At 36.2% G+C, this 72,089-nt stretch overlaps 1 long non-coding RNA gene across 2 annotated transcripts; it reads right to left on the minus strand.

The window, feature by feature from the left end:
* Positions 1–14,409: 14,409 nt before the first annotated feature.
* LOC131825950 (uncharacterized) lies at positions 14,410–35,229 on the minus strand. Of its 2 annotated transcripts, XR_009351376.1 has the most exons (5): positions 35,030–35,229; positions 29,407–29,489; positions 29,167–29,249; positions 19,837–20,138; positions 14,410–14,681 (listed from the first exon to the last, which is right to left on the minus strand). It is a non-coding gene; the product is annotated as an uncharacterized LOC131825950 (long non-coding RNA). The 2 variants fall into 2 exon arrangements; XR_009351377.1 differs by lacking the exon at positions 19,837–20,138.
* Positions 35,230–72,089: the final 36,860 nt, after the last annotated feature.

Genomic DNA, 72,089 nt, shown 5'->3' on the forward strand with positions numbered 1-72,089 from the left:
GCATCAGAGTCCTTGCTCAGGGGAGTCTGCTTCTCACTCTGTGCTCTCCCTCTCTCTCTCTCAAATAAATAAATAAAATTGTAAACAAACAAACAAACAAAAAAACCAGAGGCTTCTTTCCATGAACCCAGTTTCTTGAGGTTGAGAACGTCCTGCAATGTGCAGTGTGAACAAGGCTGAACAGGGACGTTGGTGAACTGTGTGGGACAGGTCAGTCCCTGAGCAGGAACAGCCCCTGGACACCTGCCCGTTGGGGGCACTGCACCATGGAGAGTGAGGCATGAGCTGGGGCAGGTGGCACCAGGAGGTCACGGAAAAGTGATGACAGGGTGACAGAGGTCAAATACGTGGAAAGAGAAGCTCAAGAGAGAGAAGGGGTCGACATGTATTGCACTGTCCAGCTGTGCTGCTTCAGGAAAGTGAAACTATAAAAGCAAAGGGAAGAGCGAGACAAGAAAGTGTAGAACAAGGGAAGACAGCTTATCTGGATTCCCCTCCCAAACTGCAGGACCCTGGCCACAGCCCATCTGCATTTTGAGTAAAGACAGTGGATTCTGAATTCTCTGGGGGCACGTGCACAGGTTCAAGAGAAAAGCAGAGGGAAAGACTGTTTTTCAAGTAGCAGGAATGACATGTTGGCTGTAGTCATCGATGGCTAGACAGGATTTACAAACTCTCTTGGTGAAGCAGGCTAGATTCATATTTGCCTGATAGGCTTATGATTATACTTAAATATCGTATAATGTAAATTCAACTTAGTATAAAGTAAGTTGTATTTAGTATAATCGTCACTTTTAAACAAATCCCATTTATTTTAAAATTCAAATAAATTACTTTATTAAAAATGTGTGTCTAACACGCCTTGTTTCCTTATTGATACCCTGGATGCGGTTGTTACCAAATTTGCTTAGTGTGACTGAATGTTATGTTAGGGTTTGCATGCATCAAGCAGCATGAACGATTGGCATTTCTTAAACTTCTCAGGAGATGTATTTTGAGGTAGAGCTGCTCAATAATACTAAAAGCTCTGTGGAAAAAATATATATTATATATATACTACCTGGTACATTGAGTTCATGGTATAAATTGCCTAGGGAAGACCCTTGTTTGAATTATTTGTAGGTTTCCTTTTAATGATTCATCATATCACTTGCATATTGCAAAAACACCCTTGTAAAATATATTACATTTACTTTAAAGTCTGTTTTCAAGAGAACATTTTCTGTGACATCACACATGTCTTATTTATGGGAAACATTTTTCTAGTACCTGAAAAAAAGTTGGGAGCAACTGTTTCAATTTTCTCTTGTAGACAATGAAATCTTATCGTTTATTATGTTTCTCCCTTTGCTTGGCTTCTAGAGAACTTTAAGAGGCAAAACCGTGGTTCAGCTACATCGAACTCACCAAATCTTACTGAATGTCTTTCATGTACTAATCTCAACCTCTGGTTTCATTTTTTTCTATCCTCATCTTCTCTTTCTTCTAGTTTCCTCTAATTAAAAAAAGAATTGTTGGCACCTCTAATTCTTCTTTGAAAGTAAGATAGGCAAAAGGAGGAATGGACAGACATCTAGATACGTTTATTAAAGTCTAGGTGGGGCCCTGCATCCTACCTGCAGATATCCCAGTGTAGGGGAAGAGGTGGCTTAGCAGCTCAAAACGGGTCAGATCCACAAGCATTTTGGTTCTTTTCACCAATGATGAAATTTTTGTTATTATTAGCTTATTTTCTTGCTTCAATTTTTGGAGCAAATTTTGTTGCTTTGTGGTCACTAGGACATTGTGCTTCTTTCTAAAGTAAAATTTAGGTGTGTTTTTATTAGAGGACCCCTTGGTTTCATAAGCATTCGTTTGTGGAGGAGTTAAGAAAAAAATAATGCTTCTCTGCCTCCCTCCTCACAATATAATTAAAATGCTACCAATGTGAAGTAAGCTCTCTCTGATCAAACTTCAGCATTTAAATTTCCTAAGGAGATGTGAATTTGACTCATGTCTTCAGTGAAGAAAAGGCAAATATTCCTGGGCTATAGGACAGAATTTATTGCAATAAAATCTACTGGGTGGTTTTCTGTAACAAATTAAATTAATAATATTGAGTTTAGGTACACATAGTTCAGCAAAAAGAAAGTTTTACTTGACAGTAATAGATTTAATGGTAGAATTACTCTAAGAACCAAACAAAATTAGTTTGCTAACATACTTTTTGTTTCAAGAAAGAAAAACAGAATCTCCATGTGTTCACTTCTCCCCTACAGAGTGCTTTCAGGATACTAAGAAAATATGTACATATGTGTTTCCTATTCTGGGCTAACCCTGAAACTCTATCCTCTTATTTCTAACTACACAGCTTTCTCATTATCAAAATGTCCTGATATTCAAGTCCATATACTTTCTTCTTGACAAGAGACACTGCCTCTCCAATTCCTTGAGGCTTCCTTGGTTGTCCACCATGGAAGACAGGCAAGATGAAACTGCAAACGCAATCACGTTTGGGACAATATTCCCAATGGCTTCATCAACAGATGTGTATTGTAACTCTCAGTCAAGTTTCTTCTCCGTGTATTTTACTGCCTTCTGGAATAGAGGGACTTCTCTGATCTGACCATTAACAAGCAGGTAGTGGGGAGCTTAATGAGTAAGTTTTTGTTGAAAGGTCTGAGGAAGCAACTTGACACTTGCACCCTGGTAAGTGTAGGCAGCTCCGTTTTTAATATGGAGTTATAACCACTGACAGAAAAATATCAGAGAAATAAGAATTGACCAAGGGATTCAGTAAGTCTGGCATGAATTTAAGTTTCATATTTGAAAATATGAAATATGAAAATATTTTTGTGGAGTTATGAAAAAAAATCCTTCTCTGCCCCCTCCTCACAATATATAATTATAATTATATTATATATCATATATTATACATTATATATAATAATTAATTATAATATAATTTAATATAATAGTAATAATAATAACCAAATAAAATGAAGTTCAAAAGTACTGGAAAATCTGTGTCTACATCCATGAAAAGAGAAGTAATCCTGTGGAAAGGAAGAAGAGGAACTCTGAACTATGCCACCTTTAACAAGTGGTCATGTACAACTATGAAGAAATCAAAGACAAAACTATTCAAAACTTGGACACAGCTATTTTTTGCAAGTATAAAGACATTGGGAATCCATCTTCCCAAAAGCTATGTCCTGCAATAGATATGCAGCAGATGTGTCCAGCTCTGCCCTGAGTTTATCCTCCCCTATACAGAGGCAGAGACTGAATAGGACAAATCTAAAACCAGGACAGATGTTAGAACCCTTCTTGATCTGATGGAAAATGAGGTAAGAGAAAACAAGAACAGAGAAGTTATCAGGGGAGGAGTATATAGTAGGAAGTTTGGGACAGTACCAGATTTATTTATCTGTTTGCCCTGAGGCCAATCCATCTTCATTAATTCAACAAATATTTATTGAAAGAATACTGTATGTCAGGCACTGTGGTAGGTACTGCTATACAACAGCGAAAAAAACAAGTCTCTCCTCTGATGCAGCTTACGTTCCAGAAGGGGAGACAGACAAGACACAAATGTTATGAAAAAAAAAAAAAAAAGAAAAAGAGAAAGCAGAGAGTTAGATAGAAAATGAGACAGTTAAAGTGGGTATAGCAAAAAATTCTCTAATAAAGTAACTTCTGAGCAGAAATTTGACTCAAAAGAGGGACTAAGCCTTGGGGTTATGTGGGGACAAGAATGTTCTAAGCAGAGAGCTCATTATTGCCAGGACACTATCAGTCTTTCAATAATAACTGAACACAGAGGTTTTGTTGTTTGGGTGTTGTTGTTGTTGTTGTTGTTATTTAAATTTTTGCTTGTTTTTTTTTCCTGTGGGATCAGACATGGCCACACAGTTGATAAGAAAACAAGCAAAACAAAATCCCTGGAAGCCTTGCATATCTACATACCGGTATAGATTGCCAGTCAAAAATACAGTTCATTTTAAAAATGAAATTTCTTGGAGGACAGTTTTATCCAAGACACCATTTCATCTCTCTAATCAACCTTTTAAGGCCTGGCATTTCCAAGTGTATGAAGTGATAATATAATTTACAAAGAAGGAAACAATTGGAAAGGAGAAGAACTCTAGCATTTTGCAATATTTCGGACCGAACATTCCCATTTTCAAAATCTGAATAAAATTCAAATTCTGGATAACAACATTACATAATATCAAAAGTAACTTTCAGCTAATATCTTCATGAGCATTATAAACTCTTTTAGTTGATCCTGGGGAATAGAACCAAGGCACCATTTTATCTCAGCGACAATGAACCTGCAGAAGCCTAAGTCACACTGTGTTACATGGAATCATCTTAAATGCAATCAAGTCAATCCAGAATTTATTTCTGCAACTCATCTGCAGCTCTTATTGAAACCTAACTAGTTTAACGGGATTATCTGCAGGGGGCAATGCATATATTATGGTTTGCACAGTGCATGCCTGGGGATAGGAAGAGGAAACCAAGCAACAGATGTCCCTGTGTCACAACTTATTGACTTTGTATTTCTGTTTCCAGAAGACTGGTGGCCATGTCTCTTTCAGTCCTGAGTTACAGGGGCTTCCACATTTCAACAAATCAGATATTCATCTGTCAGACTGAGTTAAACCAGATTTCCATGATGTGGAAAAAAATGCTCAAGAGAATTGTAGATAAAGCCATCAAAATTATGTTCCACCTGTGGCCATAGCCAAGCAAAACCTGCCAATTTTATCCCATGGCAGATCTAGTGACAGCTCTCATCACTTGGCTTTGCCTGCTTAGTTCTGCCTTCCTAAATTTCACTCCAAGCTAGGTTTGCTTCAAGACCCTATAGGCTCAAACATCAGGTGAATCCAAATGATGAGAAATTCACTGAAAAGAATCTGAGCCTATTTCACATGCATAATTCACATTTGTAATGGTTTCATTCAAGTGGCTTATTGAATTCTTCTTTTAAATATTTTAGGGTTTTTGTGTGTGTATGCCTTGACAAAATGGATTTATCTAACACTACATAAATAACTATCAAAATTTGCCTCAAATTGACAAAACTAATTCCCAAAAGATATAATGTTAAGTATGAGAGAGAATATAAAATTTAAAGCCTGTGAATTTTGGTCTTTAATTTTATCTTTCTAGAGTAAATTTAGAGGTTTACTGTTTTTCCTTCTGTCCCTGATACTATATTAATAACAACAGAAAGGTTAAGAAATTTCAGTGTAGTTGTTCTGTAACATATTAGGAGTTATAAGGAGTCCAAATGCTAAGGTTGGAAGAGAAAATTAATTCAAATGCAGAGCTCATTTTCTTAATGCAACTTAATGTTATTTTATGTATATATATTATATATATACACACACATATACTCATACACCATATATATACATATACAGGCACATACATGTATGTGTATACCTATGTGTATATCTATAAAGGTAATATGTAAATATAAACATATACATGTACATGTGTATATGTACATATAGGTATATACATATGTGTGTTACATGCCAAACCAAATTGACCTCACAGACACATGATGTATACATGTTTTGTGTGTGTGTGTGTGTGAGTGTGTGTGAGGTCAGCTTGTTTTGTCATGTGAATTTGAGATAGACATGTTATTAATATTTAATTCCAATTCTATCTTGAACACTAAGCTTGTTATTTACATATCCTAACTGTCCATGGCTTTATTATTTTATAAGCCAGAACTAAAGAAATGAAATGCTATTGCAGGGGACTTGGTAATTTTACATAGGCTGATAAATTTGGGTGGGATATTTTACCAGCTATTTTATTATGTATGAAGTGCCTGTTGATTATTCTGCTACTATGAGGCTGACTCTTAAAACTCCAAAGTTGAAAGAAAATCCAAATGTCATCATTTGTTATCTTCAGGTAAGCTTCATCTCTCTAATATTGACAGATGCCATCTTAAACTTTGCTAGAACAAGGAAGAAAATAAATAAACACACTCACAGACAGAGATCTTACTGAACTTAAATGAATTTCAGGCAAGAGGCCAACTTGGGAATTGGACTAGAATTGACAATATGTCCCCGATAATGTTAAGAACTAACATTTATTGAGCTCTTACTATGTGCCAGACACTTTTAAATGCCGCATCATGTTAATTCATTTAATCCAAATATAAATGCCTATCTCCATTTTATTAATGAAGAAACTAGGGACTAGAGAGGTTATGTAACCTAATGAAGTTTGTCCTCCCAGCAAACAGAATGGCCTAGATTAAGAATTTAGGGAGTCTGACTTCTAAGTACTATTCCTACTTCCAGACTAGGTCATCATCTACTACCAGACTTTATTTTTTTTTTTTTTTTTTTAAAGATTTTATTTATTTATTTGACAGAGAGAGATCACAGGTAGGCAGAGAGGCAGGCAGAGAGAGAGGAGGAAACAGGCTCCCTGCTGAGCAGAGAGCCCGATGCGGGACTCGATCCCAGGACTCTGAGACCATGACCTGAGCCGAAGGCAGCGGCTTAACCCACTGAGCCACCCAGGCGCCCTACTACCAGACTTTAAACCCAAGTTTTTTGGTTTTTTTTTTTTCCTGTACTTCTATGATGGTACATTTTTAGTCAAGCAGTTTGGCATCTTACTCTCCACTGGGTCCAAAGATTCTGTGCAGTATCACTGAAGGCAGATATTTTTTGGTCAGTTCTTATTTTAACGCTTAAATTTTCAAGACCTAGACCACTGACTTGTACATAATAGATGCACACTATATTTGTTTGATAACCAGCTACTCTTTATAGTCATGTTTTCTATGAATGAGCTATAAGTGTCTGGGTTTTAATCCTGACCTTGCAGCTTACTAGACAAACAGCCTTGAACAAGTCTCTTGATCTCTGTAAGCCTCAGTTTTCTTATACATAAAATGAAAGCAAATATGATTCTTCTCTAATTTTTTCCAAGATTTTATTTATTTATTTGAGAGAGAGTGGTTGGGGGGGCACAGAGGGAGAGAGAAAGTCCTCAGCGAGGACGCTGAAAAGGGAACACAAAGTGGGACTTGACCCCAGGACCCTGGGATCATGACTTGAGCCGAAGGCAGAGACTTAACAGACTGAGCCACTCAGGCGCCCCTCTTCTCTAAGATTTAAATGAGATAATAAGGATTTAACATTCTAAGAATTAAATGAAATAATACTTCCAACCACTTAGCACAAGGAAAATAGTTTGATAAATTCCTAACACATACCGTATGATCTGACAATCTCATTTTTATGTATTTACCCAAGAGAAATGAAAACATAAGTCAACACAAAAACCTTACTTAAATAAGTGCTTTATTCATAATAGTTTAAAACCGGGAATAGCTCAAAAGTGAATCAACAGGCAAATAGAATAGAAAAATTATGGCATAATAGAATAGCTCTCATCCGTGAAAGGAATAAGCTATGGATAAAAGGACCGATGTGGATAACACTCAAAACCATGATGCTAAAGCAAAGAATTCATATGGAAAAGCTTGCACATGCTGCAATTCCACGCATGTGAAATTCTAGGAAAAATAAAAATGAGTAGGCACAGCAATCAGACTGGTTGCCGGGGTCTAGGGCTAGGGTTTGGGAGAGAGAGTTAATTAGAGAGTTAATTAGAGAGTTAATGAGAGAGTTAATTACAAAGGGCACAAAGGAATTTTTCGGTGTGATAGAAATAGTCTATACCTTAATTTTAGTGGTGGTAACATGGTTATATATATATTTGTCAAAACTTAGAGCTTGATACCCAAAGATTGACTAGTATGCTATATAAATTAAACCTGAAGTTAAAAAAGACTGTTTAGCAAAGTTCTTAATATATAATAAGTACATGAAGTGTATATTCTTAGTTTTCATTATATTTGGCCTTTTTTTAAAAAAATATATATAAAGCCTGGTCTAAACTAGAGTATAAAACTGATTTTTTTTTAAGAACGAGTAGCTATGAAATAAATGGTAATGCTTTTAAAGGCATTTTGTACACTTTCCACAACCACAAAGACCCAGGAGTCTTTACTGTATTGAATGGTCTCATTGCCTGACTTTTATCTTCAGATGATGAAGGTGTTTGTTTTCTCAGGCCACACTCCACATTGGTATTCTTCAGAAAATCCTGCTTAATATTTTATTGAAATATGTCTCTTTGCATTCTCTACTTCCGGTTAATGAGATTTTTATTGGTTAATTCTCCCCATCTTTCAGACCTCCTATATCAATCAGGGACTGGGAAATTGCTCAGAGTGTGCATACTCTGGGGTGAAGAGCATGACAGACCCATCATCACTATTAGGTTTGAAGCAAAAGGAAGAAATGTTAGAGATCAGGGAAGGAACTTAGGGAAGATAGCAAAAGGAGAGAGCAGCCTGATTGGAGAGAGTCTTTGGAAGAATTTCATAGCCAAACTACAATGACCCAGCAAGAAGGGAACTAGGGAGTACACACCTGGTCTCACACTCTTTTCTTCTTGCTGGTGACTTCTTTGCCAGAGGAAAGAGAACCTCTTAGTGCAATCTATATGGATAAACATCCCAGGATACAGGGTACATATGAGGGGAGAGTGGAACTGGAAGGGTAATGAGAAGATGCCAGTACATCACTCTTCAAATACTGAGAAACAGAAAGTCCCTCTTTTCCAAGGATTTTGTCTTTGGCAGATTAATTTCTCCCACTCTTATACTGCACGATTTTGAGAGCTTTCATTCTTCTCAATATTTTTCTCTTTCATCAGATCCCTTTGCCAGTATAAAAATGCAAATCTCTTACCTTGTTGGCCTAGTTGAGGTTTTTTTTTTTTTTTTTTTTTTCCCCACTTTGGTCAAAGGGCCTAAACCAAAGTCCACGTTGATCTAGAATATTCTATGAGGCTGGCTGTGGAAGAAACAAGTAGGTTGGCCCTTGAAAAAAAGGCACAGATCTTAGAAGGGGGTGAGTAAGATAAGAGAAGTAAAAATCTATGATACTGAGAGAAATTGGGGCTTCTGGAGAAGTAGGGGAACAGTTTGTCATAGTGGAAAATTTGGGGACTTGGAGTAAACTATCTGGGCTTTGTTCTACCTCAACAAAGATGTACTGTGTGACTTTGTAACAGTTATTTTAACCTATGGGTCCTCAGCTCCCTCAAATAAAAGGAAAATTACCTGTTCTAAAGTTCTAAATAGGGACAGTACAGTGTAAAGATTGAGCATGCGTGTACAAAAGATAGTCTGCTTGGATTTAAATCCTGACTCTTCAACTTAACTAGTTCTGCGACCTTGTGCAAGTTACTTAACTTCTCTGAATCTCAATGATTATCATAACGTATCTATCTGCGATATACAAAGTACTTAATAAAGGTGAGTCAGTACTATTCCAGGCCTGGAGGCAAATTACAGTCATTCTAATCCCTCCATCCATCACCAGCAACATAACTTAGATCCCAAATGCTCATCTCGTATTTGGTAAATTAACCCTTAAAGTTTGGCTCTGAACTGTCATCTGCTATAGAGTATTTCTTACAAATAAGATAAAAATCTTCAAATATTCATGTGCTTAACAATGGGAATTTCTGATAAAATGATGGCCTTTAATATGAGAAAAATTATTTCCACCTCTCAGGGTTTGAATGCAGTGTGAGCATTCTATAAGATCTATATTAGCAGTGAAGTATTTCACTTTCATAATGGCATAAAATATTCACAAATGACTTACCATGTGCCTCATCTGTATTTATGATAGAGAAATGTACTTACTACAGAACATGTTTTTCTAACTGAGATGTTAAAGAGCTGAAAAACATGGACAAAGTCAAGAATATATATTTATAACCTTTATTTTAGGATTTTGTTTCCTCTCTGAAATATGGGTCCATTAAAAATAACTGTGTTTTAAAATTTTCTATGACTCATCATATAACCTTTGAAATGCACCTTAGTATTACTTATATAATTGACTATTAACTTGGTTAATTATTAGATTATTAAAATCTTTAAGTTATTATGTAAATTAATTTTAAGTGACTTGAAAAATTGCTGAACTATTTCCTCTGTGTTCTAAACTGAATTATGAATTAAACTATTTTATTGAATTGGTTACATTTGGTTTATTTAGTTAATTAATCAATTAATTAAATCATGATGGAAACAATTCCAACACACTTATCAGGAAGCATGAATAAAATATTTCTAAGTTTCTTCTTCTTTTTTTTTTTTTTAAAGATTTTATTTATTTATTTGACAGAGAGAGATCACAAGTAGGCAGAGAGGCAGATAGACAGAGAAATGGGGGGAGGCAGGCTCCCTGCTGAGGAGAGAGCCCGATGTGGGGCTCGATCCCAGGACCCTGGGATCATGACCTGAGCTGAAGGCAGAGGCTTAACTGCTGAGCCACCCAGGTGCTCCCTAAGCTTCTTCTTTAATAAAGAAAAATGACTCTTTATTGAAAATCTTGTCCTTACATTCCCCTCAAGATATTTAGGGACCAAGAAGATCTTCTTTACACATAACCTTCAACAGGATTGTGAGTAACATGCAAAAATTCATACAATATGTATTATAATTTATGGAATTATTATTTATTGGTGTAACTTGAATTCTTGGCAGTATTTGTTGTTGTTCATGATTTTTTTTTAAAGTTTGACAATGTTAAATTTAACAATAGGAAGCAACAAGACAAAGTAATGCCATAATTGTCACCTACTAATTTATAGAACAATTTTTTTTCTTAGTAAAATCTAATTTCAAAAAAATAGTACATATTTGTCCTGAAAAACAGTCTATGGCAACGGTATCTAATGAGCATATCTGGCCATAAATATGTGTGAATTAACAAGTTTGTTTTTTTTGTTTTTCTCTTAACACTCTAGGCACTGGGGTTTATTTTTTGGAAGTCATGATGTTAGTTTAAGGGACTTTTAATGTGGTATTTATAAATATCAATATTGTTTTATTTGTATTGGAAGTTCAGCTAACTTTGCATGTGTTTTCTAAAATATACATTCAAAAATGTATTGGTAAGTTTCTTTAAATGACTACAGATGATCCACACCTGTTTTGCATTTTCTAAAACAAATCCAAAAATAAAACAATAAAACAGTCTTTAGAAAATATTTTGTTTTCTGGGTGCAGAAAAAAAAAAGATGCAATTTCAAAGGGAATAATAAGTTAGATAATATGTAAGTTAGAAAATCACTTTATCTTTAAAGTAAACTTTATTAAAGCTTTTATGGTATTAGGTTACCATTTCATTTACCGTAGCATAACAACTTTGTTAATTATGAGAAAGTAAATTTTTAAGCCAATTTATGAAGTGAGAATAAAAATTCCATTTGTTCATTCATTTATTCATTCAATATGCATTTTTTAAATTTTTAATTTTAATTTTTTTTTTTTTTGGAGCACCCACTAAATGGCAGACACTGTGTTAGGCACTGAGGTAAGGAGATGAATGTCATCCTTGAAGTGTCCTTGTTTAGTGGGGGAGACAGACAAAAATAATGATAGAATGGTGAAGAGAATGGTAGGGTCATTAGGAATGGGCATTTTTGTGAAGCAAAGGAGTTGAGAACTAAGCAGAATCTTGGAGTATAATCAGGTATAGGTAGTCAAAGAAATGAAACCTAGTGTACTTAAAGGGCTGAGAATAGTTTTCTTTTCTGTTCTCTTTTTTTTTCTCCAAAGTACCTTGTAATGCTCATTAACCTGAATAGTGAATTCTAGCACCTGCTGAATGGTTAATTTAGAATTTAGAATCTCATTTTCTAAATTCTGCCTCTTAAAGTTTAATAGCTTTTAACCCAGTCAGCCAAGATGACCAAGTGGGATGAAAATGTTTTTATTTGGTTACAGTATATTATCAGCAATTACTATAAAACACTGTTCTTGTGAATCTTACATATCATGTTGACTTTTCAGCATATCTGGGTTCAAAATCTCTGGCCTTCTTTAGTGCAAATGTTATAGGAAATAATGTGAAAAGCAGTTAATGTAAAAGTAAGACTTTATAAATATTAAAACATATGCATGATTAACATAAAATCAGCCTGCCAATACATCAAATGTCTCCTTATCTCATTAAAAATTTAGATATTTGTTCTTTTGGGGAAAAGCTTTCCTCCAAAATATAATGACAACACATTTAAAAATTTGATTCATATTGTTTTTTGATAGTTAAAAACAAAATGATCTTAATAAAATATTTTTATTAATAATATCACTTAAGAATTAGAAGTTCAAATATACAGTATTTTTGTTTAGTTGATTCAGCACCTTCAGCATTATAGGAAAATAATAATGTGCTAAAACACACAAGGCACACTATATTCACTCAAAAAACTCACCCTACTAAGAAATAATAAAAGCAGTCCCTGATGTCTAGGAACGAGTCTGACACTCACAGCAAGCCCTCAGTGTTCTTAGAAGCTGACCTGGCCTCAAGCTAGGCCATGTTGTTCTCCTTTTGACATAAACAGATCTCACAGTACACCAACATGAGACAAGCTCACTCTGAAACCATGATAAAATGAGACAAAAACAAGACCATTTCATAATTTTGACTAAATGCCAACAAAAACGAGGTCATTGTGCAAACCACAAAATACCAAGCATCTCTCTCTCTCCTGACTAACTTGAGTGACTGTTATTTCTTTGCCAATTACAGCTTTATCATCGCTCTAATCTGTCCTTCTTATAGATAGGATTTTTTGATTTACCCAATCATAGATTTGCTCCTGCTTTCTGGCAGCATCAAATCTAGAACAAATCCCCACTTCCTTAAGCCCTCCTCTAAGTTACCCAACCAAGGCTCAAATACTAAGGCTATTTCTAAAACTTTCTTATAGAGACTCCCTATGTTTCCCTGTTATGTGTTCTTCCACACTGCAATGTGTAACATACCTAATTTGTTCAAGTATAGGTGTATTCCTGGTGGTCTTAGCCTCGAGGAAATTGACACTTCTTAAAACCCTGCCCTAGATTCCACTGCAGGATAACATGACCTCATTACTAGTTACTGAGATAGTGTGTCTAAGTACAGGATTTTGCAGCAACTCTTTTATTTAAGAGTGTGAACTCTGGATTCTTATTCCCTAGGGTCAAGTTGGAGCTTTGCCACTCAACAGCTATGTGATTCCTAGCAAATTCTTAATCTCTGAAGCCTCTCTCCGTTGGTATGTTTACACAGTTGGGATAATAACAGTATTTCTCTTGTAGGCTTGTTTAGGATTGACAATTTCTAGAAAGTTGTAAATAATAAATGGTAGCCATCATTATTTGAAATGATCGTTACTAAAAAAGAAGAAAATTTTTTACCTAAAATTCAAATATTGCTGTAATGGAAGTACTGTGAAAACTGATTTACAGCATTTTTGTAAATATATTATCATGAAGATGAAACTCATTGTAGTTCAATATTATATACGATAATCTTAGAGACACTGAATAGAATTAGACAATCTATATCAAATTGGGCCCTGAATCTATACATTCTGTAAATACAAGTGTTTTTCACACGGATTTTCTCTCTGGATTTCCATATAACATTTTAATTTGAGGTCTGGTAACTTATTTTCAAGGGTGCCCCAATGAGACATGCCTCATGGTATTTAGGCCCTTGGGTGGTCCCTTCCCCTTGAATTTAAGCTGACATTGTGACTTATTTTTTGAACAGAAGAATATGACAGAAGTGATACCACATGACTTCTGAATCTAGGTCTTAAGAAATGTTGTCGCTTATTGTCTGAGTATCATGGGACACTGCCATTCGGACATTCCATCTTGAAAAACAAGCTACCAGGCATGAGAAACCCAAGTCACATGGAGAGGTGGGTGGGTCTAAGTGTTGACAATTTCAGCTGAGCTCCCAGCCAACCTTTTTCAACTGCTAGACCTACGAGTGAGCCATCGTGATTATCTAGTCAAGTTTAGCCTACAGATGATTGTATCTCTAGCCAAAACCTCCCTTTGATTGTGTGAGAGAGTTTAGCTGAGAGTTTATGCTGCTGGGCTTAGACAAGCTACAGAGTCATTAGCTTAGTAAAATGTAATTTCAAGCCACTAAGTGTTGAGGTGTTTAGTTACATAGCAATAAATAACTGGAAATGAGGCTTGGTTTTAACAGTTTGTGCTCATTTGAATTTTTGAATAGAATGACATAAAGGAAAATTTTTGCTAGCTAACGTATTTTCAATGTGGACACTAATTTAATAATAATAACAAAAAAGTCAAACACCTTTGAACATATTCCATAAGTATTTCCTCCATGGTCAGTGTTCAAAGACTTTCATTCTTATTTCTCTTCTACTCTGATATTTTAGGTTTTGGTATTTATTTTTTCCATATGGCAGAAAAGGAGCATATTAGCTCTTGGGGAATAGGGAAAAAAAAAAACAAAACCATGACTTATGCAATGCAAGAAGCTGCTTATCGTTCTTGATAGCTCTACAAGAAACAGATGTCACCACAGTGACTTTCTGCCAGGGAGAGAGGGAGAGGTGAAAGGAATTCTGGGAAATTACAAGCTTGCTGTATTCACAGAAGTGTGCTAATGAGTCAAGTGATAAGCCACATGTTCATTGCTAATAAATGGAACAAATTTTTACTCTTGTGGAATGATAGCTTTGATTGAAATGCTTCACATCTCCTGGCCTCAGTCAACTTCATGTGTGCCTTCTAGATGCTGTGAGGAAAAAAATACATTGCAGACGTTTTTAAACACAATTGGACTTTCTCTGAAAATTGCCTCTTAAACTGCTGGTTTGGTTCGCTACCAAATTATATGAAGTTCATATTGGTGTTAGAGATTTCTTAATTTTACATAGATGGAAATCTGAATAAAAGCAATACAATACTAAAAAGTCTGTAAAACCTTAGAATTAGGCAAACATGAATCAGTAAAACAAGGAGATATTTAATTATAGAAATATCTTGGAGAGAGTACAAAAATATTTTCAATAATCACCACTAAAGTAACAGACTCTCAGATGCTTCTTTTCCTCCCTCTCTCTCTATATCTCCCTCAAAAGAAAGTTTGGAAATGTGATGATAGGTAGATAAGGGGGTTTTTTTTTGCCCACTTAAAGTTGTAACTTTTAAATGTGAATCATTCTCGTCATTTTATTTCCTGTATTTTGGTTATATTTATCAAAACTGACAACCTCCCTCAGTCACAAAACTTTTTCCAATAAGTAGCATTTTGCGTATGATTCCATCGTTGCTACTATTTCTTCAGAATATTCCTCTCTCTTGGTAAATCATGTTGCTTTAATCTAGTTTGGTTTCACCAGACCATATATTTATTTTATTTTTTGGCTTACTTCTTGGCTTTTCTACATCTGTGAAACACTTTCCTGTTTACAAGCCCCGAGTATAATTAAAGGAACCATGGGTACTTGCAAGGAATGCAGAAATTCTGGCTTCAGTTTCCAGTCATAGGTTCATTTCACAGTCACACTTGTTATTTGCCATGTTTCTGGAATGTTATATGAGAGTGATATGTTCTTTTAAAGTGATCATGGGTTGAGAAATCTTATCCATGTGAAAAGCAAGGTAAGGAAAATAATGATGAATTTACTGCATTTCATAGGAGTCACACGTGTGCTCTTTCAAATGAATGGCAGTAACTGGTTATAAGATCTGACAGCAACTACCCCTCTTTCTTCTTTTCTCAGTTTCTGCAGTATCATGCAGGCAAGCTTGCTCACCTAGTCCCTGATTCCAGGCCATGGGCCATAAGGCCTGAGATTTCTAGTCTGCCCTGAATTGCTATTTCCTGCGGTGAGAAAAATCCAAACCCACACACCATTGGCAATTTGGCCAAATTTATTGAGGCCTGCTCTTTCTGAGTGTTTCAGGCCACACATGGCCTTAATAATGAAACAATTCCTGGCTTGATCCCTGACTTCAAAGATTATAGATTCAGCCTCACTAGGGTACATCTCATTTTCAACCCTCTTCCCCTTGATTTATGTCTCCAGTGCCCCCTCTGTCTTTCAAAGCATGTGTTTATACTGTTTTGCATTTAGGAATTATCAAATTTTATAATTTTCAATGACACACTGCTGCTCGAGTTATCTTTATAAAGCACAGATCTTATTTTTTCTGATTATTGCACTTCTGATTATACTCAGAGTGGTTCTAGCTATACACCTCTCACCTGGGCTGTTACAACTTGATATATTATAGCTATGGTAGATCTTTTCTTTATTGTGCCAACCAGGGCACAGATAAGAGTAAAGCAGGTGCTGTCAATTATTACAGTAGGACAATGGATAGAAACTGAGAATTAAGGTCATGCTAGCAATAGGCCACTCTTCCCATAACCTGGTACATCCTCAGTATTCCACAACCAGGCATTTCAGTTGCCCTAGTAGCTGTTCTTTTTCTCAAAGCGACAGTTATGATTCCTAATATCAATGTAGTAACTCATTTCACCCTCCCAGCAACTCTGAGAAACAAGTGCTCTGTTGATTCCAAAGGTGCCTCCGAGGGAGCTAAGGCATGAAGCCGCTGGGGAACTCTGCTAGACAGTGATAGCCTCTGGATTCAAACAGGCACAAGGCTGGCTCCAGAGCCCTTCCTTGTAAACACTACTCCATTTTGTTTTCTTACAATGTATTTTCATTCATTTAGTCCCTAAATTGCCCTTAGGAAGAATAGCACAGTATGTGGGAGAGAAAGCCTTTAAATCACACTCTCTAGGTTCTAGTTTGGGCTTTGCCACCTAGTTGGGCTTGGGAAATTGACTTAATTTTTCTGTGAGTCTGTTCAGTCACTTTAAAAAAAAAATAGATCATTGTAACAACCATTTCAAGGGTTAATGTGATGACTGAATAAATTAATAATTCATGTAGAGATTCTAGCATATAGTAAGTTCATGATGAATAGCTCTCATTAAGGGCTACCTCAGCCTCAAAAAAACTTTGCTATTGTTACAGTGCTTTGCTTTATGGTGGTAGATGTTAGAGAATTGCTCACCTGAATTCTGATGTAGCCCAGATTTAATATGATCATTTTTTGAGGTTAGGGTTGTATTTCTTTTTTTTTTTTTAAAGATTTTATTTATTAATTTGACAAAGATAGAGCACAAGCAGGGAGAGGGAAGCAGAAGGAGGAGAAGCTCCTGAGCAAGGAGCCCAATGCAGGGCTTGAGCCCAGGACCCTGAGATCATGACCTTAGCTGAAGGCAGATGCCTAACCAACTGAGCCATCCAGAGGGCCCTGACGGTCAGTACTTTTTTTTAATTAGTATTTTTTTTTTAATTCTCCAGGTGATTTAAATGTGCAGCCTGTTTTGAGAAAAGTGCATTAAAACCTTTCTAATATGAAAAATTTAGACATGTGTTTGTCTCTTTCCAAAAATTTCAAGCTCCTTGATTACAAATGCTCTATTGAATTCATCCTTGTACTTCTGGTGGCAGCTAGCATGGTGCCTTATATATAGTTGGCACAAACAATTATTAATTCCTTTGAACTTTGCTATTGTTACAGTGCTTTGCTTTAACAAATATCTTAGAGATTGGTAGGATACAGATAAAAAGGATTGGATGAGAAAGTAGAGGGAACACTGTGATGAGATAAAATGCCTAGTTGTTAATTTTAAAATAATAGATTAATAGATTAACAGTACAGAACTTGACCGTACTTTACAATCATCTGGGAAGATTTAAAAAAACAATCAAAGGTCCTCTGTTCCCCAGGAGATTCCAATGTGCAAGCAAAGTTGAGAACTATTAACTGAAATGGATCATGTTATACCCAAGTTCTTCCTCCCTCTACCACAACATCTGAGAGTACACTTCTGCAGTTTTGCATTAAGTACCAGGAATGCAAAGTATAGGCAATATCTTCACATGTCAAAGTTTCTGGGTATACAGAAGATGCAGGATTTAAGGATAGGGAAATATGTATATATGCATGTGCAGACATACACCCATGCACTTAAATATTCTAAGTTACCCTTCAAAATTATGTAGTGAGAAAGGGAATAAAGTATCAGTCTATAACAATTTCTCAGACACTGTCACTCATGAGATCAATCTTTATTGGTGAAGAGGTCAAGGAGATAGCTTTGCCAACATGGTCAGCAAATACGCAGTCATTTTTAAGGCAAATATAGAGTCTAAGTCACTACATAGTGGTGTGGACTGAATTCATGAATGACTGCAACTTGTCGACTTCCTTTAGAATTACCAAATTGAGGGGCGCCTGGGTTGCTCAGTGGGCTAAGGTTCTGCCTTTGGCTCAGGTCATGATCTCAGGGTCCTTAGATTGAGCCCTGCATCGGGCTCCCTGCTCAACAGGGAACCGACTTCCCCCTCTCTCTCTGCTTGCCTCTCTGCCTACTTGTGATCTCTCTCTCTGTCAAATAAATAAATAAAATAAAATAAAAAGAATTACTAAATCAAGTGTCGCTAAGGACCAGTTATCATTTTTACCAGGTTTCTTTCAATCACAATTAATCATCTTGTGGAAAGATTTGACATTTTGTTGGTCTTGTTTAATGATCTTTAGTATTTTAACAAATAATGACAAAAGATTAAAGATACAATACAAGTGCATAATGAAAATTTGAATGCTTATCCTATAATGTACAAATTGTTTGCATACTACATATGATTTTAAATAAACCAGCAGTCATACTGTATTATTTGTTTCTTTAAATTTTTATAAACCTTTACAACCTGACATATTATTTATCCAAATATCTTTCCACTTAAATGATTCTTTTTTTTTTTAAGATTTTAATTATTTATTTGACAGAGATCACAAGTAGACAGAGAGGCAGGCAGAGAGAGAGAGGAGAAAGCAGGCTCTCCACTGAGCAGAGAGCCCAATGCGGGGCTCGATCCCAGGACCCTGGGATCACGACCCGAGCCGAAGGCAGAGGCTTTAACCCACTGAGCCACCCAGGCGCCCCTCCACTTAAATGATTCTTAAAGGTATTTTATTTCCCCTTTCTCCACAAGAGAAAGAAAAAGGGGATAAACATAATGGTTCTGCAACACACTATAGTATTGTTTAATCATAATTTTTTATTCATTTTCTAAAATACGCAAATAATAGATTTCCCCCAAAATGTTAGCCTTAAAATAACATCTTTTGGTAGAGACCAACTGTACTCTGTATAAGAAGATGTTATTGAGGTACACCTGGGTGGCTCAGTGGGTTAAGCTGCTGCCTTCGGCTCAGGTCATAATCCCGGGGTTCTGGGATTGAGTCCCACATTGGGCTCCTTGCTCAGCAGGGAGCCTGCCTCTCTCTGTGTCTCTCTCTCTGCCTCTGCCTGCCTCTATGCCTGCTTGTGTGGTTTCTCTCTCTCTTTCTGACAATTAAACCTTTTTTCTGACAAATAAATAAAATCTTAAAAAAAAGATATTATTGATCCATCTATAGGATAATTTAATAACAACTGTGATGTGTTGAGGGCTTATTATCTACCAGATACTTTTTTAGTGCTTCACTTGAATCAATGCAGTGAATCCTCAAAACAATCCTTTGAAAAAGATACTAGATTAATGTCCATTTTACAGGGGAGGAAACTGAGGACAGTATACAGTTAAAAAGGATTGGATGAGAAAGTAGAGGGAACACAGTGATAAGATCAAATGCCTAGTCATTAATTTTAAAATAGATTAATAGATTAATTAAATAGATTAATTAATTAATTAAATTTAGACCATTTAAATCATTCACTCAGGGCTCAACTAAAAATTAAGGGATCCAAAATTTGAATCTGGGGAAACAAAGCCCAAAGCCATGAGCAATGGCATTGGATTTAAGCTGATATTTCCCCCCAGTACTTGAACAGAGAGGAGAAAACTGGTTTCACTTACTTGATCCTCATCGTTTCAGATGACCATCTTTCTGAACAAAAAGACTTGGCTACATTTAACGGTCAGTGGCCTGAGACCATAATCTACAGATGGTGGGAAATGTCCAGTGCTCTGGTGATAACATTCTGGCATTTTGGAGTCATGAATAAGAGAGAAATCTTTAGCTCCTTCAATTTTTTGCTTTGCTCCCCTTTCTGAAACATATTCCAAATTTTCTTGCCCTATTTTGATTTCTCTTCTTAAAAATGCTGTTGTGAAGAATGTCATAGAGGGATCCGGGTGAAGGTTAAGCTCCAAAATGACTTAAATGATGGAGAGAGAGTACAAAAGAATTATTTGAAATTAGATAATGCTGATTTGTAATGGGATATTCTTGTCACATTTTTATCACATTATCCATCCATTAAGAACAAAAAATGAGAAAAGATGATTTATAATCAAATTCCCAAAGTCAATTGCAGTATTTTTTTAAGTTTTTAATATAGTATAATATTAGTTTCAGGTGTGGAATTTAGTGATTCAACACTTCCATACAACACCTGGTGCTCATCACCATAGTCGACTGCGATATTTTAAACAAACAAAAAAAGTCACTACTTTCTGTGTCCCCAAATACTTTATTTACAGTGTTTTAGTCCTTATTTAATCTTTCTAGGTGTTATACTAAGTTATTAAATTATAAACTCCTTGAGAAGAGAAACCATATATTAATCATTGCTGGATTTCTTAAAATTTCCAACAGGGTGATTTATACATACTATGTGTCCAATAAATGTTCTATTGAATTAAAATGTAAAGCAGTTTTAAAAGACTGACACATTCTAAACTTACATGAAAACAGTTGTAACTAAAAATGTGGACTGTGGATGGGAAACATTTTCATACCGCTGTGTTAGTTAAAAACACACATTCTCAAGTCCTACTCATGGCCTGCTCAATCAGAACCTCTGGGTTCTGGGCCAGAGATCTATGTTCAACTAGCTCTTTAGGTGATCTTTATGTCCCTTAAAACTAGAGAAGGACTGTTGAATATATTTCACATCAATTACTTACAATAAGAAGTATGCATATCAAATCTACAGATGACCCTGAAGCTGGGAATGATAACCAACAGACAAGGTATTATTTGGGGAAGAAAAAAAAAATTCTGCAAACTACGACAATTGTGTACCTAACAGAATAATATTTAACATGGATAAACCGAAGGACATTATACCATAACCATACATTTATTCAATAGCAACTGTATATCAAATATTATGCTGGATAATGGGACAGATACAAATATATTTCCTGCCCTTAAGGAGGAAATTTTAGGCTAAAGAGCTATCTACACACATAATTAGAAACATAGTTAAATAAGAGTGCCAGTTAGTGAGCTGTTATCTCAATTTTTTTTTTAAAGATTTTATTTATTTATTTGACAGAAATCACAAGTAGATGGAGAGGCAGGCAAGAGAGAGAGAGAGGGAAGCAGGCTCCCTGCCGAGCAGAGAGCCCGATGCGGGACTCGATCCCAGGACCCTGAGATCATGACCTGAGCCGAAGGCAGGGGCTTAACCCACTGAGCCACCCAGGCGCCCCTGTTATCTCAATTTTAACACCCACCCTTGTCATGCTTGGTTTGGGACTCTGCAGGCCATATTTCTGGTTTGGCAGCTGGTTCTCTGCTCAACTCTGTGAATGGAATGCTAAAGGAAGGTTGGGAGGCTAGAAAGGATGTGCTGTTTCCTCTTTGCTCCCACTTGCTTCCTGTTGCCATCAGGGTCTTCCCAGGTTCAGGACCTCCCCCTACAGCAATGGATTATTCCAGTAGCCATGGCTGAATCCAGTCTGCAGTTTATCCAATACTTCTAGAACTAATACTGCTAGAACTCTTTCAAATCTTTCCAGAAACATCAAAACCAGTAGGCTAGTGCCCTCTCCTGAGAGACCTGAACTCCAGCCCATCATGGTTCCTCCTGAGCTGACTCAGATTCCCTGCATCAAAGCTTCTACATTGAATTAATTTCACCCTCTTCTGTTTGTTTCTGTAGCCCAGCAGGTGGTAGCTTCTTCCTGTAATTGCTACCTCAGTGATGATTTTGTATTCCATTTTTGCCTTTATTCCTGTATCAGCCTCAGGTCTTTTAACAATTTATTTTATTAAGTTTTATTATATAGAGAAAACTGGTGAGCATTATGGTTTCTCACTGGACATCGGCTAATACAACAAATGATTATAGATAGGGACAATAGGATGGTTAAACAGCAAACCCCTAAATTGTTTAAATCAGGGAGGGTATATAACTGGATTAGTCTAAGACTCGCAATAATTGAGTTTTGAGCCAGTTGAGAAACTACTTCCAATTTTGACCTCAATTTGGAAATTGTTTTCCTTTCCAAATGTAGAAGACACCTATATAATAGTCAATGTATCATAGACAAAACAAAAATATTTGATGTTCTTATATGTAAAAGGGAATAAAAGAAGAAATAAGTTTATTTTGCATTTTTTCAGAGAGCTAACTGTAAATGAATGAGAGTGGCTGGTTAGTTCAGTTGGTTAGAGGGGGCTGCTAATAAACTTGAACAAATGAACTGAAGTTAGAAGAAAGGCCCTTCTAAATGTCAACCTTATCTAAAGATAAAATGGACTTCTGAGGAAGGGGAAATTTCTCCTCATAAGAAATATTCTAGTACAGTTTGAGAAACTATTATTTGATACTATTGTATGGCAGTGTTCTTTAATTGGGAAGGGCATTGAATTATATGGTTTATTATGCTGGGGTTCTATGATAATGGGATTAGGGTATTAATTTCATTGTGCCCTTTTCCAATGAAAAAATTGTTTCTTAAAATGTGTTGAACATGCAAAAAGAAGTCAGGTAAGGGAGTGCAATGGACTGAATGTTTACATCACCATAAAATACATTATCTTGAAACCTAACCCCCATTGTGATGTTATTAGGAGGCGAGGCCTTTGGGAGGTGATTAGGGCATAAGGGTGACATTCTCATGAATGAGATTATGGTCCTTACAAAAGAGTCACCAGAGAGCTCTTTCACAGCTGTGCTTGAAGCAGGCTACCAAATTTGCTGACATCTTGACTTGGACTTCCTAGCTTCCAGAACTGTGAGAAATAAATATCTGTTGTGGGGCATCAGTCAGTTAAGCGGCTGCCTTGGGCAGGGTCCTGGGATGGAGCCCCACATCCAGCTCCTTGCTTAGTATGGAGGCTGCTTCTCCCTCTCCCTCTGCCTGCTGCTACCCCAGCTTGTGTTCTCTCTGTGTCAAATAAATAAGTAAAATCTTTTAAAAAATGTGTTGTTTACAAATCACCTAATATATGGTAATTTTTTTGATAATAGTCTGAATAGCTTAAGACAGGGAGTAAGGTCAGGTGAAGGATATTGGAACATGTAATTGACTGACAGTACTAGAGAAGGTCAATGCATTAGAAAAGTAATTGTAAAGACTCGGGCAAATAGGCTGGAAGAGATCACTCCTATCTCTGGCCCCTTCAATCCTAGTAATAAACAAGGTCAAAAACCCTGCAGCCGAGGTTTTGTCCTTGTCTCAGGTTTCAGAGACCACATCTGAAATACTCTGTTCCAGAACAGCATGTACACATGGAAAGAGCTTATCTGTGAGATGGTTACTTTTTCAATCATTTTTTTAAAAGTTTGCTAAGATATTTGCAATAAATTTGAAACTTTGTGTTATATTGGAACATGATACAAAATGCTATTGACATTTCTAACAAAAATATTATAAAATCTTCCACAATATAATCATCAGCCATGACAACAGCATAGCTTATTGGAATACATCTTTTTAAAAATGTACCCAAACTTAATAAATAGACAGCGGCAATTAGTGTTTATGAGATAGTGTTTATGAGATATTTGAAGCACATGGGTTCTAATTTCTATAAATGTTGTAAAAAGAACGATTTTGTTTAAGATTGGCAAATGTGCTGAGATGAATTGGAAAAACCTGCTGAAGGTTTAGACAGTAATTTTTTAGCTTTCACATGTAAATACACTAGGAAGGGTAGATTCATATTTATGGGAATTACATTATTATTATATTATTGCTTTAACTAGCCAATGCTAAAAGATGTGTATTAAAATGGGAGGAGAACAATCACATTCTTTGTCTAGACTACACCAAATGTCCCATTACTTAGAATATATAGATGTTTAATGTCACTTAGATCCTAGTGTTTAATGAACTAAACTTTCATTTTGTATATCATTTACATAAATATATAATCATTGAAAAAACCTTTAGTTTTCCCAAAATTAGTGTGCATAGATGCGATCAGATTATGTCTATCTGTAAGAAATAATAAAATTCCTATTGTTTCAGACATTGGATAGATACTAGACATTTATTGCTATATATCTCATTTTCCACCAACCAAATCCTCCAATTCTAATGAGAATAGGTACAGGATCATTTCACTTGTAACATTAAAAATGTAATGCTCAGAAGGGAAATTTCAAGGAGTGGGACAAAATATTATCCCAAAACTGGTCTTAAAAATTTCCTAATCAATATGTTAGGATTACAGGCCATCTTTTCCAGTATATTTGGATGCATAATGCACAAATTCAAAGGTACACTGAAATCACGTCACACAGGTACGGGTAAGGACTGCAGTTTTAAAAATTACATTTAGCATTATTTTTATTGTAAAACTCTTGATCCTAAGATGCCTTTGCCTGCAGGTGGAGATCTGGAGTGAATAATTATATACTTAGTGACCCATTTTGGCTATGTTGGTCAGTTTACCATATCTCATTTTCAATAGAATGATGGAACACAAATATTTTTTCAGACTTATATAGATAGCTAAGTCAGGATAGCAACTGAGGAGGTTTTTAAATCTCTTGTGTCAGTGGTTAAAGTGAGGCAAGACTTGATCAAGTCTGAAACCTGACTGAATCCGACTTAGAATATTCATTCTCTCAAGACAATACAAGTACAATACAAAATGGATTATTTTTCACTTTTTGATGGGTTCTGATTACAAAAGTATCAAATATGTTTACTTCTCAATGGGAGATCTGGTTTCCATGGGGACCAAACCAACCTCATCTGCTGTTTTGCAAACCATGCTCCATGTACCACCTCCACTTTGGCAGGACTAGAGAGTGGCTGAACATAGCTACCCTGGCAAGTGTGCACAGCCATCCATATAGTTTCTCCCCCTTTTCCACCCCCTTCCAACAACGGAACCCAGGAGGGGGGTTCAAGGATGTTTAGCTTTCCTCCCACTTTCAAGTTGCAACACTTGGGATGCTCTTTGAAACTGGAACATTCTCCATGATAATGATAAACATCCTCCATGTGTCACAATGTTTCTTCAAGTTAAGTGTCAAATTATCTGGCAATATAAACAGGTGCTTATTTTTTATTGTTGTGATGCCTTTATTACAGATTCAGTACAGACCGATGGTATTTCTTACACAGACTGATCAAATATCTGTCCCATACTGGCAATCTGCCCTATTTCATATATGCTCACTCCTGATTCATGTGTTCATCATACCATCAGTATCATCTTGCTGTGTGTCAAACATTGTTCCAAGCATAAGGAGTCTAGAGATAAGTGAGACAAAGTCCTTACCCCCAGAATATTACTCTCTTATTAGAGTCTAGAATCTAGAGGACATGAGTTACCAGAAGGTGTACTGGAAATCTCTGTGGTAAGTTTAATGGTATGATACTTGCCCTGGAAGATAGGAGGTCATCAAAGGGAACCCAGTCTCATCCTGTGCCATTAAGGAAGCCAAAAGAAGGCTTTCTAAAGAGCCTGATCAAAGAATGAGTAGCCACTTGAAGCAGCAAATGAAAGAAAGAAACTGCAGTATTTGGCTTAGGAGCCAGAAGCAGTTCTGTGCCGGACCCAAACAAGCAGCAAAGCAGTGATCTGAGGTCCAGTCATCAGTCCTCCTTGTGATATGGTAGGAACTGCATTTTTATCCAAAGTTATTGAAGAAATACAAAGAGAGTACAGAAAGAGAACAACTGATCGGTTATATGTTTTGAGTAATTATTTTGAAGACTGCATGGAATATATATTTGAAGAAATGAGATGTCTGAATAAACGAATAGCCTTTTTTTTTTTTTCTGGACCAAAACTTAGCCTTGGTTTGGACCCCAAACCTTTAACATCTAAAATTCAATATTTTACTGAGTGCAACTCTTATGTTGTCATTAAAATAGGCATTACATTTGTACTGATTTGTATTTAGCTCAGAAGAGAGAATAGCTAGCGAGTGGCATACTAGCAAAAGTCTCTGGTATTCCTTGGGTCAGTGGTAGAAACCCAGCCAATGGACAAATGATACAGGGAGTCAAGAACATTCTCAAAATTTGAGCTTTCCAGTGGATGATCAAAAATGTACTGAGTTTCCCACTATTATAAGTACAAAGGTAGAAACCTAAAGATTTGAAGGAACTGAGAGATTAGTAGTTCAATTTTATTTTACAGAAGTGTAACTGAAGGCCAGAAGGGTGAAATTATTTAATCGAAATCAAGCAGGGATCTGCGTCGCTTTTTGGTCACAGTTCTTTCCCTCCAGTCATACGAAGTATGGGATAAGTACAACAGATGTAAAGAGATAATTTGCAGTATTGAGAGTGAATATGAGTTATATGCTTTATGTGGTCTTATTCCAAGAGTCTATAGTCTCTAGAGTTTTTTGTTTCTATACTGAAGCAAATAACAGATTTAAGATAAAATGTTAGCAAATGCATTTGAAACATTCTAACTTCTCTCAAGTTGAAGTTAATACATTTGGAATAACCACATTTTTCCATTACCTTATTCCCATTACCTTTCTATATTCCACTATTATTTAGCGTATTGAAAGTTCAGAGGTCTATTTAGTAAACATGTACTGAGGGCTCATATTGAAATAGTTTCTCTTTTCTAGAAGGAGGTATAGACAAATAGTATAATCATATATTATTAAAATAACTTAAATTTTATTCCTTAGGAAATGTACTTTATATCACTCTGCTATTCACTGACAGCAATGTTTTATAATAATGCAAGTAACAATGCAAGCAGCAATATTAACTTAAAATATCAAGCTTTCATTAAGAGAATTAAAAAAATGGATAAAAATATTAAATTTCTTGAAAACTAAAAAATAGCTGATAAAATGAAACCCAAAGATCACAAGTCATTTAAGAAAGAGCTTTAAGAAGTTTTGTGACAAATGTTGTCAGAATATTAAATGAAAAGGTAAAGCATTTGTCTTTCATCCGAAATAGTAATAACTATTATTTAATATTTCAAGTTACAAAATGTGTGGACATTTGTGTGTGTGTGGGTGCCATTCAGTTCAGTTTTGGGCAATTGAAATGGCTAAATAACACCCATATGGTAAACAGCTTGGTACGCCCAGTATAAAGGAAAAGGTGTTGGCAGTGAATCTGTGGAGGCATTATTATTTTCACTCATAGAGGTGATTTAAATGTCTAGCTTCCAGGGCTTTATTTCTTTTCTCTAGTTTTTTTTTTTTTTCTTCCTTTCTTTCTTTTTTGTTAATATGTTAGACTTTGGCTGGGTTTTCATAGAATGAAATATTTTTCAGTACTAAATGTTCACGCCCCCACACCCCCAAATTAGTTGCCTTGGAGGGTGATGGAAGGCAACTTAAAGATTTAGTTTTATGTATCGAGAATCCATTTGCATTATAGAAGAGATGAAAAAAAATTAAATCTGATTTCTGAATGACAAAACTTTCCATTCTTTGTAGGGCATCATGACATACATGAAGCAAAGATAATTTGGTAATAGTTATCATATTAACTGTTAACATATTATGAATATTTATTATCTGCCAGGGCCCTTTTTAGTAATTTCCATGTACTGTTGAATAGATTTTATTTCATTCCCGTAATAAGTCTATAAAATTAGCATTATGATTATGCTAATTTTACAGATGTGGAAATTGGAGAACAGAGAGTGTAAGTAAGTTTAAATCCAAGCAATCTTGTTTTACAACTTGTAACTACAGGGTATGATGACTTGATGTAGTAAGATACCAACATTTTTGTATTTTGTGCAACACTTCACAGATTGTGGGACTAGGAAAAGACCAGGATGTTTGTGACTGATACAAAAAAAAGCTTAGAATTTAGTCAGGATGATGCAGCTTTAAATCTCCATTCTGCCAGTTGTGTGAGGTTCAGCTTCTTCTGTAAACTCACTTTCTTCATCTATAAAATGACAACCTTATTCCCTTCAGAGTGTTGCTTTGGGGATTAAAAGGGATTATACGCATAATGCATTTAGCTAATAGCAGGCATATACTGTGCTTTCAGTAAATGTGAACTGCTATTTTTTTAAAGCAAAGATTTACTATCTAAAGAGAATACATTGTGACAGACCAGTTATCTTCATTTAAGCAAAAGAAGTTTCATGTATCAAATAATTTTTAAGTTTTTCTTTCTGAAGTAAAAGATAAGCTTTAAAAAACTTGCTTTTTGTTTCATTTTGAAATTCAATTGTATGTGTACTTAATTCTGATACAATGTAATAATTTCCAATCTAAATTTCAGAGCCTAGAGACTTTAGACTGAAGTTTATAAAAAGAAAAAGTGAATTATTTGTCTATGTTATATAAAGCAATGTTTTGGAAGACACAACCTCTTACTGCTAACATGAGGGGCCATAAATATCAAACCTATGCCATATCTATAACTCTTTTTGAGTGTTTTGCAATGAAACATATTTTGTTTCCAATTAAATGTCCATCCTAGAAAGTTTCTTAATAATTTCCACGTAAAGGACAATACTTACAATTTACTTTTATATAACAGGATCAAAACTTCAAAAATCTCACAGGAAGTTGAGTTAACTTGTTCATTTTTAACATGTTTTGAAATAGAACATCCCTAAAACAATATACCTCTGAAGATGAGTACTATTCATAACTGAAAACTAGTTAAACCACATGACACAATAACATCTTTCAAACATTTTCTTATATTTTTAATGAATTCTTAGACATTTTAAGAAAGCACATTCAGGCTGAAACAAGTAAGGATATCTATAATACAGGAATAACTTCTACAAACGTAACCAAGAACTAAGTGTTGTATTTAGTGGGAATAGTCTGTCATAGGCAATCTGAATTTAAAAAGACAGTTCACAAATATATTAAGAAAATTTTAAAAAATTGAGAGTAGGGATGATGTATTACCTAAACAAAAAAATAAAACACTCCAGTTTTGCCCGATTGGAATATAGGCTTTTTAATGCATTTTATGCGTACGGAAAATAAACTATCACTATTTAAACTATTTTTAGATTTAAATCTTTACCTGTAAAGAGTCAAAATTCTGAGGTGTTCAGAATCCTTTTTTTGACATAGACTGGAAACTTCAAATAAGTTCTGGTTTTAAGTCTGGGGGAAACAAGGGAGTCATCACCACATGCAGATATATCAATATTATTAAGTAATCTTTTGGATGCATATAGAGGCAGCCTAGGGTTTGGTTTGAGACAGCTGGATCCCATGGGCCTTGTTTTCTGTATTAATCACTGGGGTAGATGAGCCTCACCTTGAAATGTGGGCAGAATAGTCTCTTCACTCAGTGAGCAGAGAGCCTATGTGGCAGGGCTGAAATCCATATTCACACATGGCCTGTGAAATCGAATTGATTAGACGTTTTCCCTTCATGATATTAGCAATGGTAAAGAATGATTTATCAAGCTCTGTAACCACTTGGAACTCATGAATTTCAAATTAAAATGTGAGTCTTCTGTAGTAAATAACTGTATGTTTGGATTACGATGGTGTTCTCAATCTGGGGTATATGGAAGGACTTCAGGGGACCAAGGAGCCTGGGATCACAGTGAGCCTGCCTTGTTTCATATATAGGTGCTTTTTTAAATGAAAAAGGTCCTTAGCTTTCATTACCTTCTTAAAGAGATCCAAGAACAGCAACAACAACCAAAATTTAAGAATCACTACATTGAGAGAAAAGGAACTCCAAATGTCCATCATACATTTTAAAGTGGCCTGGGAAAATTGGCCGAAGTTTAAATTTTTGAGTTAAAAGAAAAAAAAAAGATAATTTTGTAGAGGCTGTCTAAACACTATTTAGAAATGCCTTGATGAGGGGATCTGGGAATTATCCTTATTTTGATGGATGACCTAATACTGAGAAGACTATGCCTCAGAATCTGAAATACATATTCAGGAGTACGGGAGAGTAAAAAACTCATAGACATTTATATAGTTGAATACTAGGCACTACACACTGAATTAGGCAACTCATATACATGAGTATACAGGGATCTCAAGTATCACTTGGCAGTTAGCACCATTATTCCCACTTCACAGTTTAAAAATGAAAAGTAGAAAGCTTTTCCCAATCTCTAGGAACTAAAATGGAACATGCCCCAGACTGAACTCTTCTCAGGGTTGTCTTCATGGAAGCAGGATTTGTGCTAGCCATGGGGTCCAGTGCCAATGTTCAGCTGTTGCTGTATTGAAATTCTTTTTTTTTTTTTTAAGATTTTATTTATTTTTACAGAGAGAGAAAACATAAGCAGGGGAGCAGCAGGCAGAGGGAGATGGAGGAGCAGACTCCCTGCTGAGCAGGGAGCCCGATGTGGGATTTGATTCCAGAACCCTGGGATCATGACCTGAGCTGATGTTAGATGCTTAATGACTGAGCCACCCAGGTGCCCACTGTCTTAAAACTCTTAATAAAATTTCATTTTGAAATTATGTTGTCAATCCTGTTTTTTATTCTCCTTTTGCTAACTAGAACAAATTTGTTCTTCTATCTTCTCTATTTTTGAAGGACACCACCAATATCTGCTTCATTAGGTAATGTTGGATACAATGACTTATCTTCAACTTTACTTCTTCTTGACCCCCTCCACATCCAATTGTTGGCAAAATCCCAGCAATTCTAACCTCACAAAGTGCATCACAATGAATCCTTCTTTTCTTTTCCCCCTACCTTCAAGAGAAAAAAAACCTACTCTAACAAAACTCAATCTTGATTGGAAATCAGATTTCTGCCCCTTATTGCCTATAAATCTTTCAGCAAATCAATTTCTTGAATTTCTATTTTCTCATCTATAAAATAGGAAAAATAAAACTTACTATATATATTTAAAAGCTAGAAATATAATTTGATGAATACTTAATGCAGTGCCTCTTTTTAATTGAGAGAGGGTCCTATAGCACTCTAAATTTTGATTCCCTTCTAACTTCTAACAACCCTTTATCTTGAGATCAGTTATCAGTGTATATTTCTGAGAAATATATATATATATATATAAAAGATTTAATTTATTTATTTGACAGAGAGATCACAAGTAGGCAGAGAGGCAGGCAGAGAGAGAGGAGGAAGCAGTCTCCCCGCTTCCTCTGCTCCCCTGAGCAGAAAGCCCAAAGTGGAGCTTGATCCCAGGACCCTGAGATCATGACCTGCGCTGAAGGCAGAGGCTTTAACCCACTGAGCCACCCAGGTGCCCCTGAGAAATATATCTTACCTACAAATCACTCATTCAACACTTACTAAGCATTCATTCATATGAACATTTTTTTAAAGATTTTATTTACTTGAGAGAGAGAGCAAGCACACAAGAGGGGAGAGGGTCAGAGGGAGAAGCAGACTCCCTGCTGAGCAGGGAGCCCCTTGTGAGACTTGATCCTAGGACTCCAGGATCATGACCTGAGCTGAATGCAGTTGCTTAACCAACTGAGCCACCCAGGCACCCTCATATGAACATCTTTAAATGCTTCTATAAAAAACAAAAACAAAAAAAGTACCCCTAAACTTATTGATGGCACTACTATCAAGAAATGAAGTATGTATATCCTACTTTTAAATTTGGACTGGTATGGAACAGTTTCAACCAATAGAGTGGAAATGACATCAAATGATTTATGAAGCTGGATCATAAAAGGGCATGCAGCTTCCAGCTTGTTTTATGAAAGTCTGAGTTCTGGAGTCCTAAGGCACCCGGTAAAAGGTCCAACAACCCAGGAGCCAGCACGCTGTGAGGAAGCCAAGCCACATGGAGATGCCACACATGGACACTGAGGCACAGCCCTGTTCTTCAAAGCGTCCTGTGCAGGCACCAGATAAGTAAATGAACAAGTCTCCAGATGATGCCAACCCCCCAGTTATAAAATCATCCTCGTGTTCAAAACCCCTTACATTAGGCTCCAGATATCATGGAGCAGGAATAAGGGAATAAGCCGCTTCCTCTCTGCTCTGTCTGAATTTTGGAACTACAAAATCCATAAGCATATGAGATGGTTCTTTTAAACCATAACTAAAGTTTAGATTCATGTGTTATATAGCAATTATAAGTGGAACCACTCCAAACTGAAGGGGGAAAAAAAAAAAAAAGAGGCAAGGAAAAGAAATCCCATGCATTGTATATGTCTTGGCTCCCACTTTCCTTCCAGCCTTATGTCCGACATAAGGCTGTGGTGTCGTCCCAATCCTTTGGCAATTCCTTTGCTTTCCAACCCTATTTCCCTTCTTCATACTGCTGTTCCTTATTGGAAAGCTCTTTCCTCCTTTCTTTACTCTCTTAAGACTCAGCTTGTGTACTCTTCACATGCTAGGTTGTCATTTAATCCTCCAGTCTCTCCCCCGCATACGGTATATTCTTCTTCTGAATTCTGATAGAACGTTTTAATCTCACTTTAATATTTTAAACATTCACCAAACATACTTGTTCTCCATTGAATTTTTCCTAAGACAGGACTCACATGTGATTTACTACCTCACCTATAATAAATAATTCTTTATGAGTGTTCAGTGCTTTGCTAATAACCTAGCATTATTCTGAATTAGAGTTTTGGCATTGTGCTTGTAGCCTTGAAGTTTTAGTAGCTACAATACATATGGAAGTCAAACTTTCCCCTTCAAATATTACCATGCTACTTCCTTTGTCCTTTTATATCTCCTTGTATATCCTTGACTGTTCTCTGAACAAATTTATTTTATAATCATTTATTAACTAGTTTGTTAGCCATCATCAACCTCAACTTCATTTTATCCTTAAGTTGTTATTTTCTCAAAGATCCTCTAGCCTGGAACTATAGCTGATTTTACTATCTATACCACCTTACATCAGTGCGATACAATTTCCATCAACTTTTCATATAACGAAAACACTATAAAACAGGACCACATAGGCCCCAAAGAACTATATTATGCTTTAAGCTTTGAATTTTACTTTATTTTAGATACTGTGTATTCCCTTTCTTTCAAAAGTACTGAAAGGAATAAGAGATTATTTTAGTTTTTTTAAATTACCTATATTGTAGTTACTGTACATTTTTCTCCTTTCCCTAAGTGACATACATTTGGGTTTAGGAAGAAAGGATAAAAGAAAAGGAAATTCTCATTTACTATATATGCCAGACACTGCTGAGCAAAATCATATTACTTTACTTGTTTACCGCATCTTTTTAAAGTAAATTTCTTTCAATGGAAAGGAAAAAGATTCTTTGATATTATCAGATATTTCTGTGTCTAACCTAAATATATAAAATACTGGTCAAACAACTGAAGCAATATATCTATATATATTGCTTCATATATATATATATATATATATATATATAATCTCCCAGTAATTACTGAGAGATAGACAACCCTAAGAAAGAACTCATATAATGATTGTGGGATTAGGCCCTTCACAAGAGTCTAGACATCCTGTAGCTCTCTGATTCCCATCATGTTTTTAATCATAATTGCTTCCCTACCACCCATCTGGGCTACTATCAACAGAGGCTTATGACTTCCAGGGAAGAATAAATAGGGAGACAAGTGAATTCTTTGGAAGCTCCAGTTCTTAGTGCAGATTTCTCCATAATGAAATAATGGAGTGAAGCATTTAAAAAAAGATTCAGCTGAAGCAAGTATCTTTAAATAGATTATTTTCCACAAGAATCAATGGGTGCTAATGTTCCCTTGTTGGCTATAAAATCACTGGGGGAGAAATAACAATTATGGCAATCACAGCATAGTTTAACCCTATGAACTTAGATACAAAGAAAAAAAATGAGAAAAAAATTTTTTTTCAAAGACCATGTTTAAGAAGGCAACTCAATTAAGATGGCCATTCACAGGTTTCCAGCTACTTCACTCTCTCTCCGGAAGGGGTTCCGTAACATCTATGGATACCCTTGAAGGCATAACAATATGTGCTTCTGTTCATGGATTTTAGGGATTGAATATGTTATTAATCAAAAGAGTCGCTGTAGTTTCATTGCTTCTAGAATCTCCTGGGGCATTGTATACAGCTGCATTCAAAGAAAATGAACTGTTATAAACTTGATCATATTCATCCCTTGGGCTCATCTGATTACAAAATTGCCCAATGAGCTGTTACAGTATTTTCAACTAATTAGTTAACCCATACATTGGGATTTCTTTCCTTTCTTATTTTCTTTCTTGCTTGCTTTTTCTTTTTTCTTTCTTCTTTTTTTTTCTTTTTCTTTCTTTTTTTTTTTTTTTTTTTGCCTTTTTTGTACATATTAATCCTTTCTCTAACAGGGTGAATATCTCAGTATTTGTTGTGCTGATCAAACCTTCAAATCATATCACATACCTTTTCTCCTATCACTTTTCATGAGAGGAAAAAAAATGGTGCTACTTTTTTTTTTTTTTTTTTTTTTTGCCATATTATTGATTTTAAATTAGAGAGCAGCACTATTCAATTCAGGGACTCAGAAGCTGCATCTCACTCTCAGATCATACAGTTTCCTAAATCAGCAGCTAAAGATTCAAGGGTCTTTCTGAACACAGTTCTAATGAAGAAAAGATACAAGAGACCCAATTTTTAGTAAAAGGGATTGTCATAAAGAGGAAAAAGGAATATTTCTGTGGTGCTGCAAATTTCTCCATGAAATCAGAGTGACTCATTAAAAAAGAGAGAGAAGTCTTTCCATGTACCCAGAGAGAAGTCCATACAGTGTTGTTCCGGGTTCCCCCTTGTAACAAGGGAAACTTTCACAACACCCAGAGCCCTTGATGCCCTTCAACCAAAAAAGAGGAGGTCCTCAAATTTTGTAGCAGGATTCCACTCCACGGCCCCAGCCTTGACTTCCAAATGGAACACTGCATCTACATAAAGGAAAAGTGGTGGCATCTACACCATTACTCATTAATTAATTAATTATTTAAATGGAAAGAGAACCTGGTGAGAAGCAGACACTGGCAGCTTGCGCCGTAGAACCACGCCCGTTGTTGGCGGCTGCCCTTCCGGAGCCCTCGCTAATCAGATGCAGCCAGCCCTCTCTGAGAGCCGAGACTTCCTATGGTGACGGAGTCCGGCGCTGACCTCTCACAGAGGTGTCTTGTGTTAACCTGCCTACTACTGCTCTGTGTAACACAGTCTCTCCTCTCGGCCATGTGGGCTTTACCGGCTCCTGACGCAACAAAGGAGTTCACTCAGCGGTTCGGACCGGCGGTGCTGGCTCCCGGGAAGCTCTGCGCATGTGCGGCACCATCTCCCAGGAGCCCTCTGGGGAGGTCTTGGCGGAGGTAGGAAGAACTGAGAAAGAGGAGCGCCCCTGCTCGACAGGCTGTGACCAAGGGGAATCTGAAAGTGAATGGACCACTCTGGCTCCTGAGTTTTCTGCTACTTTATCTGAGTTTACCCGCTGTGTAAAGAAGCTCAGGGGCCCTCTGTGCCTCTTCCGCGACTTCTCTGAGGAAGAGTACGGCGCTCAGCCTGCCATCAAAGACTGGTCTACAGCTTCCACTCTTCAGGCCACCGAATGGCTAGGCACAACCGCTGGGTGGTCTTCGACTGTTTCACCGTGGACTCTAGCACAGAAAATGGAAGTAAGAATGATGAGAAATAAGCAGTGTCTTCGAAGAAAAAGAAAAAGGATTCAAAAGCAAGTGTTCTGGACAGATTGTAACCCCCTAAATATGAAGCAGAATGTGCTCCACTTCTTACGTTGAAGCCCCCGTGTCCCTCATGTGACTTGTATTTGGAGACAGGGCCTTGAGGTAATAAAGGTTAAATGAAGTCATAACGGTGGAGACCTGGTCCCACAGGACTGATATCCTCATAAGAAGACTGAAGAGACACCAGAATTCACGTTCCCTTCCGACAAGAGCAAGGAGAAGAGGCCATCTGCGAGCCAAGAGGAGAAACCAAGAGGTTTCGTCAGAAACCAACGTGATGACACTTGATCTTGGACTTCTGACCTCCAGAACTGTGAGAAAATTAATTTCTGTTTTGAAGTCATCTAGTATTTGGTATTTTATTATGTCAGCCCCAGCAGAGCGATATAGCAATAGGGGGCGAGAAATAAAAGAAAATATATAAAATTAACCTTGGACACCATATATTTGAACTACATAGGTCCACTTATATGCAGTTTAAAAAAAAAAAATACAGGGGCACATGCGTGGTTTAGTGGGTTAAAGCCTCTGCCTTAGGCTCAGGTCCTGATCCTGGAGTCCTGGGATCAAGCCCCGCATCGGGCTCTCCGCTCAGTGGGGAGCCTGCTTCCTCCTCTCTCTCTGCCTGCCTCTCTGCCTACTTGTGATCTCTGTCTGTCAAATAAATAAATAAAATCTTTAAAAAAATAAATTAATACAGTACAGCATTGTAAATGTACTTTCTCTTCCCTATGATTTTTTTTTAAAGATTTTATTCATTTGATAGAGATTACAAATAAGCAGAGAAGCAGGCAGAGAGAGAGGGGGAAGCAGGCTCCCCGCTGAGTGGAGAGCCCGATGCGGGGCTTGATCCCAGGACTCCAGGATCAGGACCTGAGCCCAAGGCAGAGGCTTTTAACCCACTGAGCCACCCAGGCATGCCCTCCTATGATTTTCTTAATGACATTTTCTTTTTTATGTCCTAACATAATTGTATTTATTATCTGTGCATAAATTGTATTTATCCACAATTGAAAAGAAAACCAAACCAAGAAAAGAGGGAATGGCAGGAAGAGGGATTGGAGACAGCTAGTGGTAAAAACTCTACTAGTTTTTTGAGTTTTCCTACAAAGGGTCAGTAGGTGGCAGAGAAGATGGGGACAAGAGAGGGGGTTTTGTTTTGTTTTGTCTTGTATTTGGTTATGAGAGAGGAAATATTCTTAATGACATTTTCTGTTCTCTAACCTTTATTGTAAGACTATAAGCATGTAATACACACACAAAATATGTGTTAATTGTTCGTGTTATCTGTAAGACTTCTGGTCAACAGTAGGCTATTAGTAGTTAAGGATTTGGGGGAATCAAATGTTATATCACATTTTCAAAGGCATGGTATGGGGGCGGTACTGGTGTCCCTAGCGCCTGGGTTGTTCAAGGGTCCACTGTAGTTTCAAAATAAGTGAATAAAAGTGAATTAAGAGCCAACAAATCTTGTAAAAGTTTTATTCTTTCCAGGATAATAATAACACTGCTATATATTACTGTCCGTTTCAACCAAATGTGCAAACCAAAGGGCTGTGCTATTTACATGTTACAGAATTTTTCAGAACCTTGTAAACTTCTCAGTTGTCTTGTAATTGCCTACAAATGGCATCATCCTTTTTTCTTTAGCATGCCTTGATTGAGATAGTGCGATGGAGACTGTGAGGGTGGTATAAAAGCTCACAGTACATTATGAGGCTACTACTAGGCCTAGATTTTTTTATTGCTGAGTAATAGTTCATTGTATGGATTTACCATAGTTCATTTATCAGTTTATGTGCTGAAGGACATTGAGTCCAGTTGTTTCCAGTTTAGGTGCTTATAAACAGAACTGCTGTAACATTTTGTACAGAGGTTTTTGTATGCCCTTAAGCTGTTGTTCCTCTAAGTTAAATACCCAGGAGTGGGACTGGTGGGTCATATGGTAAGTGCATGTTTAATTTAAAACAAAACAAAACAAAACAAAACAAAACAAAAAACTGCCAGAGTGTTTTCCACAGTGGCTGTACTATTTTTGCATTCCTACCAGCAATGTGTGAAAATTTTAATTGTCTGCATCCTCAACAGCAATTTGTATTGTCAGAATATTTTAATCATTCTAATAGTATGTCGTGGTATCTCTTCAGGGTTTAAGTTTGTATTTCCCTAATAGCTAATTATATTGAGCTTTTTTTTTTTTTTTTTTTCATGTGGTGATTAGCCATCCTTATATTCTCTTTGGTGAAGTATCTGTTCAAATCTTTTGTTCATTTTTAAATTGGGTTATTTGCTTTTGTAGTAAGTTTTGAGCATTCTTATATACTAAAATTTGTCCCATTTACAGTATTTTCTGAGGACTAATCTCCAAAGGACAGTGGTTCTGATATTTTCTCCCATTGTTACTTTTTTTTTTTTTTTTAATTCCAGACTCAACAGAAATATCCTTCCTCCTTGCCAAGCCTAAAACCTGCAGGCCATGTTCTTTATCCTTTTATTTGTTCTACCTTTCTCATGCTCCTTCAATGTCTTTTCATTTTGGGGTTTTCAAATTGTTTTGCATGATTAATTTCTTCTCCTTTAATGGTGAAGTCTTTATATCTAATATAAAAAAGAGACTAATTTATGACTCGTCTCTAAATTACTACCTCCTGCTTCCCCTCACTGCTATGCTTCTTGAAAAATGTTCTTTGTATAGTTGCTATTTTCTTCTGCCAAATTTATGCAGCCCAGGTTCTGCTTTCATTATCATTCTGAAGGTGGTCTTAGAACTGTCACCAATGATCAGGAGTTTTGTCTACTGGTGGCGTCTTTCTGTTCATTTACCTCTATGCATCACATGATCATTTTTGCCCACCACTTCTCTCTAGATGAAAAAAAAAATACCACAAAGCAATCAATCATTGTAGTCACAGAGAAAGGGTAAAGTAAATAAATATTTTTGGAGGCAGAATCTTCTATGTGCTTTCAGGGAAAAAAATAATTTTTATAGGAAAATTCAGACAGATAAAGGATGCAGAAATGCTCAGAAGTTAGCATATGCATACAACTTTACTGAGCATACTTATATGTGAAAGACATTTGTATTCATAGAATTTTGTTTCATTTTAATTCACTTGTTCTACCATATTGAAGTATGTAAATTTGGTTTACTAATGTAATCTTCCAGTGTTCTATTTTTCTGATTTGTAAAATAGAGATTAAAAACAGCAGTTTTCCCAAAGTTTTATAAATATTATGTGAGATGATGAATGTATTTAACACAGTTATCTGAAATATAGAAAGCTAATATAGGTAAACTAACTAATATAAGTAACTAATATAGGTAAACTAATTTTTTTCCTTTTCCCATATTTCTCTAATTCAGGTCAAAATTAATTTAAAGATGAAACAATTCATTTAGCTTGAGTTATCCTTTAGAATTAACACTGGCAATGTATAAAGTAAATTTTTGGAGTTTTGGACACAGTTTTTTTTTTTTTTCTTTTGGTTATGAATGTCTGGACATAGATAGCAGATGGTGTATATATGCCTTTTACTTAATCTGGGTGAGTAATTTTTGTGTCTCTGTAGAGAAACTATACACAAGCCAGATCTGTAGAGTTTAACAAGGTCAATGGAAATTCTATCCTATGAATGCACTTGTACTGATAGAGAAACATGAAGTAGTTCAAACATGACTTAGAATGCTAGTCAACAGTAAGATAATACAAAATAGTTTTATTTATCTTTCTTAAAGATCAGTTATTTTTAACAAATTATTATATAAGTTTGTATATATAGTTCAGTTCCCAAGATTTACCTAGTGCCTTTTTTCCATAAGTTCTACAAAACACTCTGCATTAATATCTTAGAGTTTTGTTGATTTATTCTCTATAAGACAATATACACTAAAGAACTTGTGTTTTGTCTGTTTTCTTCCATAGACCCTCTTGCCTAATAATTCAATTAAGAGTCTCATATATAAACCATGTTGTCTTTGTTTATTTTTATTGTTGAGTATCCATCTATGCTCTTATAATTCCAGTTTTGCAAAGAAGCAAGGGCTATTAATCAAATTTAACTAAAATGGCTCTTCTTTGGACCATCTCTTTCAGCAATAGCAAAGAAGTAAATCATGTAGAAGGAATCCATTAGAATCATTATACTTAGAAAACAACATGTTTATGGCTAATTATAATAATGTCTCTTGGTAATATCTTGATGTTATACTTGAACACACAGTAGAAAATTGCTCAATGTTCCTTCTTCTCTTTATCCACTAAAGATAGAACAGTTATTTCAAACCAACTTTTGTGTGTATGTGTAGTATGTATGTGTGTCAGGGAGGTGGGGAGGTTGTAATCTACTTTCTTCTTAAAATATTAAATATTATCTAGCATATATTTATTTTAAAATTGTTTTTAATTAGCTTGGCTTGTTTTTCAAAGTTGCATAAGGATCTTTATTATGTAGGGTGTCACCTCTAAAGGATGTCAAAATTTTCAGGTTTTAATTTATGTTTAATGTGGGCTTCAATATTTGCACAGTGGAATATAATTTGTTGTTTCAAATGCATTTGTTATTTAGTTAGTTTTATGCATGCTTGTTATAAACATTTAAACAACACAAAGTAGATGAAGCCAATGGGTTTCATCTTTACCTCTATTGGAGATAACAGAATATGGCTATCTATGTGCACACATTAAAGTTGGTGAACTACAATATTATTTTGTTTATAACAATTTACCAGCTCCCCTAGAGAGAAGGTAGCATTAATTTGAAATTGGGCGAGCTCACTCTCTCACTTAGAGAAGGGAAATCCAGGTCAAACTTCCTGCAACCCTTTACCTTTTACTTCTCAAAATTTAATGTGTATACTAATCACCAAGTATCTTAGTCTCTTTGGAAAACTATAAAAAAAATACTGTAGACTGGGTGACTTAAACAACAAATGTTTATTTCTTATAATTCTGGAGGCTAGGAAGTTCTAGATCAAGGCACTGATAGGATCGGCTGTCTCCTGAGAACCCACTTCCTAGCTCATTGACTTCTGACTTTGGCTTCTTTCCTTACGTGGCCAGAGAGCTCTCTGGAGGGGTCTCTTTTATAAGAATATTTGTCCCATTCATGAGGGCTCCACTCTCATCGCATAAACTCCTTCCAAAGGACCCATTAGAGGTTAGAATTTCAATGTACAAATTTTGGGAGGACATGGCACTTAGTCCATAACACCTAGAGAGTCTTGTTAAATGGAAGATTGTGATTCAGTATATTTGGAGTGGAGTCTGAAATCTGCATTTTCATCAGGCTCCTTAATAACAGTGCTACTGCTAGCCCTAGAAGCACACTGCACAGCAAAATAGTCTATACTTCTTCCCCTCCCCTCTCTAGATTTGGGTAATGCTAAAAACAAATGATTAAAGAAGACAATATAGATTATACAAACTTTATTTAATACTTCATAAAGTCTCCATTTGGAGAACTTCAAAATGGGGCAAAAGGCAGAAAGCTTTTGTAGGATAAAGAATAAAGAACAAAGAAGAGGAGAAAAATGGACACTAATAGGCTGGGGCCACATAGTCAACTCTGGGGTGAGAAGGAAAAAGAGGTAAGTCTAGAGCCCAGAGTTGGCTAGATGTGGGTGTGTGGTGATTGGCTGACTGGATATACTGCGTGTATTGTCAGGCAGAGCATTTACAGTGACATGAAGTTAGGTAAGTTTCAGTTTGCTAATATGGTACCCCAGCAGGAGCAGCTGCATCTCCGGCCTAGAAGGTTATTTCAACAGTGTTACTGTTCTCCAGTAACTTAGAATTTCTTGTGTGGAGTTGAAGCCATCTGATAATAAACAACATGCACTATTACTGATAGCATTTTCCTTTAGTCGGTGTAGAATTTGTAAACTTTTTGTTTCGGCCTTGATTATTGATAGCAGAAATTGGGGAGGGACAGGGTGTAAAGATCCAAGTCTACCTTTCTACCATGATGCCAGCAATTCCCAGATCCATTTGCATAGAACTTTCCTAGTTTATTATGAGTAGGTGCTATCTGTTTCAAGATGTCAAGTGGCTTTTCTGAGTAAGGTTTAAAGTATTCAGTATGATTCCAATAATACCATTGGACAGATTCTGGTATCCCTTCAACTCTTGGAGGTCATGATTACCAAGAGAGGGAAGATACACAGTTCTGCTTTAAAAAAATAAAATAAATAAAAACCAATTAAAAGTATTTTAGCATATGTGATTTTGACAGCTTAAAGAATATAGCAATTCTTATTTTTCTAAGCAAAATATTTTATTTGCTTTTAACAATTCATTGATTCAAAAACACCCTAAGATCATTTCTAGTCCTGTATAGATCCCTAGGTATATGAATAGTGCCCAACAAAGGCAAGGACAGTATGCTTAATTCTTTCACTAACAGTTGGGCCTGAGTTTCCCTGTCATTTCTTTTAAGTTTAAAAAAGACATCTGCAGACAGAATATGGAAATGTAATTTATAAGACATGAAGAAAGGGACTTCTCTGACCTCTTTCAAAAAAAAAAGCAAGCAATTTTGAAAACTCCTAATGCTATTGGTATGTTTAAGACATTTCTTATATTTCTGTTGCTATTTCATTTTGCTTTGTTTTCCCAGAATGACTTGCTATTTGTGGGCAATTGTCTGGAAATGGTAGGAAATTATTTTTAAATCGTAGGCATCAGTATACTACAAAGCTTTTACATCAAGCACTGGCTTTTATAAATTTATAAAAAGAATTATATTGAAAAGGAGCTAAACTCAAATAGTTTGACTCATCCAAACATTTTCAGTAGTCAGGAACTGAGGTTCTTCTACTTGTAAACATAAAGACTAGTTTAACAACAGGCTTTGTTTATGCATAAGTTGCCGCATAAATTACTCCTTAGTAGAATTCAGAGAAAATTACTGCTCCATCCTTCCCTGCAGGAATATTTTGAAGGAAAACTAATTAACAGTACCTTCCATGTACCACAAAGCTGCAGAACATCTCAGTGTTATGATCTCTGGCAACCATATCCCAATATGGTTTATTATTAAACTCTTCTTCGGTTAGGAAAGAACTCAAGGTGCATCCTGCTTGGAATTCTTTGTTAAGAGATTAGCAATGGACAATGTATTTCCCTTCCATGAGGCCATAGTTCTTGGACCTTTGTATTTCAAAGATGAGTCTGTAGCGAGCAAAAAGAAAAACAAAACAGGGAAATGGGCGTGTGTTGTACACAACTAATTGAATCAAAATGTGTGCTTTAAGTAAATCACTAACTATAAATCAGTGTCATTTCTAAAATATAATCGTAAGTAGGGAAAATCTCTGAGAAGATAGAGTACTAAAGAGGGGCTCCTGTGGCTCAGTGGGTTAAGGGCCTGACTCCTGGTTTCAGCTCAGGTCATGATCTCAGGGTCCTGAGATCAAGTTCTGCTCTGGGCTTCATGCTCAGCTCCATGCTCTGCTTAGATTCACTCTCCCTCTCCCTCTGCCCCTCCTGCTCATGCCCCTCTCTCTCTCATATAAATAAAACACTATGAAAAAAATAAAAAAGAAATAAATAAAAAAGAAAAAAAATAAAAAAGAAAAAAATAAAAAAGATCAACTAGGATAGTTGTTATCATCTGTCAGTAAATTGTTCTCATTCTCAGACCATGTAATTGATGTATGTTTTCTGATTACCTGTTTTTATTTGTTCGTTTTATTTTCTAAGTGGAGTACAACTAACTACAAGCTGGTAAAAGCTATTTCAGGTCACAGTTCAGGTATAACATTGGGAATTTTTCCCTTGTCAGAAGTGATTGGCTATGATTTCTGATTCATCTTAGAATTAAGCCTGTAGAAATCCAGTGAACTAGAATTTAGTGGAATTTGTTGTATAGTTTACAGCATCAGAAGAGAAAGGAGTGATAGATTTTTATTCTTAAAAAAAAAAGGGTGTCTCTTCATTGCATTATTTTCTTTTCTTTTAAAGATTTATTTATTTATTTTTAGAGAGAATGGGGGAGAGACAGAGGGGAAGAAACTTCAAGCAGACTTCCCACTGAGCAAAGAGCCTGATGCAGGGCTCAATCCCATGACCCATGAAATCAGGACCTGAGCCAAAACCAAGAGTAGGATCCTTAACTGACTAAGCCACTTAGGCATCCCTTATGCTCTTTTAAATCAATAATAAAATAAAATTTTACCATAGAAAAAATGTATATGCAAAAATAGATCAATATCTTCCTTTGAGCCTTATACATCTTCTTGTTAGTGAAACCAAGGGTCACGCGTACTTGGAAGATGGGAGGATGTTAGCATTTCTCTAGTTAAACATGTACCTCAATGGTACCATGAAATATTCATGCTAAATCATGTTCTCAATTGCTGTGATGCTCACTTCTTCTTAAAACTTCTTCTGCAGCAGATACAGGTACTTTTAAGAGGGAATAGAAATTGAGCCATTGAAATTTTTTCACTGATGAATGTATTATATGTATATTTAATTAGTTATCATAATTTGAGATATCTGAAGCAATAATTATGCAATAATGCTTGGTTCACATAACACTGGATCCCTTGAGAGCTCATAAAATATGATGCAATTTAAAATATATTAAATATATTCATCTTCCTGGAATAAGAAAACATACTGCAAAATCCAAGCTAAAGCAAAGGCCAGTTCAAGAAATTAGTCTCTGGAATAAAATTTAACTTTATGTGCTCATTTTGAAAGATGACTAGAAATAAAACTTGGGGAAGAAAGATAAACAGTGTCATTTTCTAATAGCATAATTATTCTATGTTGGGGGAAATAAATAATATTACAATATTATGTATTATATTTAGAACACTCATTAAAAGAATGATAACCCATTTGATTCCACTTAATGAAACCTAAAAAAGTCAGTACATAATTAAATAAAAATGGGATGTGCAATAACTATTATTTGGTTGAATCTAGTGCAGTGCTGGGCACTTGGTAGATATTTAGTAAATATATGCTTAATGAATAATGACTGTAAAGGCAGTTGTGTTCTTTTCTCATTTGTCTAATAGTGTTTCTGTGTGTCCCTGTTATATTATGTAAATGACCTGAGATTTAAATTTGATTTTCAAAGTTTAAAAGACTAGATGAGCATATAGATATACTTACTCATAAGAAAAATAACTATATATTTTTTAAGTGTGGAATTCACAAAGCAGTGAAATAATTTATTTCTGTTATGAAAAACTTACAGTTAGGGAATTTTCAGTCCATGTGTATGTACTTCATGTGGTAGGAAATGTTGTGTTTTATGTTCAGTAAGTTCTATAGGAAAACAGATGCAGTAAAAAATTGAAAATTCAGAATTTGTTTTAGAAAACTTGGTCACATGGTAATCTACACATCATATGCAAACAAAGGAAGCAAACTGCTACAGGAAAAAAAAAATCGTGTCCTCTTGAGTACAACAAGAAGTGAATGATTGCCAAAGGAAATATTCATTGTGGCAAGTGTGTCTATGTTGATCCCAAAGATATACAGATTGGTTTGCTGGAACAGCAATTATATAAATCATCTTATTAAGTCCTTTATTATCAATAGCTTTTGAATGCAAAATAGGAGATTCTTTTCCATAACAAAACAATAATTTTATCCTGGACAGGAGTTCCCTTTTCAAAGAGGCTTTGTTACAAGACTCTATGTTGAAGACAGTTTTACTGAGAATGTGAAGGCAGCTTCTCTCAGTGTGATGATTTGTATTGACATTGCATTTTGGTACACAGCCTACTAGTGCATAGAAATGTATACTAAACTTTAATTGCGAGATAGTGAGCTAGAAATATAGAGGTCAGTTTTATAGAGTATTTCTACGTGGCACAGAGGAATATTGTGATATATGTCAGCAATAATAGATTTTATATCAATTAACATTTTATTTGAAGTAACATTGTTTACTTGCACTGTTTTAAGTGGATATGTATCTAATGCCAAATTCTTAAGTATTAACTGAAGATTCTCTATCATGTATTACTACTCTAATGAATGTTTCATAAAACTTATAAGACATTTTCCTCATAACTATGTGCAGCAATCAAATAAGCAGTGTGCCTTCACAGAAAATTCTGAAGTGTCAAGATATGGTTACTAATTTTGTTTTCAGTTAGATCGGGGTCAGCAGATTTTTTCTGTAAAGGATAAGATAGTAAATATTTTAGGTTTTGTTGGCCAAGAGGCAAAATTGAGCATATTATGAATGCACTTATGTAACAAGAGGAAAAAAAATATTTTTGCTATTTTTATACATTTAATTCAAATTATAATAACAATCTAGTATAATTATAGAATTATTTTAATAACATTTCATCTAATTGAGGTTCAAAATTAATCTTCCCTATTATAAAAATTGGTTGCAAGTACTCATTTGTTAATGGTGATATGAAATGAAATTTTAAAATTTAATCTTTGAAAATGATTTTCAACTATAGAGATAGTGCCAAATACTGATATCAGTCCACTAGCATCTGATTTCAATTGCACATATTTGTCCCTTAGTAGGAAGTTAGAATTTGATCATATTCTTTTCTTCATATTTGTCTCTTACTATGTCACTCCATTGCAAAGTTATCATTCCCAATCAGAAGTTTAGGTGGAAGCTTCTCAAGTTTGAAGTTAAATGGATTTTGAAATAAGGAAATTTTCTTTGTATTTTCATGACGATGGGATGCATGCTGTTGGAGCTTCAGTTTGATCTTGAAAATGTACAATCTTCAAACATTTATGGAAATGGAAATCTTGTTTTAACTTTTGAGAAAGGAATACATGAGTAGAGCAACTTGACATTGCTAATGATTCATATAACATTAGTTAATTAAATGACACAGTTTACATTCCACATACAAGCACAGTTTTGCCTTGTTATTGTAGGTTGAATTCATTAAGAAACATTTTCAAGTCTGCAGCAGAAGCTAATTTCCAACGCCATTCAGTAATTGTTAATATTGTCCAAGAGCAATTCTCTTTGAGAAAGATATTCCAATCTTATCTTTAAGCTGAAAAACGGTTAACTGGTGTTAACCCATCAAACTTCCATGTGTGTAGGACAAGTCAGGATATTCAGCTTCTATTTCAGACAGAAAAAAAAAAATTACAGAACTACCCACCAGAGTGAATGAAATTTACAGTTATGCTGCTGGCTAATAATGCGGTAGATTCAAATATTATGTGAAAAGTACTTGCTGATGAATAATAAATACAGACTTAAACACCTTAAACACAAGTTTTGTAAATTTATCCAAACTTGCCTTTTCGTCAGTTGATTTTTCCCAGCATCAGCTGAAATACATTTTAGGAGCATCTACTTATGGTTGTACTCAATTAGTATTCCTCAACTTCTTTAAAATACTGTCACTTGATAGTTGTTCCAAGCACATTGTTCTGAGGGAATTATTCTTCAGGCACTTCAGACTCTATATTGACTTTTCATATAAATAACCAAGAATTATTAGTAGCATGTGTTGGTTCATACAAAAACTCAGGAATCATTTACCTTATTCTTTAGTTGATTATTGATGGTGCTTCCAACTCTTTAAGCAACTGTTCTTGCAGAAAGGTTAACTGTCTTTATAATGTCAGTGTGCAATAGCCATACATAGCTCTCCAGCAGTGTAAAAACAGGTGGCAAGCTAGATTTGGCCCATTTGCCATAGATTGTGAACATTTGTACAGTGTGATGATTCTGACAGATGTGTAATATATATTTTTAAAGATTTATTTATTTTGAGAGAGAGAGCAAGAGTGGGGGGAAGGGGCAGAGAGAGAGAGAGGTCATGGGCAGACTTCCCACTGAGCAAGGAGCCTGATGTGAGGCTGCGTGTGGGCCAGCATGCAGGGCTCAATCCCATGACCTGAGCTGAAACATAGTTGGATGCTTAACTGACTGAGCCACCCAGATGCCCCTAGAGAGAGGTACAATTCTTGACACAGAATGGGTCCTTGATAAATGACTATTAATTAAAAGTATGTATGCATATACACACACATATATACATATTATATATATACATACAAAGGTATATATATGTTTATACATTAGTGCATGTTATTATTATTTTGTATTTGAGTTCAAGTAAATATAGATATAAGTGGAAATATAAACTATAATACCTTCCTTGGGATACCTATAATACCTATCTTGGGATACCAATATTACCTACCTTAGGATAGGACTATGTGCTAGAGATAGTTCACATCAGCTAACTAGAGTCAGTTGCTCAAATTACTGACATTTTTGAGCTGAAGATTAAATTACATACACTTAAATACATTTTACTAGAAAGGTAACACATTGAATTTCATCTGTTTAATTATCATACCACAGATTCCCTTTTTCTATGTCTTTGAGGTTATTTATTTTATTGTATCTTTATGGTGCAAATACTATGTGAAGATGTGCATCTATTAATTTTTTCCCAAACCTGTACTCAGTGACTATTCATTGTACATATTAAAATAGGCTATGATGATTATTTATATACAATGTACATACAATGTAACAAATGCTGCAAATCAGGACTTGATTTATAGCTTTGCCAATTGTCAAGACTTAAGAAATTAATGGAGTAAGTGCTAATAATGCTGATTAAGTGTAAATGTATGTAAGATCAGTAGTTATTTTCTCGGTAATGAACACATATACAAATAATATTTAAAAACTATTATCCAAATCAGCACAGAAGTTGCTTAGGTCATGTAGTGAAGTTTAATTTCCTCTTTTTCATTAATGTGCTTGAAAAATTCCCAACCCAACACTGATTTCTGAGGCTGCCTACTTGGGCCTTGCCTGGCTGCTCCTGGCTTGGTCACCCTCTGCATCTGAAGTCTTCCCTAAAGTAGTGATGGTGGGGGATGGGGAGTAGAGGGGAAATGAAAAAGGAAGAGCCTTCCCAGAGCTGGCTCCTAGTCTTTGTCATTTGTTGTTGTTGTTGTTATTATTATTAACATATAATATATTATTTGTTTCAGGGGTACAAGTCTGTGATTCATCAGTCTTACACAGTATCATCCAGCCACGCACGCCATTGCCCCACCCCTCTCCACACTAGCAACCCTCAGTTTGTTTCCTGAGATAAAGAGTCTCTTATGGTTTGTTTCCCTCTAAGGTTTTGTCTTGTTTCATTTTTCCCTCCCTTCCCCTAGGATCCTCTGTCTTGTTTCTCAAATTCATCATATCAGTAAGATCATATGATAATTGTCTTTCTCTGATTGACTTATTTTGCTTAGCATAATACCCTCTAGTTCCATTCATGTTTTTGCAGATGGCAAGATTGCACTTTTTGATGGCTCTGTAATATTCCATGGTACATATATACCTCATTTTCTTTTTCTTTCTTTCTTTTTTTTTTTAAGATTTTATTTATTTATTTGACAGACAGAGGTCACAAGTAGGCAGAGAGGCAGGCAGAGTGAGAGGGGGGAAGCAGGCTCGCCGCTGAGCAGAGAGCCCAATGCAGTGCTCGATTCCAGGATCCTGGGATCATGACCTGAGCCGAAGGCAGAGGCTTTAATCCACTGAGCCACCCAGGCACCCCTACCACATTTTCTTTATCCATCCATCTGTTGGTGGACATACGGGCTCTTTCCACAGTTTGGCTCTTGTGGACATGGCTGCAATAAACACTGGGGTGTAGGTATCCCTTCAATCACTACATTTGTATCTTTGGAGTAAAGACCCAGTAGTGGAGTTCTGGGTTGTAGGGTAGCTCTGTTTTTAGCTTTGTGAGGAACCATCATACTGTTTTCCAGAGTGGCTACACCAGCTTGCATCCTCACCAACAGTGTAGGAGAGTTCCCCTCTCTCGGTATCCTCGCCAACACCTGTTGTTTCCTGACTAGTTAATTTTAGCCATTCTGACTGGTGTGAGGTGGTATCTCATTGTGGTTTTGATTTGTATTTCCCTAATGCGGACTGATGTTGAGCACTTTTTCATGTGTCTGTTGGTCGTTTGGATATCATCTTTGCAGAAATGTCTGTTCATGTCTTCTGCCCATTTCTTGATTGGATTACTTGTTCTTTGGGTGTTGAATTTGATAAGTTCTTAGTAGATTTTTGGATACTATCCCTTTATCTGATATGTCATTTGCAAATATCTTCTCCCATTCTGTCTATTGTCTTGGTTTTCTTGACTATTTGCTTTGCTCTGCAAAAGCTTTTGATCTAGATGAAGTCCCAATAGTTCATTTTTGTCTTTGTTTCCCTTGCCTTTGGTGATGTGTCTAGGAAGAAGTTGATGCTGTGAGGTCAAAGAGTTTGCTGTCTGTGTTCTCCTCAAGGATTTTGATGGATTCCTGTCTTACATTTAAGTCTTTTATCCATTTTGAGTCTGTTTTCGTGTATGGTGTAAGGAAGTGGTCCAGTTTCATTCTTCTGCATGTGGCTGTCTATAGCATTGAGCCGAGCTCATTGTGGACCCTCCATAAATACCAGTTTAACAGGAAGTAACCACTAAGAATTCAATCCCTTGGAGAGTGAGAGGAGATGCAAGCACAGTTAGTTTGGTTAGGGTCATGAGGATTCCTGAAACGCAGTCCTGAAGCCCTTGGAGGTAAATTTCTTCTTTTCCTCCTGGAAATGGCTGCCATGTCTGTCATGGCCTGTTCTGATACAGACTAAATGTCAAGCCCAGGTCCAAATTCCACTTTTGACCCTGGGGGTTTCCGGGCAGGACTGGTGGAGCTGGGGAGGTCTTGGCAAGAGTGGAGGTGAGGGGCGCCTGGGTGGCTCAGTGGGTTAAGCCGCTGCCTTCGGCTCAGGTCATGATCTCAGGGTCCTGGGATCGAGTCCCACATCGGGCTCTCTGCTCCGCAGGGAGCCTGCTTCCCTCTCTCTCTCTCTCTACCTGCCTCTCCATCTACTTGTGATCTCTCTCTGTCAAATAAATAAATAAAATCTTTAAAAAAAAAAAAAAAAGAGTGGAGGTGAGTGTGTCAGAGTCAGAATGGAGCCCCCTGCAAGCCCCTGACTCTCCTTAGGGGAGTCTGGGAGGGAGAAACACATTGCTGAGATTGGGAGCACTTCAGTTTGCTGCATAGGTAGTTTGCCTGATCCTGGTCAGAGCTCAGCTCCTTCTTAAATGAACCAGAAATCCCTCTGCTCTGTACTCCTAAGGGGCTCAGTGATTGGAACTTTCAGGGATGTGCATGGGGATTGCAGCCCTAAGGATCCTGTGTCAGGACCATCAGGGATGTCACCCACATGGCCTGGCAGCCACCTGCGGCTGCACTGGGCTTCCTTCTGTTGGACGCTGAGGACTCTAAGGCCGAAGATCTAGACCTGTGTGTTCTCTGAGGGATGTGGTGTGTGAGGCTTGCCACAGCCTGTGGAGCTTCCTTTACCCAGCTTGAGGAAAGGCCACTTCCTTTTCTTTCCTCTTCAGTTTGTCTCCCCAAATCCTTTCCTTTGGTTTCTCAAAACAGGCTACCTATCCCTCCGAGGCTTTCTGTTTCCAAACGTCCTTTAACTCTTTTTCTTTTAAAGGAACTTTTTCAAATTTCAGAGTCCATTGCTTACTAAAATGAGGTGACATGCTTACCATTAAATTAATTCCAAATATCTGTAATGTTATTATTTAGATGGAAATGGTTGATGGCTTATGCAGGCCCTGATGGGTAAGGGAGTAAAAAGCAGGTCAACCTCTCTGGACACTAATTTGTAAAAATCTGTAAAAAACTTTAAAAATATTTGTCTACTCGATCCATCCTATTCTAGGATCTTTAGAAAAAGGTTATATACAAAGATCATCACAGTATTATTTTAAAAAGAAAAAGATGAAAGTAATTTAAATAACCTACAATGGAGAACTGATTAAATAAATTATAGTGTGTTCATTTTATGGGGCATAAATTGTCCATGAAGGGCATCTGTGTGGCTCAGGGGGTTAAGCCTCTGCCTTTGGCTCAGGTCATGATCTCAGGGTCCTGGGATCGAGTCCTGCATAGGGCGCTCTGTTCAGCAGGGAGCCTGCTCCCTTTTCTCTCTCTCTGCCTGCGTCTCTGCTTACTCGTGATCTCTTTCTGTCAAATAAATAAATAAAATCTTTAATAGATAAATAAATAAATAAATAATTCATGAAAAGGTTGATTAATTGTGCCATCAAAGAAAAGGTAAAGAGATAAATCTATGTAAAACAAAAAACAAAAACAAAAAATTCCAAGTCAAAATAATCACTGAAAAAATAGAAAAAAATAAACTTGTAAAAAGTTAATTTGTATGTGTAAGAATACCATAGATTTAAGAAAAAAATGCAGCTTAATAGAAAATTGTCAAAGAAACCTGAATAGAGAAATCTCAAGGGAAATTTTGATATATGTAAGAAAAATCACTCCCCCCTTAAAAAAAAGTTAAGTTAGGTACTTGTTTGTGCTGATTGGATTGTTAATATTAAAAAGTCCTTATATTAATGCTAACCGCACTAGTCACACTCACAAACAAGGTGTACATTGTTAAAACCATTCTGGAGGGCAATCTGTTAAATTTATTCCTGAAATATTTCGTTTTTATTTTTTTGTCAGGCACTGAGGAAGTTTCTTTATAGGGGTGAGGTAAGATGAAGGAGTATATTGTTATCAGCCCCCTAAGGAGATGTGTGCATTTAGGGTTTTTATGAGTGGGCAGAGTTGACTTCCCTGCTCTGTTGACTTGGGCCATATGACTTGCTTTGACTAGTGGAATATGGGAAGATTTGAGAGTATGCCAGTTCACATGGAGCCTCTAAGAAGTGTGCTATGTTCTGCTTGCCCTGTTGTGCTTGGAACATCCCCCAAGAGAAGATGTCTAAATAGCTTCTTTAACCTGGGCCTTTGAATAAGAAACCAATCTGGCTAAGTGGAGCAGACTTGAAAGTCAAGCCTAACCAAGCCCAGGGTACTGACTGAAAAGAAAGGAACAACAACAACAGAACAGTAAAAAATTGCCATTGAAAATAGTAAATTCTTTTGTCGTAAGCCCCTGAGATTTGAAGGTGGTTTGTTATGTATTTTGTATATAATTGTTCGTGGAGCAAAACCTGTGTCATATACATGTACAGGAAAGAACAGTTTCTTCAAAATGCCCTAAACCCCCTCCATCGCCTTTCCTAAAACACTGGAAATAGTAGATGAAGAAAATAGATTGAATAGATTTTATCTTTGGAGATATAGGGGCAGATATGCACATTTAACAAATCATCGCATACGTAATTATGTAGTTGCACATTGTCATAAGTATTAGCCAAGAAAAATAGAAAAAGTATAGCTTATGGAAGATAATCAGAACAAATCAGTTTCGGTTGGAAAATCAGTGAGAGATTCTCCAAGTTACCTCCCATTTAAAACATGAAAGAATAAGAGGTAGACAAAGAAGAAGAAGAAAAGCATCTCAGGCAAAAGGAAAAGAGTGAGCAGAAGGGAAGAAGAGCTTGTGTTCTGTAGGCACTGGCAGGAGACCAGGGAATTCAGAGTACGCACAGAGTGGGGTCTGAGGGGTTGCAAGGCCTTGCAGTGAGTTTGGTGGGTTCTAGGCTAAGCATAATGCGGCCTATGAGCAAGTATTTCTTTTGACCTGGAATGTATCTCTGTAAGCATAGTCTCATAACTAGAGTGAATTAAGCCTTGGTATATAAAAATGAGCTTGGAATTTTGAATGCCTCCAAATGTGAGGCTGTTCCTATAAAAGCTCTTTCCACAGTTCATGTCACATGTGGACTTTTTAAACACTGTCAGTTGAAACACTACCAAAAAATAGAAGAAAAAGAGACAGTTTACTCATGAAATCACTTTTAAATAAATGATAATTATTGAATTCTATCCTAGGGACTTGAATTTTTGTCACTTTCATTTGAAGAGCTGTATGATTACTTAACTATAACAGTAAAACTAAAGAAGAGAAAATTCCTCCTTTAAAGGGAAGAAAAAAATGCTCCTTTTCTGGGTCAACAGAAGAGTCTTCCTAAATATCAACAACACAGTAATGTAATCATGCTATCTAAGAATCACGCAAAATGGAAACATTTACTCATAAGTTTCTCTTCTTATACATTTATAGAACGCTATCCAATGAATTACAGTCTATAAAATTTCTATTTGAGCTATTGTATAATCACTTAAATAATGGTAATAATGCCAAAATATAAAAAGTTCAAAGTTGTTTTGGAAGACCAAAAAAGAAAAAAAAGCTTGCTATATTTCTGGATTGTTTTAGTAGACTCTTTGACAACACAAACATTGTAATTTTACTGCCTACAAGTAGGGTAAATTGAATCAATTAACTTATAAAATTTACCTTTAGATCTTTATGTTTTATGTATTGCCTTTATAATTTAAAATTATAAATCATTATCTGAAGACTTATAAATCTGTAAAACTTCATTTGCATCAATGTATAATCACTTAACTAATACCAATAAAACTAAGAGAAAAAAATCAAATAATTTAGTAGAAAAGAAAGTGTCTTATCATGGTTCTTGATCTCTTAAGTGAGCATATTGGAAGGTAGAATCAACCTAAAAGCTGAACCATTTCCATTTTTAGGTTGAATGATGAAAAAAACTAAATTTAGTGCTAGGTGTAGAAAATTTGTTATCAGTGGAGAAGGCCCAGGGTCATGGAAATCCCTTAAAAGAGGTGATTTCTGGGGAGGTTTCTTCTTGCTTTCTAGAAGAGGGTCAGACCAGCTATTCTCTTAGGAATTTCCCCTTGGCTCCCTTCTGTAATTAATGACTTCTGATGTTAGGATGAGGTGGAGGATCAGACCACCCAATCAGAGGGGAGGTTTAAATCAAAGGAAGATCCTTAGTATCTTCCATGTAAGAGCAGTTAGACAATCTCTGTCTTTGTCTTGTGGAGGAGCTGCTGAATCTCTTTCTCCTGGGGTCCTGATCCCCTGTGGGTGGCATCTGGTTCTTACCAGCCATGGAACCCTGGATCACTGCCCCATTACAACATCACAAATCTCCTTCCTCAGGACCTGTTCATACAGAGAATTCCCTAGTGGTCTTCCAGGGACTCTGCCAAATGTCCCATTCAGAACATTGGAGACATAGATACTTTTCAAAATATTCACATTGAATTCTAACTCAAAAAATTTTTGTCTAAAGTTTCCACTTTTTTCTTTAAGTCATCAAAGTTATTCTCAGACATCAGTATTCTCCACCTGTTATGAGCTTTTCTCTCATGGGAAATTCTCTGACACTGATACTTGCCAGTGACTATTTCCAATTCTTCTGAAAGACTTGGCTTCTATTTTGTATGTGTCCAATACTTCACATGCATGGCTCATCTTTTCGATTGTTTTGGAAAGATGTTCCTCTTTTTATGTGTGTTAAATTCACTCTAAATTGAATATTTCATGAACATGCATTTATTTTTCTTGATGCAGTTCAAGGAGGACATAAAATTTCTGCTAGAGCTTTTGCTTTTTATTTTCTAATGGTGGTCTTCCTGATGGCAGCAAAATGTTCTCAGTTCAGACACTTAAAAAAAAAAAAAAGATTTATTTATTTATTTATTTGACACAGAGAGATCACAAGTAGGCAGAACAGCAGGCAGAGAGGGGGAAGCAGGCTCCCTGCTGAGCAAAAAGCCCAATGTGGGACTCGATCGCAGGACCCTGAGATCATGACCTGAGCCAAAGGCAGAGGCTTAGCCCACTGGGCCACCCAGGTGCCCCTGGACACTTTTAATATGATCGTTAAGTACATTGATTATTTTACCTTTTTCAGCTAGTTTAGTGTACATTTGTTTTTGTTTGTTTGTTTGTTTGTTTATTCAAGACTTCTTAAGAAAGTGCTTAGTTTCCTGTGGCTGCTATAATAAATTACCCCAAACTTAGTGGCTTAAAACAACATCAGTTTATTATCTGGCAGTATGGACATCAGAAAGTCCAAAATTGGTCTCACTGGGTTAAGATTAGATGTCAGCAGACCTGCGTTTCCCCTTCTTGTAGAAGCCCTAAGGGTACATTCTTTCCTTGTCCTTTACAGCTTCTAGAGGCTGCCTCTATTCCTTGGTTTACTGTCCCATCACTTCAACATCTGCTTATGTCATATCATTTCCTTTTCTCATTCTGACCCTCCTGCCTCCCTCTTGCCAGGACCTTTGTGATTGCATTGGGCCCACCCAGAAAATCCAGGATACTTTCCCCATTTTAAGATCCTTCACTTAGTCAAATCTATCAAGTCCCTTTTGCCTTTAAGGCTCTAGGGATTAGGAAGTAGATATCTTTGGGCTACCGTTATTCAACCTACCACATCAAGCAAGCCATTTCCTCTAACCTTCTACTAAGATGTCTATAGTTTCTGATACATTTGTTTTATGGAATTCCAAGTTCCTGGAATCCATGTTATCTTCTCAAAGACCAGGATTGCTCAGCTTTAGCAAATGGTTACCTAGCTTTTACTTTTCAAACTTATTCCATACCACTTTAGAGTTTTATATCACTGCATTTCATTTAAGGTTCACCTGCTCTTCTTTTCCATCCATCTAGCTATGAAAACAGCTTTATACGTTCCTCAAGATTAGAATTTTCATTCAACACATTTTTTTTTTTTAGTTTTTTATTTTTTTGTAAACATATAATGTATTTTTATCCCCAGGGGTACAGGTTTGTGAATCGCCAGGTTTACACACTTCAGAGCACTCACCGTAGCACACACCTCCCCAAGGTCCATAACCCCACCACCTTCTCCCTACCCCCTTCCCCCCAGCAACCCTCAGTTTGTTTAGTGAGATTAAGAGTATCTTATGGTTTGTCTCCCTCTCAATCCCATCTTGTTTCATTTGTTCTTTCCTACCCCCCCAAACCCCCTACGTTGCATCTCCACTCCCTCATATGAGGGAGATCATATGATACTTGTCTTTCTCTGATTGACTTATTTCGCTAAGCATAATACCTTCTTGTTCCATCCATTTCGTTGCAAATGGCAAGATTTCATTTCTTTTGATGGTTGCATAGCTTTCCGTTGTATATACATACCACCTCTTCTTTATCCATTCATCTGTGGATGGACATCTAGGTTCTTTCCATAGTTTGGCTATTGTGGACACTGCTGCTATAAACATTCGGGTGCACGTGCCCCTTCAGATCACTACGTTTGTATCTTTAGGATAAATACCCAGTAGTGCAATTGCTGGGTCATAGGGTAGCTCTACTTTCAACTTTCTGAGGAACCTCCATGTTGTTTTCCAGAGTGGCTGCACCAGCTTGCATTTCCATCAACAGTGTAGGAGGGTTCCCCTTTCTCTGATATCCTTGCCAGCATCTGTCATTTCCTGACTTGTTAATTTTAGCCATTCTGACTGGTGTGAGGTGGTATCTCATTGTGGTTTTGATTTGTATTTCCCTAATGCTGAGTGATGTGGAGCACTTTTTCATGTGTCTGTTGACCATCTGGATATCTTCTTTGCAGAAATGTCTGTTCATGTCCTCTGCCCACTTCTTGATTGGATTATTTGTTCTTTGGTTATTGAGTTCGCTAAGCTCTTTATAGATTTATACTAGCCCTTTATCTGATAAGTGGTTTGCAAATATCTTCCCTATTCTGTCAGTTGTCTTTTGGTTTTGTTAACTGTTTCCTTTGCTCTGCAAAAGCTTTTGATCTTGATGAAATCCCAATAGTTCATTTTTACCCTTGCTTCCCTTGCCTTTGGTGATCATTCAGCATATTTTTTAATGTTGTCCGAAGTTCTACTTCATTTTTCTGATGTATAATGAAGGCCATTTTAGTTGCAGGTACTTTGTATTCTAAATGTCTCGCACCATTTACCATTTGCCATCAGCCCAGTTTTTTCTAAACATTTTGATAACTCTTCTTCAGTTTTTTCCTAAGTATCTCTCTCTTTTTTTTCCCCTAAAGATTTTATTTATTTGAGAGAGAGAGAATGCATAGCAGGGGGAGCAGCAGAGGGAGAGGGAGAAGCAGACTCCCCACAGAGCAGGGAGCCCAATGCAGAACTCGATCCTAGGACCCTGAGAGCATGACCTGAGCTAAAGGCAGATCCTTAACCTATTGAGCCACCCAGGTGCCTCTTTTTTTAAGTCTCATAAGCCCAAGTAAAGAGTTAGAGATTCTAGGTCCTTTTCATGGCCTCCAGCTTTTGTATTCTAGTAAACTGTTCTTAAGTCTGGCTTCCATTAAACTTAATTCAGTGCCTGGGAAATACCCTTTATGATGCTAAGCATCTAAAAGATGTGCTCTCTTTTTTTCAGATAGGTTCTAATAATTAAAGAATTCCAACGTAACTACAACTCTACCCTCTCCTACAGTAACCTGCAGATATTTGGGCCTGGTCTGAGGTCCCTTGTCTGCAGTGCCTGCCTCAGTCTCTAGGACCGAGTAATTTAGTAATATAGTAATATAGAGCATCACAGCTATTAGCTGGCTTACCCAAGGCCAAACTAAGCCACATCACATTGCCAGGCCAGAGAATTTGGTCAACATTCTTCCTGAAACCACACCAGTGCCTCATAATCAGGACAGAACTTGGTGTAATTAGGGAAGAAGGGGTAAGGACAATAGAAGATAATTTCCCAACTTTCCTAACATGGTGACAAACATTCATAGATATAGTACGATCACAGGGGATATAAACTAGGCCTAGAGGCCCATGAAAATGCTCAAGGGTTCTGGTCACAGCAGTCCTGTCCAGTTCCCTAAGAACCCTGGGAATCCATGTTTTGTCTCATCTGCACTGGTTGGGATGCCCCATTGATGGTGAAGCACTGGGAATATTTGCAAGTTGCCAACTCTGGCCAATATTTCATCTTCCCTTAAATAAGCTTCTTGTTCTGTGTCCCATGGTCTATCTAAGATTGCCAGATTTAGCAAATAAAAATACAGGGTGTTCAGTTAAATTTGAATTTTTATACATAGTACATAGTATTTTGGTATAAATATGTTCCATGCAATGGTTATGACATACTAATGATTTAAAAAAAATATATTTGTTGCTTAACTGCAGTTCATAATTTAACAGGACATCCTGGATTTTTATCTGGCAATCCTTTTTCTTGTAGTCATCATTCTGCCTACAATGGAATCAGAAAACTTACTGGTCTCAGTGCCTTTCCTTGTTTTCTGTTTGGCTAGCCTTGAATTTATATTGGGAGGAAAGTTATGAAGGACTCAGCGAAGTATTTCAAGTAGCGGTGCTGAAGCAGGATCCTACTAGGTGGTTAGAGCTGATTGTAAGCATGTTTGCCCACTCTTTGTTCAGCAGTGACTCATTCACAGCTTGAAACAGGTCACAGTTGGCATTTACACCAAAGCAATAGAGAAACACCAGGAATGAAAGCTGTGTCTAACCTCTGAGACCCCAATTCCCTGGACAGTTTATTGTTTTAACTTACGTGATTGATTATGATCTATCCTCTTTAACCATAAGCTTTGTCATTCTTAGGTTATGAAAAAAAAATCCTTGAAGTCAGTTTTCTCCCCTTTAGAGTAAGGTGGACAAGAAATACCATTGCCACCAGAGGTCACTCTTAACCTCCTGAATCCAAAAGCACCCAAACTACAAAAGGAATCTCTTGGTGCAGAGAATTAAGAAAGACATTTCCTGTACCATAAAATACATAATCCAAAATTCACTCTACCATTTATCTTATCACTATGGAGTTTCTGTAGAACATACTATAGTTAAACTACCAGTATGATGGATATTATTTAGTATCACTTTCCAATTGATTGTCAAGTGCAGAAACACTTTATTCATTTTAGACTCTTTCCTTAAGTGCCATCAGAAGAACTAAAGAAGGTTACAAGAGGGAGGAAACTGTTTCTCATTAAGGTTAAGCGTTATGTATACAATCTCATAGATATTGTGAATTTACAGAACTAAGGAGAAGGTAGAAGTAAAACCCCTTGATGACCACTTACTTGTTTAGTGAAAGGTAATAATTCACAGCATTTGACTTAAAACATAGCACTGCTGAAAACCTAGTTCCATTAAACATGTTTTCTTAACGATTATTTAATAAAACTGAAAGTTTTTGCTGGGCATTGCCTATGAGTTGTATGAAATGAATAAAATATTACCATTTCTGAGGTCAGAGTCTAATGGAGGAATTAATTTATTTCCAAATAGTGAACGGTTCAGTAGAAATTTCAGCCACATGCTACAAGAATTCAGAAACACAGAGCAAGTCATTGTAATTGGTCTCTTTTCTTTTGTTTGTTGGCTGATTTATGCCCTAGATATCACTTTGGTGTGAAGAGGAAGCTTCCATTCTATTAGGGGAAAGTATTAAAAAGTAGAGAAGTAAATTGATTATATGATAATTGCAAATAGTTCCAAGCACTATGAAGAAACTACCACAGGGTAATGAAATAGGGAAGAATCTGGGGTACAGTTGCCACAGTCAGATAAGGCCTCCCAGGGGGAGGAAGCCTGTGGGTCCTGAAGGAGGAGTTTGTTCTGTGAAGATCTAAAGGAAGAACAGATCTAGGTGGAATTGTGGGAACTTAAAAAGCCCTATAATGAGAATTCAGGAGTTCTTACAGAGATAAGAATTAATGGAGTTACTGAAGTGGTTAAAATAGAAGATTTGTTGATAGGTATATTTGAAGGAATGTCCCTGCATATGTATGGAGGGACCAATTTAATTAACCTCTCTGCAGTCTGAACTGGACGGGTTACTTTGTTACTAGGTGTGGTCAATCTCCTGTGGGCTCTGGGAAGAGAACACAAACATACCACAGAGAGAAAAGGTAAAGACAGTCTTGCAGAACAGCTTGCTCCAAAGCATGCTGATCATCAGATCTCACCTGGGAACACAAACTCCTCCTCAAACAACAGGGAGAACTTTAAAACCATGAACATGTGTCTAACGGCTCTAGGAACCAGTCTAATGTTGTCCTGAAAATGAATGACACTGAGTTAGAAAAAGCCCTTTTCCAGTATTGGCAGTGATGAAAGATTTTTAAAATTTGAAATCATTGTGAGTATAATTATATAAATCAACAAAACTGATAAGGGACTTAAAAAAAAAAAGATTTTATTTGTTTGAGAGAGAGCAAGAAAGAGTATGAGTCGGGGTAGGAGGGGCAGGTAGAGAGAAGCAAACTGTCTGCTGAGCAGGGAGACTGACATGGGGCTTGATTCCAGGACCCCAGGTTTATGACCTGAGCTGAAGGCAAACGCTTAACCAACTGAGCCACCCAGGCACCCCCTAATAAGGGATTATTTAAGGCATTTTAAAAAGATGAACTTAAATTTTAGCAATCGTGAAAGTAGCTTTTAACATTATTTTTTAAAGATACATGAAAATGAATTGTTTACTAAAGTCAAGAAGCTGAGGCGATTTTTTTTTTTTTTAAGATAATACAATGTGATATGCTTTCTGTTTACACCAGCTTTCGTGAATAGCACTTTTTGGAAATAAACTCTGTCTTTGTACTTCCATGCTATGTGCTGTATAAGTCACTCATTCATTTCTTCTCCACAGGTCCTTGGTTGGTAGAATGTGGGCATGAGAGACATAGGCTGCAGAGTGTGTATACCTCAGAGGCAGAGATCAGGGGCCATTGAAGGATTTAAGTATCTTTTCCCTTGTGAATGTATGGGAGTAACTTGACTGAATAACTCATCTGTTTCATTCATTCATTCATTCAGTTTTGGAATCAGGTTGACATGGGCTCTGATGCTTCATTTGCAAGAGATCAGGCTCAAGAACCTAGGTTCACACTTGCCATGCCTTTTACATGGTTTATTCACTGTTCTCAAATGAAGTGATTTCTTTGTATTGCTCTGTCCAGCTATAAATTTAAAATATTATACCAAAATCACATGTAAGTTTATTATTAAAATATCTTAGGAAGCATAGGATTACAACCCATTTTTCACTGTATATACTCACACATACTTTTTTCCCCCCTCTGTTTCTTTTTTTTTTTTTTTTAAAGATTTTTTCTTTATTTATCTGACAGAGATCACAAGTAGGCAGAGAGGCAGGCAGAGAGAGGAGGAGGAAGCAGGCTCCCTGCAGCGCAGAGAGCCCGACGTGGGGCTCGATCCCAGGACCCTGGGATCATGACCTGAGCCGAAGGCAGAGGCTTAACCCACTGAGCCACCCAGGTGCCCCTCCCCCTCTGTTTCCATTGAGAATCATTTTATGTGAGGTGCTTGCCTGGTTCCATTGGAAGAGCATGCTACTCTTGATCTTGGGGTCATGAGTTTGAGTCCTACATTGGGTGTGGAGATTAAAAAAATAAACTTAAGAAAATAGAATGATTTTTATATAATCATGTCATTTTATTTTAAGTCAAAGGGACCAATATACTCTTTTCTTTTTATTCTTTTGTCAAGATTCTTTTGCATGCAATGTAAACAATGCATTGCTATGTGGTACATTTTCTCAGGGATGATTTAACTATGCCATTCCCAGAAACTCTCATGTGGCACTCAGATATATCTTAATGTGAAGCAATGGTAAAGATATCTCTACACAGGCTATTACAGTCTGGTACTAATAAAATATAGCTAACCATGGGGAGTAAGTACATTGGGATGTTTTATGACTAGAAGGTGATTGTGTGAATTATAAGTAGTAAGACCTGGTTACATTGTGATAGACTAACCAGCTTCAATAAACAATTCTCTCATATATATGGGAATGTAACATTCATTATCATCATGTTCTTCAAATATACCTGCTATTATATTCAGGATAGAAGTATAGTCATTTTCGGGCGCCTGGGTGGCTCAGTGGGTTAAGCCGCTGCCTTCGGCTCAGGTCATGATCTCAGGGTCCTGGGATCGAGTCCCGCATCGGGCTCTCTGCTCAGCAGGGAGCCTGCTTCCTCCTCTCTCTCTCTCTGCCTGTGTCTCTGCCTACTTGTGATCTCTCTCTGTCAAATAAATAAATAAAATCTTAAAAAAAAAAAAAAAAAAAAGAAGTATAGTCATTTTCTTTGAAAACATCCTTATTCTCTGCAAACTGAAGTATATCTACCAAATTTTCCAACATCTACATTTCCATAAACATGGTAAAATATTATTTAACTTCAGATTATTTTCTCAAGTAGATTGTTATACAATATGCATAATATATAAATATTATTAGAACTGTGATATTATTAGTAGAATAAACTTATACATTAATAAAATACTTATGTGTAATTATTTAAAATTCACTAATTAATTATTAGTTTATATAATTAATATATAATTTCTAATTTATTGTTATATATTAATCTATGACCTCATCAAATGTTACAATCTAATAACAATCATAGCATTCACATTAGGAAAATTATTCTAACATGTATTATGAGATAGGCCAAGAAAGTAATATTGTCTAGGTTCAAATATTACATAAACATCTGCATACTGTGTCATGGCCAATGAAGCGGATGTGATATTAACTTCATTAATAAATGAATCACAAGTTTTAAATAAGGCAGACAGTAGTCCCACTTTATATGGAACCTAGTTTATATCTAAAACTACATTTGAAAAGAAATATTCACAAACCATAATGATTCCAGGGGAAACCATGAGAATGTAAGACATTGCTTCTTAAAAATGGTAGATACAGGAGTGCCTGGGTGGCTCAGTTGATTTAAGTGTCTGCCTTTGGCTCAGGTCATGAACCTGGAGTCCTGGGATGGATTGATTGAGCCCCATGTGGGACTTCCTGCTTAGTGAGGCGTCTGCTTCTCCCTTTCCTTCTTCCCTCCCCCTGCTCATGCTCTCTCTCTTGCTCACTCTCTCTCTAATAAATAAAATCTTTAAAAAAATGGTAGATGTAATGGAAGGTATTAAGACTAAAGAAAAAGGAATGCTGAGTTGAATGGGCAGTGAGGAGGCAGGACTGAGAGTGATGGGTTAGTGAGCTTCAGAGATATGAAAGATGTAACTGAAAGAGAAATTAACCTCATCTGTATAGTATTAGAAGACAGATTTGAATTATGGGACTTGAGGGATCATTTTAGGGAGTCAGATTTCAGCTCAAAGAAAGAACGTTCTGATAATTAGTTATGCCTCAGAAGAGACTAGATTGCCAAGAGATACTTTTCTTTCTTTCTTGTTTTTTTTTTTTTTTTTTTTTAGAGAAAGAGAAAAGGAGGAGAAGCAGTGGAAAAAGGGAGAGGGAGAGACGGAATCTTAAGCAGTCTCTATGCCCAGCACAGAGCCCCACAGAATTGGGAGGGGGGGGTCAATGTCATGACCCTGAGATCACAACCTGAGCTGAAATCAAGTCAGAAGCTTGACTAACTGAGACACCTTGGCCCTCCAAGATACTAACTTTTTTAGTTTTGATTGTTTTTGTCAATCATTTTTTGAGTTTATACAACGTGGATTGGGACCAACGTGCCCTGGATCCAAGTATAAAAGACTTTAATAAGGTGCCTGTATCTTTTATAATCCCAATAGGACACATTTAAAGAGAAAGGAAGGATGGTAATAATAAACAGGTTGAGATAGTAGTCTTAAGCAGTCACTATATAGGATAAGTTGATAATCTAAGACAAATCAATGATTCCATGAATCATGAAATGCATAATTTTGATGATGGTGATGATGATAGAAATTACTTAAATAGCATTTCCTAGAGGCCAGGAGACATTTTAAGTTATTTATATAAGAGGTAGGGAAGACTGTTTTCTACATTTTGCTGAGAAGGATAACTTCTGTCCACTTTTCTGGCTCTATTTAAGGTCTTATAGCTGGTAGCTAGTAAGAGGTAAAGCCAGGATTCCAGTCTTGACAGTATGATTCTAGAGCTTCATGGAGTTGAGTGCTATATTACCTCAATAGATACATTTTTTAAACTTTATTTTGAAATATATATATATATTTCAAGATGTATACTTTATATATATAATATATACACACATATATACATATATACATATATAGTTTCTATGTGATTTTCTATGCACATATAGATTCATGTAACCATCACAGAAATCAAGATGCAGATGTACTCTATCACCATAAAGATCTTTCTCACAGTTACCTCTTTATAGTCACACCTACCCTTGTTCCCCTCAACATCCCTGTCACCTGGCAACTATTAGCTTTTTCTCCATTTAAAAAGATTCTGTCATTTCAAAAATATTTTATAAATGAAATCATACAGTAGATGAACTTCTGTGATTGGTGTTTTTCACTCAGCATAATGTTGAATAAATTTGTTTAATGAGAAAATTTAAACATGTCAACTATAATTTCTGTGGACAAATTTTCATTTGATTTTATAATAAATAAGTTTAAATATTCTTATAAATAACATACAATGCAGAAGACATATGAGGATTGATACCTTTTTTGGGGATAAATATATGAAGAACATTGGAAAAAATAAACATTTAAATTGGGTTAACTGTTTAAGAATTGGTATTTTAGTTGGAATTATGATTATTTTCTAATTATTGGCTGTTTATTTTGTGTGAAATCTTAAATGATCTGTTTTGTTGCCTATAAACAGAGAAGCAACTTTGTGTGCTGATGGGAAAGAATAAAAGCAATCAACATTCAAATTTATTTTAAATTACATTCCCAGACATAGGGAAATATTAAAAAGGAATTAAGAAATTTTCTCCATTAGAGTTTTAGTTAGAACCACTTCATTAAGTGACAGCTTCAAAGTAAATAGGCAGGCAATTATGTATCTCTACTAATCACACTGGCTGGTAAAATTATTTCCTCGCTTCTTATTTCCAGTTAGCTCCATGAAATGCTATCTATAAGATAATGCTTCTGATTGAAGAAAACAAGAAAGGCAAATAAGCAAACTAATTGCCAATAACATTTACATCTAAAACAGTCTATTACAAAACAGGTTAAAAACTCAAAGCTAGCAGGATGAACACTGGTTTCATTTTACTTCTTATTTTATTTCATTTCATTTATTTATTTTTGGTAAAAGGAAATGCTAATGCACTTACAGCTTTTATGCACATGCATGTGAAAATCAATTGACCTACCTTTGGAAAGAGAGCTGAACAGACTGGAATGTGAGTGTTGCTCTATGGATGAAACAACATAGTTTGTGCTCAGGACATATTTGGACAACAAACAAAACAAACAAACAAAAAGCATATAATTAACACTTTAGTTGAATATTTCATCTAAATTCCATAAATGAAATTTACCTTTTTTTCCCATATAGAAGATATTAAAATGTACGTTTATATGAATTGTACAGAGAACTAATAGCAAAAGCAAACATTTTAAGTGGTGGTGTTTTTTCAGACTTCATTGTAGGCAGTCCTTTTGTCATATTTACAGGCACCAAATTCTCTTATTTTTATCTTCAAAAATAAAATTAAGCTATTTTACCTTATAACTAAAACACATGTATAAATGCATTATTAGTAACATAAAAACTAATTCAGTGAATGGTCAATGTACACAATATTTTCATACTCATATTTCAATGTAAATATTAAAAAGTCAGCAGACCAAAATAAGACAAAGAATGCACTTCCCATTCACAAATGAACTCACTTTCACCTTTGTAAATGGATTTCTTTTGTGTATACCATAATTTCTAAAATCTGTCCAGCTAAAGGAAAATGTTTTTCTCTTGAACTGTGACTGAATATAAATGCAGTCTTTCAGATTACCTTGTTAATAGAGATGAATCATTTCTTCATATACAGTCCTGGATTATACAGTTAAATCATATGTATTCATCCATTTGTTATTCAACAAGTATTCATTAAACCCTGACTAAATATAGGCATGGGAATGTAAAAATAAATATTTTAGTTGTCCTCCAGAATATAGCTGGCAGGTATATGCATGAAAAATGAACTCTAATGTAAATGATAAATGCTAGAAAGAAAGTTCTTTTGATTTTATAAAGCCAGAGTAAAGTTGTTATTACAGACAGAGTGAGAAAGAATGACAGAAACCATCATATGGTCCCCTATTAGAATAAAAAGTGGCCATCCAGCTAATTAAGTCCAAATGTCTCATTTGACAGGTAGAGAAACAGAAGTTCAGAAAGTTAACATAGTTACTTAGAGTATATCTTGACTAGATGCCAAAATTAAAAGTATCCCAACTGCTGACTTTACAAGGTGTTTATGAAGAATAAGTGAAGTGTAATATAATAAGACTTGGGTACATAGCAAGGCATCAACAAACATCTGAGAAGAAGTCTGTTGTAGTGGACATGAATTTGGAATAAAAATACTTGGATTAAAAATCCATTTTTGGGGGCTCCTGAGTGGCTCGGTGGGTTAAGCTTCTGCCTTCAGCTCAGGTCATGATCTCAGAGTCCTGGGATTGAGCCCTGCATCAGGCTCTCTGCTCAGGGGGGAGCCTACTTCTCTCTCTCTCTCTCTGCCTGCCTTTCTGCCTACTTGTGATCTCTCTCTCTCTCTGTCAAACGAATAAATAAAACCTTAAAAAAAAAAATCCATTTCTTCCTAATATGGCATCTAATTTTTCATTGCTTGGTCTCATGTTTTTTTAAAACAGGAACAATCATTTCAATATCTCATGATCATTTATGTGAAAATTTATCATTTTAACAAAATTTATCATTTGATTAATTATATCATTGTTCACTTAATACTTGATAGATTTTTAAAGAGAAGATTTCCTATTTGGGGAAGATAAAACTTGATCTATTGAATTTGAAGATGCTATTTTTAGTAATACAGCTAAAAGAAAGTTAACTTGTACAACGTGATTAAAATTTTATGGTTTTGAGTTGATTTTCAGGTATCTGAGTGGAAATTGACCAGAGAGGAGTCAATGATGCATGAATTGAAAGACCACTGTTGGCATTACTGAAAAGAGAAAGATTATAGTAGGATTTAATGACATTTTGTTATGATGTGACCATTTTCTATAATTCTAAACTCTTAGTATGATGCATGATATATGTGAATAGCTTTGGCTTTTGTTTAATTTTAATGGAAATTAAATAAGTAGTTGAGCTTCATATTTGGGTTAAAGTCGAATGGAAGAGAGATACCTATATGGAAATGGGACTCTGGAGATAGAGAACATAAGCCTTTTGTAAACTTATTGATATCTTGTGAAGGAAACTGAACCTCCACAGAGCATGTACTCAGGGATTCAAGTCAGTCATACCCATATAACTCAAAGGACAGGAAGTCTTCAGCTGACATCTCAGTTGCATTTTATATGAGGATGTAATGAGAAAATGAACATGACCCTCTGGTTGTTGAGGCACAGTTTGGAATGTCTGCATAGACAATGATGACGCCTTTTCTTTTTGGCTTCTGGCCTTGATCACTGAGTCCCTGACTCCTGCTCATCAAAAGGGGATTAGAATCTGACCCCATCAGGCACACTCAGATATGCTTTCCTAAAAATTTGCAGTAAAATCTAGAAGAGAGGAATCTAGTGTTTATGTGTCAGGAGATACATATTTATGTGTCAGCATAATTATTATATATGTGATTAATAGCAAAGACATGACCTGATATATGGACACGAAGAAGGGAAATCCAGGCAGCAGGGAGAAGATGAAGATGGGAAGATGAAGCATGCTCACCAAAAAGAGTGCCTATTTCTTTCAGTTAAAACATTGTTATATTTTTTGGTGAAAGCATTCCTTTCTCGGTAATTAGGTGCATTAAGACATCGGCATCTAAAGTTCTGGGGACAAGGGAAAATTATTTGAGTGGTTTATTAGAGGCCATAGTGAAAGGAGACATCTTCACTCTCTTCCACTCCTTGGTTCCCAGATCCATTTTTTTTTCTGACTTTGGAAGAAACAGCTCTGTTTATTATTTATGTGATCAAAATAATGTTCAAAGCTTATTTTGCATCTTATAGGAAAGCACCCACACTCGCAAGAACAAGTATTCTGACTGGCTCCGTAACTGAATCGTTAACAGACTTCTGACATTCTATAAAGAAAGCAGTTTCAGGTTAATGCGACACTAGGTAGTACTGGGAAGCCCATTTGCCTCAATTATTTTGAAGAAGAATGAATTCTTCAAACACATAATTTTGTATAGGATATCATAATTCTGAATAAGACAATGGATGCTGGAAGAAGCATTGTGGACAGGCAGGTTTATCCATACCCAGAATGAGTGTGCATTACAATGAAGACAAAATTTTATCCCTTCCTTGATGTAAGAATTTCAATGCCTGCAGGTAGCTGGTCAGTACATTAGAGAATAGGGCCATTTTTAGAACTTAGCCTTGAACTCTGCTATTTTAGGTGGGGAATATAACAGGAACAGTAATTAGATAAGTCTTGTTAAGTGGAATATTGTACCTTTGAGCCTATACATAATATTTGCACTATGTTTACTTTTTTCCCCATGAACTATGGAAAGAAGCTGAATGATCTACTCAGATCTGATGATATTATCTACATGATGGTTAACTGATGGTATTATCTACACGATGGTTAAGATGGTTAAGCCTGTCTGTAACATCTGACTTTGATGAGCATTGGTAAATCCAGAAAAGGTTTTTTTCCCCACAGGTCAGTCACCACCAGTCAATCTCTTACCAAGAGATTCTGGTTGAGCGAGATGGGGCCATGCAGTAGGAGCAGGTACCACAAGTCCCTGAAGCAAATATATATGAAACTTCTTGTGCTCTCTGAGACAACAAAGCTTTACCCAACACCATTTGAAAATGGAGTGCTTCAATGCATACCCAACTTTATGATTTGGTGCTTCGGACAGGAAACAGTTAATAAATGGGCATATCAGGTCCCATGTCTATTTGATGTTTCAGATTCTGCATTCAGTCTCTACCTGAGCCTAGGAGGAACCCATAAGCAGTTAAATGTGAATGCTATTTGTAAAACAAGATGTAACTTTAATCCCATGCTCTGGGAGTCTGCATCATGATTCTTCTTTCAGGGACTCTTAGATGGTCCATCAACATTTGTGTCTGCAATAGTTGTCTGGAGTACTGCTGAGTCTGCCGAGCTATGAAGCTCAAGTAAGGAAGCAGCTAACATCTTACCTACCAGCTTCAAAACTTTGCATTGCTCTTGCCCTGTGTAACTATTGCTGTGTAACTGATGATCACAAATTTAGTCACTTAAGCAACATTCATTATCTTATAGTTCTGTTGGTCAGAAATCCAACATGGGTTGAGGGGCTGGATTTCTTTCTGAAAGTTCTAGGAAATAATCCATTTCCTTTCCTTTTTCACCTGTTAGAGACCACCCACTTTCTTTGTCTTGTGACCCTGCTAAGTCCAGCAATGCTGCATATCTCTTCTTTTCCATAGCCCCATCTCCCTGACTTATAACAGCTGGGAAGAGTTCTCTGCTTTTAAGAATCCATGTGATCCTCAGCTGAGTATCAGTTTTGCCCTAAATTACCCATACTCCCACCCAGTTCTCCTTATGACCAAGAGTATACTTTGCAAGATAGTTTGCTGTGGTTAGTGAGAACACATCAGTGTCCATGGAGCAAAAAGATAACTCACCTAGAGAATAATTCAGCAGTGGCTTCATTAATACTGCTGACGATGGCTTATCAAATGAGCTAATCATCTGTAAGCGAATACACAAGTGTGTGTCCTTTTGAGGTGTCCATTGAATGCTTGAAGGAAGTCAGGGAAAGAGGAAAATAAAATGAACATATGCTTGTGAAAAAAAAAAAAAAAGAATCAATGTGATTAGATTGGGCCCACTTGGAAAATCCAGAATAAGCTCCCCAACTCAAGGTTCTTAACTTAATCATATTTTCAAAGTCCCTTTTGCCAAGTAATTTAATATATTCACAGGTTTCAGAGGATATGGACATCTGTGGGAAGGGCATTAGTATGCCTAATATCAAAGCTACATGTTAAGTGATTCAAAGCAACATACTATATGCAGTGCACATTGTCTTCAAAATCTAAAGCTTACTAAACATTTCCTCTTTCTGAGTTACAGAGATACAAGGCAAAGCAACTTATCTTTCATTTTGGAGGAAATATTTGGGCATTCCTCAGTTCTACTAGATGCCTAGAACCTCATGAAGATGACAGGGTTCTAAATTTTCATGTTTATCTCCCTCTGACATGTACGTACCTTGTCAGCACATTTAGGATATTTGCTGCTTCCTGCTCACCATAAATGTAGTGGGCCAGTACATTGTTCTGTGGGATGATGCTGTGATCAAATGCCCTTAACATTCGATTATGACAGATAATCAGAAACTTGAAATACTCCTAAAGTAAAAGAATGAAGTTTTATCACAGCTCTTGCTGTATGCTGTTTAACGATTACAATTGGGGTAAAAGGGCACTTACCAGATCAAAACATAAGTATATGTATATCCTTTATCCATTCATCAGTCAGTGGACATTTGGGTTCTTTCCATAATTTGGCTATTGTTGATAATGCTGCTATAAACATACAGGTACATGTCCATTTTGAATCAGTATTTTTGTATCCTTTGAGTAAATATCTAGTAGTGAAATTGCTTGGTTATAGGTAGTTCTGTTTTTTAACTCTTTGAGGAACCTCCATATTGTTTTCCATAGTGACTGAACCAGTTTGCATTCCCAACAACATTGTAAGAGGGATACCCCCTTTTCCACATCCTTGCCAAATCTTTTGTTTCCTGTGTTGTTAATTTTAGCTATTCTGACAGATGTGAGGTAGGATCTCATCATGGTTTTTATTTCTATTTCCTTGATGATGAGTGCTGTTTAGCATCTTTTCATGTATCTGTGAACCATCTGGATGTCTTTTTTTGAAAAATGTCTATTCATGTCTTCTGCCCATTTCTTAACTCGATTTTTTTGTTTTTTCAATGTTTCATTTTATAAGTTTTTTTTTTAATAGATTTTGAATACTCACTCTTTTTTTTTTTAAATATTTTATTTATTTATTTGTCAGAGAAAGAGAGAGAGAGAGAAAGAGCACATGAGCACAAGCAGGGAGAGCAGCAGGCAGAGGGAGAAACAGGCTCCCAGCCGATTGATGTGGGACTCAATCCCAGGACCCTGGGATCATGACCTGAGCCGAAGGCAGATGCTGAACCGACTGAGCCAACCCAGGTGTCCTGAATAGTAACTCTTTATCAGGTATGTCATTTGAAAATATCTTCCCCATTCTGTAGGCTGCCTTTTAGTTTTGTTGGTCATTTCCTTCACTGTATAGCTTTTTATCTTGATGAAGTCCCAATAGTTCATTTTTGCTTTTGTTTCCCTTGCTTCTGGAGACATGTCTAGTAAGAAATTGTTATGGCTGAGGTCAAAGAAGTTGCTGCCAGTCTTGTCCTTTAGGATTTTAATGGTTTCCTCTCTCACATTTAACCTCAATAATCAACAACAAAATGAAATAGGTCACTCTTTGTAAGGTAACTGCATCAGATGAGATAACAAGAGGTCTGTACTCTTTCTTTAGAAAAGGGGCGCTGCTTCCTTCAGGAAGTACAATGAGATTTCGAAGTTCAA

The sequence above is a fragment of the Mustela lutreola genome, chromosome 2 (genome assembly GCF_030435805.1).
Source record: "Mustela lutreola isolate mMusLut2 chromosome 2, mMusLut2.pri, whole genome shotgun sequence".
Classification (NCBI taxonomy): domain Eukaryota; kingdom Metazoa; phylum Chordata; class Mammalia; order Carnivora; family Mustelidae; genus Mustela; species Mustela lutreola.